Consider the following 70,785-nt stretch of genomic DNA (forward strand, 5'->3'; position numbering starts at 1 on the left):
TTCCACTACTGGCTCTCCTTTCGTACTGTAAACGCAGGAAGAGCCAAAACATGACATAGCATAATTTTTGTTCATTTTTAGCTTTAGGCTAATGCTGCGCCACACTGTGTGGTATGTAGAGCTTCAACTAACAATTAAACACAGTAAGTGCAGCCCACGTGTCAAAATGTGATAAATTTGTCACAGACTGTAAACTGACTGATGTTCACAAAGCAGCAGTAAAGAGGAACCTTCAGGGAGGAACTTTAGAGAAATTGCTTTGTTTCAGTCTGGCAGACTGTTAATAATAATATGTATTTATATAGCAAGATTAAAATGGAATACATACATACATACATACTGTACACACAAACTGTACATACATAAAAACTTGAAAGACAATTTACCAGAAATATATCAAGTGACACAAGCTTTGCAATAAAATTAATTCTTAAAAGTGATTTAAAAGAGGATATCTGAGTTCATCACCCAGGTCAACTTACAGCTGAGGTGCCATAACAGCAAAAGCTATGTCCCATTTCTTCTTACACCTCGAAATGGGAACTGTCGATAGGTTCCAGGACAGAAGTTGGTGTGGGCTGAGTAATTCAGTGATGGAAACAAAAGATGGAAACAAAAGCAGGTATGATGGTTTCAGTGTCTGTAAAGCTCAGATTTGAACGGTTTTGGCAATATTTTGAAGATCATAAAGACAAGATTGGACGACCTTGTTAACATGCCACTCGAAACTGAAATTGAAATAGAACACTGTACACAGGTTTTCAACAGGGTTTAGTAGTGTTTGCAAAAGGGGCAAGAGAGGAATGTATTTGTGCAATTATAAGGATTTCAGTTTTCTCTGAATTTAATTGCAGAAAATTTGCAGACATCCAATTTTTTTAAGGTCAGTAAGGCATTCTGTAATGGTTTACGGGCTAGTGGTGTCTTCAGTTTTTAACAGTACATTTAACTGGATATCAGATAAAGATGGAATGGAATACAATGTCTGCAATGATGTGGCCAGGTTGGAGCATATAAAGTGAAAATAAAAGTGGCCCCAAGGTCTACCCTTGGGGCACTCCAAAACATAACAGAGAGGGAGGTTAAACACGGTCACCAATAGAAATGAAGCAAGTACTTGGTTTGACAAGTATGAGAAAAATCACTTCAAGGCCATCCCGGAAAAACCAATGTCGGAGTCTATTTAACAGCCTACTGTGATCATCAGTATCGGTCAAGTCAAGCAATATCAAAATTTAATATTCACCTGCATCAGAGATCATTTAGTACCCTAATAAGCACAGTTAGATGGCGTTCTGTAAAACACGATTTAATTTTCTTCCAACATTTGGTTTTCACTCGAAACATGTAAGAGTTGTAGAGCAACAGTCTTTTCAAGGATCTTAGCAATGAAAGGCAATTTTTGTAATTGGTCTGTAGTTGCTGAAGTTTGACGGATCAAGACCAGACTTTGGTCTAGATCCGAAGTTGCATGCAGGTAGTTATCAGATAATCAGGGACCCAACCAGAGCAAAGTGACAGGTGTATTATATAGAGATATTATATATTATAAATAGATTCTTGTTTGATTTGAAGTGGGAGGTGACAAATTCTTAAGAGATGGTCTAGTGTTTCAAAATATAGTGGAGCTATCACAGGCAGAAAGAGCTGACTGATAATAATTTGAGTTAGCCTTCCTAATGTCACATCTCATCCTGTTACGTAATTAATGTTTTCCTAGTTTGTCATATTTTATATTTCCTGTTTTATTTTGATGTCACTCAGCAGAAAACCCATCTGCACAGGTTTCTTAAGGACGTGGTGTTAGATTGGGGTCCACAATTCATCTTCCAATTCAGGAAGGCATTCACTTCTCTCCCAGGAGCCACTGTCAGCCTCTCTTCAGGTTACAATCCACAGTCTAATGAGCAGACCAGGAAGATGAACCAGGAATTGGAGATGTGTCTTCGCTGTTTCACCACACATAGCCTAGCCATCTTGTGAAAGTATGTCATTTGGTCCAAAAACGCTCACAACACTTTACTCTGTTCAGCTTCTGGTTTTCCTCCTTTCAGTGTGCCTGTGGGTATCAGCCAGCCCTGTTCCCTGGGCTAGAGGCTGAAGAAGGGGTTCCTTCTGCCCAGGCCGTCACCCATCGTTGCCGTCAGGTTTGGAGGCAAACCCCTCAGCAACTCCTCAGAACCTCTGCTTGGTACAAGAGAATGGCAGACTGCCGGCATATTCCTGCTCCATCTTATCGGCCCCGGACAAAGGGTTTGGTTGCCTGCCCAGGACCTCCATCAGGGTCGAGTCACGTAAGTTGGCTCCACAGTTTGTGGGCCTATTCCCCATCTTAAAAGTTATTAACCCTGTGGCGGTTGGACTAAGGCTTCCCAGATCCCGGAGGATTAACTCCACATTTCATGTGGCCCGTCTGAAAGCTGTCAAAGAGAGTCCGCTGCTCCCCTTGACTCTCCTCTCCTAGTGTATTTAGTCTCTGTGCTCCCTTCCCTCTGTGCCAGTTTGTCTTCATTCCTTGTAACAAGTGTTCCAGCCGTTTATTCCTAGTGTTAGTCGTCCTGGTTTCCACTGATCCTAGCTTAGTATTACGACATTGCCTTTTTCCCAGACCTTTGGATATTGTTCACTTTCTCTGACTGCCTTCCTGTGTACCGACAAACTGCTAAGTAAAGAATCTACTACTGTGAACTCTCAATTGTGTTTGAGTCATGTATTTGGGTTCTCTGCATTGTGGTATCAGTCTTTCACCTAATCTGGATCAAGCCTGGCGGAAGCATGGAGAACCAAGGACTGTATCTGTTTTTAATTCAATGTTTTTTATAAGGGGCATGTCTGTCAGCAATAACATTAAAAGACTGTGAAAAGTTCTCCAGTGCCACAGTGCCATTGAAAATTTGGTGATAATTAGAGATTGAGATTTAGGGATTTTAGTGTCTCTGGCACAGGCGACTGGATAGTGATCGATAATGTCAAGGGCAAAAACAGAAGAGGCATAGTATTTGTGAGGTCTGTTAGTAAGTATGATATCAATTAATATGAAGTTGAGAGGATTTTTGAAATTTAGTCTGGTGGGTTTCCCTGTGACCTGAAAAAGATTAAATTCCAGGTACTCTTCTTTTAATTTGTTAGAGCTGTCAAAGAGCCGGCCCAGGTTAAGGTCCCCCATTATTAATAACTCAGAGTCGACTTCCATGCCTGGTTAGACAGTCAGATTTATAAATAATGGGAATGGTGTGTACAGTTGGCCGATTGTTGATAGAACTGTCTATATTGGCCGAATTTGCGGGGTTGATAGAGGGTCCTTGCTCCACATAAACAACGGAACAGAAGCACTGGGAACCAGTCAGGCTGGAGCTGGGACCCTAGGACATCAACAGTCGTGCGACTGGTCAGAGTGAGTAGACGTTTGGGGAGTGTTTTGGCTGCCTGTTAGCGGAGCACAGGAGTGGGTGACGGAGAACAAAATGTTTGCTGAGAATAGTTTTGCCCCCAAACCAGTTTGGATGTATGCAATTGCCTCTAAATAACTGTCCGTTTGTCCGTATATATGAATGTTCCATTTGTGGCTGATTTATCGTGTTGCTTTGGAGTAAGCTGTCAAACACAATACATACAGTATGTGTGCCAATACGAAAAGGTCAGTAAAAGGTCAATAAGGTCAAAGGTCTATAAAATCGTGCCAAGCCAAGTTATACTCCATGAGTGAAAACCTGGTCCAAAGTATGGCCGTGGTTATTTTTTGGCCCTGTAACAAGCTGCTTCAGAATGAAAGAATTCATCTGTACCAGCATGACTGTAACAGTGAGGTGTAGCTAAACCTGAAAACAAACCCGACGAGGACCAGACTAATCGGGAAGGATAAGATTCCATGGTAACTGAGGACAGAGAGATTTAAACCTCCTTTATGAAACAGAATTTCTTCAAAATAAGCATGACTTAAAGCTGGAGTGTGGGACTTTTACATAGAAATGCATGTCTGTTACATTCAAGCCCTTGCCAAACGAGTTCACACAATGCTGATAAAGCCTGTCAGTGGCAGGTAAAATTCTCTCCATATTTCTCAGTATACCAGAGTTTTAAATCTGGTGTCTGTTCCCACGCTAAGCACCGGTAGCGATGCATTTTATGTCAACCAGCAAGTTTGCCAAAGCTGAAGAGGGGAGCAGCCATAGCGATGGAGTTAGAGTAGCCTACAGCAACTAGGAGCATGGCGGAGCCTATGGTGGAAAATCTTGGATAAAAGATAAAAAAGAAACTCCACGTTCAGAGGAAGGATTACAGTTGATTGACAGTGAGGACAACATGGATTTCCATTTGTGTGGCTTTTCCTTGTTGGAGAGCGCTAAAAGAAGAGAAGGGACTGAGGGCAGACACAGATGTCGCCGTACTGCTATTGGACAGTTTGGCATTTGTAAAATATTTGAAATAGGTTATGTAGCTATTACATTTACTCTACCTAAAGAATGGATTATTGTCTTGGAACTGTGGAAATATCTCTGTATTCAAGTGTTTGTGTAATTGCTGTCACTGCCAGAAGGGGGAGACAAAACTGCAGGTTTAACAAAATACAAAATGTTTTTTAATTGATAATCTAGTTTTGTGAAACATCCCTCTGCTTTTGCCAGCAATATTTGATCTTTAACAAACTCTAGTATGATGTTTGTTTGTGATTATTTTATATTACTGCTTACCTACCCACCCACCATTCCAACTCCTCAACCCACCAATACTGTATATCAATAGTGTATAAGAATCACTGACAAGAAGGCCGAAACCTAACATTTTAACATTGCATCTTCATCATACCTGTGTAGCTGCACTTCCTCCTTTTTTTGGAGCATCACTTCACTGTGCACGCACCGTTGTCTTGATAAATACAGAGAGAAAATTGTTGTCCTCCACTTCAGCTTGCGTTGCTACATGTAACTCAAAAATGAGGCCTCATGACTAATACAATTATTAGGTTTTTATTTGCCTTCACAATTCAGACAGACAGTGTGGGAAAGTAAGAACATTTACTCAAGTACTATACTTGTATAATTTTGAGTTACATGTACATCATTTGAGTATTTCCATTTTTATTTTGTTTTGTATTTCTATCCCACTAGATTTCAATGGGAAAATTGAAATGGGAAATATTGTAAGTTTTATTGTAAGTTTTACTCCAATAGATTTTTTTTACAGTAATATTACATTATTTTACATCAAAGCCACTGAATTTCTTGATATTATGAACTCTTTTAATTTTGTACAGTTAGTTTCTGGCCCAACTCATGACTGTGGCCAAACATTAGATTTTGTTTTCACACTTGGTCTGAAAATTCCCTCTCTGGCAATGGAGCAGATGGGGATTTCAGATCTTTTGTGCATCAGGTTTGCCACCATGTTTCATACTGTTCCCAAACCTTAATTACCTGCTTCCTACTCGCGCACAATAAACCCTTCTACATCTAGCACTTCCACTGATGCTTACATAGCTTCTTCCCTATGCTGCGACAGTGAGGCCCATCTCTCTGCCCGGTGCACAGAGGAGGTAATCCCCTTGTGTAGCCATCTTGGACTGTGTTGCCCCACTCACGATCAGAAAACATAAAACTGAAACTCAACCCTGGGTCAACAATGACACCCGCATTCTCAGGCACTTATGTGGGAAAGCAGGGAGAAAATGGGAGAAAGACAGGCTTCAGCTCTCTCATGACATGAAGCCTGACATGAGAAACTCTCCTGTTAATCACAAAAATACTATCCTTAACCCTGCTGCCACTGCCTGCCCTCAGCCAACCAATGTCACTTGCAATGACTTTTCAAATTTTTTCATGAACAAAGCTGATACTCTCCAATCTGCTATTTCACTTCCTGCCTATGACCTCTCAGTCCCCACTCTTCACTCTGCTGTCCTAAGTGAGTTTGAGCCAGTGTCCCTTGTTCATATTAAAGACGTAGGCTCGCACACCTAGCCGACTATTTGTCCCCTTGACATTTTTCATACATGTCCGTTGAAGGAAGTGTTCGACACTGTTGGTCCTACAATGTCACTCATTCTTAATAGTAGTCTATGTAGTTGCTCTGTTCCCTCTTGCTTTAAGCATGCTGTGGTTCATCCCATTATCAAAAAGCCTAATCTAGATGCAACAGATCTAAATTACTTCCGGCCTATTTCTAAATTGCCATTGTTATCCAAAGTCATGGAAAAAATAGTTTATTCTCAATTCGTGTCCTTCCTAGAAAATAACAATATTATGGGCAAATTTTGGTCAAGTTTCAGCACACGGCACGGCACAGAGTCAGCTTTACTTAAAGGTTCCAGTGACCTACTGCTGTCTTGTGACTCTGGCAAATGTGCCCTACTAATTTTAGTAGACCTTAGCTCCACCTTTGATACAGTTGACCATTCTATTCTCCTGAACTGTCTTGAGCGTCAGGTTGTCTCCAGGGTAGGGCTCTCCAGTGGTTCACCTCCTGCCTAAAAGACAAATCTCTGTCTGTCAAATCTGGAAACCTCTTCTTCTCATCTGCTCCAATCACCTGCGGAATACCCCAAGGCTCCGTTCTGGGGTCCATTTTATTCACTTTATACATGCTTCCTTCCAAAAATCTTCCAAAAATACAATACCTCCTATTGGAATCTGGCAATAATAATAACAACTGAGTAAGGTCTCTCCTTGACTAACTCCAGGATGTGAAATATTGGATGGCAATTAACTGTCTTAAATTAAAGATTGAAGTGGTCTTGTTTGGTCTGTCCGACTCCATCATGGGTATATCAAATTTCTTAGGGCCCCTGGCGCCTCACCTACATGCCAAGACCAAAAATCTTGGTTTTATCTTTGATCCAGCTTAAAAATTTGATAAACAAGTTAACACTGTTGTCAAAAGTTGCCATTTCCAGCTAAGAAATATCGCTGAACTCATACTTTTCCTCTCTTTTAATAACCTGAAGATTGTCTCAAACACCTTAATTTCCTCTCAGCTGGATTACGGTATTACTCTTTAATTGGGCATTAGCCAGTCATCTTTGTCTCATTTGCAGCTGGTGCAGAATGCTGCTGCTAGACTGCTAACTGGAACCAGGGTGAGACAGAGTATCTCACCTGTGCTTGCATAGGATTGAGTTTAAGGTTCTTTTATTTATTCGTAAAGCTTTAAATTTCCTAGTACCCAAGCACATTTGAGCTCCTCTGCTTCGATTCCATTTCCAGATCTCTTAGATCGTGAGACCAGCATCACCTGGCTGACCCTTGGTCTAGGCTAAGGGGTAAGTGCAATCATGCATTAGCTGTAGCCACCCCAAAGCTTTGGAATAGTTAACCATTTACAATTCAGTGTTCTGTCTCTAAATACACTTTTAAGGCAAAACTGAAGACCCACCTGTTTTTCAGGCTTTTGAGTGTCTTTAAGGGCTTATTTTTTCACTTTTTTTTTTTTAATATTTTTAACTGTTCCTTGTTTAGGTATGCCTTTGGGTTAATTTTGTTAATGCCATCTCTAAGTTATCTCTTTTGTTTGTTGTTTCTTTTTGTCTAGTTACATGTTATGCTACTTTATCTCTCTTTATGCTATGTTATTGTACTGAAATTTGGTCAACTCTGGTTGTTTTAAACAAACTTAATAAACAAACATGACTTAACTTGACTTAAAAACAAATGACAAACTTATAAAACACAATGAATTGTTAAGATTAAACCAGTGATTCCCGTCCTTTTTGGCCTTTGACCTCTCATTGAAAAGCTGTGTCCACTTGGAGCCACTTGTAACCATAGATGTCTGTGAACTGTTAGCAGTTCTTATAAAGATTTACACTCTAAACTTCTCAGATGGTTTCATTTAAATAACTCTTTGAGGTCCAGAGGGGTCAAATGATCAAATTTTTGTCTAATCTTAATGTGTAAGATTCTGAAAAATGAATACACATTTGAGTCTTCAAAGGGACCTGACCCCTATGTTGGGAACCACTGGATTAAACTTCTTTACAGTATATAGAGTTGTTAAAACTAGCTCCACCTCAACCAGCTGCAACAGTAAAATGCTGTTTATACATTGCAGCATCAGTGTTAACAATATTCTAAGATAAGTCATCATATCAGTCAGTGTCCATTTTACTCATACTTTTACTTTAAGTATATTTTCCTGATATTACTTTTTTTTTTTTTTTTACTTTTAGTAAAGTGAAAGTCCTTCAAATCAAAATCGTTCTTAAGTATTTATTTATTGTTGTAGTGGTACTTCTCCCAAGGATCTGAATACTTTTGCCACCAGCAGACAGCTGTCATTTTAAGTCAGAGTTTTAAAGTATGTATATGTTCAGAACATTTAAGTTAAAATCAAGGTTTGCATTATGACTAATTTAGTGAGTTATTAGTGAGGCATATGGGGAACTATGGCTCCATGTCTCCTCCTTGCACTGTTGAATCTTAAAGTATCTGTATATGCCATTGCCATGCACAGTAAGCAGGATGCACAACAACTGACACGAACCCTGCTGCCTTGCTGGCCTGTTATGAACTCTACAGATCTCCTAGTGTGCGCTTACTGTGTGTATAATTAGCGTTTTGTCAGCCTGTAAAAATGCAAGCTGCTGCATTTGGATTAAAGGTTTTTCTATATTTCTTATATGAATGAAAACAACAGAGGAGCTAAAGCTAGCTCCAGAAAATAAGCATGTTTCCTTTCTTTTCACTACTTGATCTCCTAGAGCGATAGGAGAGCCAGTCATTTAATTTTGTTAATTTTTCACTTCCTGCATATCCTGCTATGATGGCCCTGAGAGCTCAACCCACTGCAACTTAGAGAATGCATGCAAATAGATAAAAACACAGAAAAATTAAGAAAACCTCTGAATCAACATGTGTGGAATTTACAAGAAACACTTCTAAATATATAAAACTCAAGCAAATACAAAAACATGCTGCAAAAACAGAAGAGAGAACCAGTAACAGAATCTGTTTTCTCACTTGGTAGAGTGTTTTTCTAAATACTGTGCATATGTTATCAAATTGATGAAGATATTTTTGCATTTGACTAGGTTGTGTCTGTGTGGATATGTTTCAGTAGTTGTTGAGCTTTGATCTCTCAGGGCCACTACAGATGCCATAAGAAATGTTTAGATGTTAAGAGGATTGTCAAACACAGTCACCTCCCCAATTATCCCTGCATCATTGTGTTCGACACTCTTTGTCCTTAAAATGTGACCAACAGCCTCATTAAGGACCATTTCTTGTCCGTGCCTGCATGGAGAAACAGATGCATCATGATTAAATGCCAATAAAACACCCCTTTCATGATTATCAGGCAATCTGTACCTCTACCTGATTTATTTTTTTCATTTATGCCACATGCAGGCTGTACAGTATGCCTCTGTGTCTACTATACTGTACCTCAAATAGGCTCCACAAACTCCTATTTCATAACAAACAGAGGCGAGTTTGAGTGGAAGTCCTTTCCTCAGCAGGATGTTCTGCTCCGTTCTTGGTCGGATCCTGTCCATCAGAATGTAAGCAGCTCTCCTTTTGTCACGTTTCACCTCTTGTAGCACTCGGACAATGTCCTCTCCGAAAAAATTGTTCCCTGAAGTCGCAAAGCAGAGACATGTGAGTTCACGTGTAGTCTTTTGGTAATGATAACTGCCACTGTGTTACAGTCAGTGATTTGTAAGGATGATCTGTTTGAAATTAAGGAAACTGTATCCTAGTAACTTACGGTATGAGGAATGTGGTGGGAATGCGATCAAATGGTGAAGCATCTCAAAGAACACCTCAGAGACTGGCAAAACATGTCAAACATTACCTTTTTTAGAAGGTATACCGATGTCATCTTACCCCCTCCTTCTCTCTGAGGCTTCAGGACGAACTCATCTGGGCTGGCCAAAGCCATGGCCACTGTCCGGTCACCTTCTGGACCCTGGAGTGAAAACTTACTTATTCTCCTTCTAGTTTTGTGACAAATGCATAAGAGACTGGAACAGCAGCAGCATTTCTTTCAACATGCTGTAGGTAACCAAATGTCGCAAATGAATTCAAGTGAAAATGAAAAATGTAAGCAAACAAGCAAAGTTTCAGACGGGATATTTGACTGAGGTTCTAATTTTCAAGAATCTCAGTGAGTACCTGTAACTGCAAAAAAGAAACTGAATTCACAGCTTAACATAGCAGCACTATGTCTTTTCCTTCTTGCCACCTAAAGTTAAAGGGGCCTGCAATACACATTCCTGCAGAAAGTTTCACAGTATTCCACTGATCGACCCTTGGTGGTGATAACGTTTCAACAAATGTAGCAATGCACCAACAAAGGCAGGGAAGAAGAGCACTTGTAGTTGATGTCAACATGAGGTGTTTTACATTCTGCTAGTTACGCTTCCTCCTGACCTTGCTACTCCGTCCTCTGGCCCATGACCCAGAAACTGCATCCGCCGTAGTCGGGGATGTCTTTCACATAGGGAATAAGATGTCAGTTAAAGCATTTATAGCTGATTTTAATGCTCCCTCATATCTGTTCTGTACTTTCAGTTATGTTCATATTTTAAAAATCTATTTGTCTTATTATTTCACTCAGTCACATTCTGTAACTACCTGACACAGCACCAGGTCTATAATTGGAGGTGCGGTAATCTGGCACGAGGTGTTACTGTTACTGTTAATGTTACTTGATTATTTGTACACGTTATAGGACAGTTGAGATGCTGTGCATTGTCAGTAATTGCTGTTGCCTAAAAATAATGTTGGAGTGAGCGAGGATGTCCCATTTGGCAAATATAATTCCTCTCTTCTTACGAATCTTGGCGTCACATTATCTTTGTACGATAGCAGATAAAACTGTTTAGTGGGTGTCATTTTCTTACCATGTCTAAAGTGTAGAGGCCAGCGAACGTTGCTCTGATCTGCTCCACTACCTGAGGCTGATCGGGGAAGAATTTCTCCAGAACTCCAGGTCTTGCGAGCACCTGCTGGACCTTCTTGGTTCCAGCCAGGTGAGTGGCGATGTCTGGACATTTCACAGCCAGAGAGCGCTCCATCAGAAGACGAGTATCCCAGGTCTACACCGTACATAAGTTCTGTGTTAGAAATGTTACACAACTGGAAATGTTCCTTTCCATCATTTGATGTATTTTGGGTTTTTTGTTTTAGAGAAAAGAGGACTTCTGGACATTGTAATTTGACCTGATGCCGCCTTACCAGATTGATTGGTTTCACACAGCCTGCAATAAGTTTCTCAAAGCCGGGAACATGTCCACATTTATGAGAAGGCTATGCGACCTGACACCACCACATTCACCACAGACATCAGATTAAAAGACAACTTTATCTTACAACTAGCTCAGCTAGCTTACAGTGTGTTGCAGCAGTGCATTAGCATGATGTTTCTATGAAGAAAAATTACAAGAGCACTGATGTTTAGCTGATCAGTACAATGACGCCAGTCATCGTTAAAAACTTTAAGTTATTGACATTATTCGCATTTGCCACAAATCATCACTAAACTAGCTGATTTTTAATTTGTTGATCTGGAAGTTTATTTATAAATATATATTAAAACACAATTTTTGTAACATGTACTGTATATTTTATTGTCGATATAATTTGGACTAAACAGCGTGTTTCAAAATAACAAACCCATTCCGTAGAAAAAACGGATTGTGTGTAACAGTGTAACTAACCAGATGAGTCTCCGCTGTGACTTGTGTTTTGGATGAAGAAATTTTGAATTAACATGTTTTAAAACAGCCACTCATAAAGCTTCTTCTTTGATTTTAAACACATAACTAAAACACAAATACCAATGCATTCTGACCAGTCACCATGACTCTTATAAGAGTCATGGTGACTACTCTGTCATGGTGACTACTCTGTAGAAGAAAGTCATTTCCTTCCAGCTCTGTCGATAAAGTGTATGTTATAAAACTGGTCAAATATTTCATAAAATGCAGACACAAGGAGATCACAAGCAGTAGATGTTAATCTACTCAACGTGACACTTTGGGTGCAGACAGGAGGTTAAAAGACAGGGGTTGCTCACAGTGACAGACCCACAGAAAATTATCACCCACCTCTGTAGTTCTCCTCAGCTCTACGGGGCGCTTTATTGTCTTTTTGCTCATTGTTTTGATCTTCCAAACGTTTTCAGTTTTCAGTTTAGAAGCTGTGATATACCCACTTTACAACACCTGCACTACACCTAGTGTCAGAAAGACACAGTTAGTAACTAGCATCTGAACGTAGTGGAGTATTCAGTGGCTAAAGAGCCAGATATTTACTTTATGAGTTGATTGAAGACCAAAACGGAGCTAAAAGGAGGCTGACACAAACCCAAAATGAATGCATATGTCTCTGCTGGATGTGCAAATAAGCAACTGTCAACCCCATCAAATTTATAAGTCAATATTTGTGTTTACAGCTTGGTTCTACTGCCCCAAGTTACCAAAAAATAAGTTAATAGAGTTTTAAAGTAAGACATAGATTAAGGAATATTCATATCTTACCCGTTCAGTGTAGTTGTCTGGCATGTAGCCATAGCGGTAGTAAACCACAGCTACCTCCAGCCCATCTCTGCAGAGTTACAGTTAGTAAGCGTTAAGTCCCTTCAGAAATGTCTTCGGCAGGGTTAAGGGAACTGATATACTGTGGCTTGGTCAAAATATTATAACTGCTGTGAGGGTCACAAACCAATCATTCTTCCTGATAAAATTGTCCTTAATGAGTGACAGTATAAACAAAAGTCCTATATTTTGGGAAATATGTCGGTGAGAAAAGTATCAATCTGAAATCTGTGCATTATTAGGGAGCTAAAGCCAGCAGGCAGTGAGCTTAGCTTACCATGAAGACTGGGAAAAGGGGGAAACAGCTAGCCTGGCTCTGTCCAAAGGACAACAAACAATCCATCTACCAGCATCTCTAAAGCTCACTTATTAACATGTTATATCTCTACGGGGTGCCAATGGTAAAGTGGCACATGCTGAAATGAACAGCAACATTTTGCCAAACAAGATTTTTAAAAAGTGGTGTGAATTCTTAAAGTCACTTTTTACCAGATTTACAGCAACATTTGTGAACTTTGTCATATTTCATTGTATTAAAATATATTTATATATAATTAATGTAATGTTTAATCAGTGAACAAAACTGGGTTACACGCAGATGGGAGGATGATCTGGTGAACAGAAACGGGAACCCAGAAACAGGTCATCCAATAACAGGGAAACAGGAACATAAGAAACACAAGAAACATGTACAGACGAGCTGACAAAGGAGTGAGGGGAACACAGAGACTAAATACACAGGGAGGCAAGGGGTAATTGGGAACAGGTGAAACTTGTCAGGGTGGGGCAGGCCGTTTCTAAGGCGGGAAACACACCAGGGCATGTAAAGCAAACAGACATGCCAACTCCTCATATAACATGAAAGCCAGTTGGCATATATCGAAAAAAAAAACCAAACAATTCCTTTAAACCACCTCAGAACATAGCTAACTGTACAACATGATCCCTCTATAGCATGTAAAATCCAAGTGATTGTTTCTTAGCTATTAAAAATTCCCACTCACATAAACAATCTTTTGTCACCATCTAGAAATCCCTTTCTGGACACCTCCTCAAACCTTCTGCGGATAACGGGAATATTTCTGCACAAAGAGAGAGAGCGTTGCCTTTTTTGGAGTAAAAATGTTAACTAAAAAGTGTCCGTGTTTTCATTATGACATGTGACAAATTAAAGTCTCTCATAAAGCCTTTGTTCCTACCTCTTCCACAGCTCTCTCTCAATGTAACGATGACTGAGTTTGCTAATCTGGACATCCTCGACCAGAAATAGAATTACTGCCCTGCAGAAAGAGAATCCAGATTATTCCTGATTTGTTGGTATTATTCAGTCAACGATAAAGGGAACTTAACAAATAGCTCATCTCCCTCTCAGGGGTAAAATCGTATCATTCTAGCTGTAAATGTCTTAGAACCTTGTTGCTGCGAACATATCAAGGAAAAGTAACACAGACTATTACTTGTAGTGTAATCAAATGTTAGGCCACTGTGTTTCCTCTTCCCTCTAGGGATTTAATGTAGGATGAACACTAAATCAAATCAAATTGATATGCGTGGAAAAACATGGGATAATACAAATAAAAACCAAACAGACTTTTCTATTTTCCATAACAAGAAATTGTGCAAAATTGTAATTATGTGATTATCAAATGTAATCAACCAAAACCTGCACTTCCCTGTCTGTGACATCTTCTGGCCCTGTAACTATTTTGTTGATAAACTTGTGTCTCATACAGTGTATTGAGCTCCGCCAACACTAGACTTACTTCTGTTGGCCATAGAGCTCCCAGGCCTTGGCGAGAGCGGCGCTCATTCCAGGTGTCCTGTTGGTGTCCTGGATACACTTGCTCTCTTCCAACAGACCAACTGACTTCATTACATGCCTGGAAAATCGCAGGGAACCGCATTTACGCATTTCATATAGCGAGGCATGGGCATGGTAAGCGTATTTGACAGCACTCTCAACATCTGTAAATTTAAATCCATCTGGACAGCAAACGTAAACTTAACCTGATAAACATACCATCCGCTCGGTTAAACTGATGACCACTACCTGTGCACAGCAGGGAGACGGTCAGACACACCAAAACCACCAGCAGCAATAGTGTTGATCTCTATTTGCTTCAAGGAGGATGATCCATCTGCCCTCTGATCCACCATGTAGTCAGACCGGATCAATCCCACCACAATAGACTGGTAAGAAGATACACAATTCACTTGCAAACCCCAATTTCACTCATAAAATTCATCACCGCAGGATCACCTGCAGAAATAATCTTCTGTCACTACAAAACTAATATGGTACCCAAATATGATAAGGACTATTAAATCATTTCAATCTATATCATCTCATTTTGATTAAATGGGGAGTGTTTTAGTTAAATTACTCTAGTTTAGTCTTAGTGTGACAAAAACTGACAAACACTCGTTTGCACTGACAATCGGCTGAAGTGGCTTGAAAAAAAATATATATACACAGTACTGTGCAAAAGCTTTATGCACTTTCAATGCTAAGATTCTTATCCAGTCTAGGGCAGGTGTCTGATTGCTCGGAAGAAAATCATGCTGCTGTTTGAAAACGAGCCCAAACATTCAGCCAGAGACATAAAGAATATATTAATATCTTCAGAGACAAGGAGAACAAGGAGTCCTGCAGCAGATGGTCTGGCCCCCACAGAGCCCTGATCTCAGCATCATGGAGTCAGTCTGGGATCACATGAAGACACAGGAGACACTGAGACAGACTAAATCCACAGAAGAACTGGGGCAAGTTCTCCAAGATGGTCGGAACAAATTAGTTGCCAAATACCTTGAAAGAAAGTGTACCGAGGAGAACTGGTGCAGTTTTAAAGGCAAAGGGTCATTGATTTTTCAATATTTGCCCCGTTTTTACTTGAGCTGAGGTGACATGACTTAAATTGATTTTTGTTAAAGGTTACATAGTTACACCCACATTTGCCCCAGACAGTGAATCTGTTCGCCTGAAACTCGGACGCGCTTTAGTTTCACTTCTTGGGATCTACTCCTCCATTCCTCCAGTTAGATGAGAAGACTGACACCACTGTCGTGTCTGTGGAGTGAATATGAAGCTAGAGCCAGGGGAGGATAAACTTGGAACAAAAACTGGAAGCAGGGGGACACAGCTCCCCTGAATCAGTCCAACCAGCACATCTAAATTTGACCAGTTAAGATGATATTAGTTAAATGTTGATTAGGAAAATTACAGGTGCTGGTAGGCAGATATTTTTTGTTTTTTAACTTTTGGACAGAGCTAGAGTAGCTGTTTCCCCATGCTTCTGGTCCTTATGCTAAACCCATCTAATCTAGTCACTAGTAGGTTGCTGCCACATATTTGCCAGATATCAGAGTGGTACGTCTGTTCTCATTTATCTCGTGGCAAAGAGTGAATAAGAATATTCCCCTAAGTATCAGTTTCTTTCATGAGCAGAGGACAAGGATATTTAACTAATACTGGTTTATAGCTTAAAGAATGAGCCTGGTGATATTCTCCATTTTATTAATGAGACGACCAAAACTAACAAAGAATTGATTCTCCTGACAAATATTGTGTGTGTGTGGCTTATTTTGACTCAGTCTCACATACAACGTCCTGCTGCTGCAAATACTCAGTAGTGCACATTAGGTGTATTAACACACACCAGTCCTATCTATTTAGAGTGCCAATGCCGTTTCAAAGCCGGGTTATCCAAATTGTTAACATTGTAAATGTAGTTTCTTACCTGTGTCCGACCCTCCTGCTGCACTTCTCTGTATATGCCAATCAACTTAGCTGTGAAATCATCTGCCTGGATAGTACTGTGATGTGGGAGAAGATGACGCATCCAACATCAAACATCAGTGAATTTTGTCATTTGTCACCATGCAAATCATGGCAGATCAAATCAGTTTGCATGAGAGCATAATATTATTATTATGACATTTGGCTTTATGTTGGCTTTGTGGAGGTGGTTTTAGAAAAAAACTTCAACCATCGACAAAATTCCCTTTATACCCTGCAAGCGCCTCTTCCAGAAAGTCGGGGTCCTGGCTGATTTTGTTCACCAGTGTGTTGAAGTGAGTTTGCACTGCCAGAGCCTGGAGGAGGGCAGCTTTGGGCACAGGTGTGGGGAAGAGTGTGAACGGGGCATAGGTCACCACCTGAAAAGAGGACACAAATATATTGACTCATTGCTTTTAGAACCAATAAATAGGTTAAACAAAAAAAATACAAAAAAATAACGTTACCAAACTATACATATTGCACATATTGCAAGAAAAGTTTTTCAATTCAAATGTAATTTTGATTATTTTTTGGAATTTCTTTGGCTTTTTTTTTTTTTTAATTTCATATACAATTATGAAATTAGAAACATTTTTCTCCCAATACTATAACTTGAATTAATAAATTTATCTTGTAGCACCCTTGGCCCCAGAGGCGTCCACTCTTCACATGACTGGTTTATGGGACACTCAAACTTTGTGGCCTACGGATTGTTATTAAAAACACATCAAATCACATACCAATTTTTACACAATAATTCACATTTTAACCAATGATTCCGGTGCATGGAAATCAAAAAGAGACACAGTGAGTGGAATTTTGTCACTGCCAATGGCAGGCTACAGCTGCAGCCTATAAAACAACAGATAATAACATATATAGCATGGATCTATGGGAAGATGGATATATAGCACCATGGTCGATGTAGCACTGATACCAATACTGGGTTAACTTTACCAAGAACCAATGGAATGCTTTGACCCAGTGCTAGTGTTATTTTTAGATTACTGTTGGGTTACTGGACCAAAACAACCCCAGTCTTGGGTTGTATTCTACTGGATAAAGTTAACCAATTATTACATTGTTGCTATACTGACCCAGGCTGTTTTTAGTGTGTAAAGTCCTCCCAGGGCCTGGTTTTGCCAATCCATGGTTCCCGTGGGATTTTATGTCACTCTCTAATGCAAACCAGTCATTAACACTAGTTGAAAACATAAATGAAAAAGAAGACAAATCGGTGTGGTTACCCCTACCTCAGATGAATTGGGGTTCTCATGTGTCCGCTGTATAATCCCAAGTTGAAGAGCCAGCTCTTTGGCTTCATTCACTAAACTGTTAAGTCTGTCAGGATTTTTGATCAGGTGCTGGAGAATGACTTTTGTTGCCATCACTGGGGGCCTGAGGTCTAAAACACAGCAACCTTTCAGGAAACAAACACATATGGAAACACATTTCACAAAAGAAATTAAGTGGAGACACAACAATGTTTCAGGGGGCCTTTCTGGGCAAGTAGATGACTAGCTTTACTTTGCTTGGTAAAACCTGAACACCCTAAATTGGAAAACCTTGACATTAAGCAAAATTCCAAGTTTTACTGAGTGTAGTGATCTAGCATGCAAATGTAAGACAGTGAGGTTAGAAGCGAGGCTGCCAGTTGCCACTCGTGCCCTCAACAATCAGCTACCCTGCTGTTCTCATTAAAGGGAAATTCCAATATTTTTCAGCCTGGGTTTCATTCTTACTTTGCAGAGCCTCCCTAAGCTTTCCAAACAAGCCTAACTTTACATCATCAACACTTACCTCCTAGTCCAGTCAAAAGGAAACACAGAAAATATCTCACTGGACTAGCTATTGAAGCTAACTGCATTGGGGCAGCCAACTGGCTAACTAAACTATTAGTTTTTTACTTATCGTTTCATATACAACATCACCAAGAACAAGTAATTCCCCCAGAATGTACTTTACAGTTCACTTAGTGGGAAATTAATGTTCACAATCACCACCAAGGCACAAATGGGAGGAAGGGAAACCAACTATGGACAGTAAACCTTTATGGGAATAAAAACCATAACTTCTAGGAAGAAGTTATGGTTTTTCTTATTAAATTCTGAGCTGAGCCTTTAGAACTGCATAAGCCCACCTCAAAAAAAAACTGCTGCAAAAGGCAATTTTACACCCAAAGGCTTCTACATTCAACCACGGCAGTTGCCACTGTTACTGGCTAAGTAAGAGTCAGTGCTTGCCGGGTTGTCCTGGTTGTTGTTGGTGGTGCATTGAATCAGTAAAGTCCTGATTCTGCACTAGTAGGCAATCAAAAGAAAATACTTGCTGAGCAATGACAAGATCATGCAAAACTTCTACTGTGTGTGAAAGTGTGTCTTATGAGCCATGAGTCAAAGTTTATTTAAAGATTATTAGCTTTATATTAATTTATCTGCATTTAAAAAATGACATCACGAATCAGTTACTGGACTAAATGTTGTTGAAATGTGAAAGTTTATTAGATATCAACATTGCACATAATACTAATATACATGATCCATAATATTATTTAGTTACTCTAATCCAGGAAGATTAAATTACTGTTTTTCAATGATGGAACAGTCATTTCAATGTTGTTGAAATACCAGTTATATGTAACCTTGACATCTAATAAACTTTCAATTTATAAAACAAATGTTGCCTGGTTTTGACATCTTTTGACCTCCAGTGCTTACTGTTATCTATTTAATATGAATGTGCTGTAATATTAGGCATTTATTTTCTGTTTCTGTAGCCCTTTTCTGAACTACATTACAGTGTGTGAAAGTGTTTTTTACTATGAGGCTACAGCCATGGGTCAAAGTTTATTTAAAGATTATCAGGCCTCATTTATAATTGTAATTATAATTATAATAATGTATCAGCCATCAACAATATATACAACGCAGAAGCGTGAGAGATGGAGGTCCTTCATCTCACACTCCAAACAATCACTACTAGTACTACTCCATCGTTGTCCTCCATATTGCCAAAAGACTCTCCTCTCTGATAGCTCTCTGCTAGTAGCAGCATGGATTCTGCTCACTCCGTCATTCTGGATTTGACGTCGTCATTGTGTGTTGCGTTGACCGTTATGCCAAAGACACTTTGAAATCCAATTTGAGCGGTAGGAGGGTCCCGGACTGAGACGCATCTGTAAAAATCTGGAATCGTTTCAAATCACCTCCAAATTTGGTTTGGATCCAATTTACTAAAATCGCATTTTTTTTTTATGTCCAGACTTCCCAAAATCAATCTGGAATCTGGATATGCCAAAAATGGATTTGGGCTGGCAGTCTGAACAAGTCCATCGAATTCTGAAATGTGACACCAGCTAAACACTGCTTTTTGTAAGACATCAGAAGCCAAAAAATTTGGAAACCACTGTTCGCTAGTAGCTAAATCTGGTGCAAAGCATCTCCTCTCTCAGATTGCTGTTTTTGTACATGACCCCTGACAACAATGAGCGTAATAAAAATAAACTTCAAAATCAAGCTATATTTTCAATCGTCATTTTCCTATCCTTATCATTATTGTCTACAGGCCTCCTAAACAGTGTGCTGCATTTTTAGATGAGTTCCCTGAACTGTTATCAGTAGTCAGCACTAACCACGAACTGTCTGAAGGATGATGTACTGGAAATTGTAAATCAATCTCTGCTACTTTCCCTGTAGCACTTAAAATGGCAGTTGTTAAACCCCTTCAAAAGAATACCAATTTCAACCCTCTGGGCAATAAAATGCACTTAAATTTAAGACCAATCTCAAATTTACCTTTCATGAACAAGATTATAGAAAAGTTAGTGTCTATACAACTCAATCGTTATCTGAACGAAAACTGTATCTCAGAGAAATTTCAATGTGGCCACCGGTCTCGACACAGTACTGAAACAGCACCGCTAAAAGTAGTAAATTATCTTAGAATGAATCTGAACAAAGGAAAAATATCAGTTCTTGTACTCCTCGACTGAAGTGCTACATTCAACACCATTGATCATAGAATCCAGCACAGCATCTCAGGCACTTTTCTAAACTTGTCTTTTCTGACAGGAAGAGACTATGTGGTGTCCCTGGGTGAATCGGTGTCATCTAAAATGGAGGTCACCTGTGGCTTCCCTCAGGGGTCCATTCTGGGTCCCACACTTTTTAATCTGTACATGCTGCCACTGGGAAACATTATAAGAGAGCATGAAATTCATTTTCATACTTACTGACGATACATAGTCATATGTTCCAAGCTCATCTGATGACATAAGCCAAATTGATAAACTGTCATGCTGCATCAGCTACATTAACATGTGGATGTCACAACATTTTCTGCAACTTAACCAAGAGAAAACTGAGGAACTCATCATTGGTGCCAAAGGTATGGAGAGTCATTTTTAGTGCTCATTTACAACAGTTAACTATGAACACAAAGCATGAAGCAAAGAACCTCTGCGTCATCTTTGATTGTGACCTGTCCTATGAATCTCAGGTGAAAAATGTCAATGCTTTTTACCATCTCAGAAATTTTGCCCGGTTAAAAAGCTTTCCTGTCGAAGGTAGACACAAAAGACTTATTCATGTTTATTTCTGGATGACTTCCCTGTTGTAATGCCCTGTTTTCAGAACTCCCAAAGAAATCCTTAAACAAACTTCAGATGATTCAAAATGCAACAGCACATCTTCTTACCAAAACTAAATGTAGAGAACACATTAGTCCAGTTTTAAAGGCCCTTCATTGGCTCCCTCTTCATCTCAGAATTCATTCTAAGATTATACTTATAGTTTTTAAATCTCTTAAAGGACTAGCTCCTGACTATTTATGTGATATGTTGGTTAGGTATGCCCCTTCTAGACCACTAAGATCCTCTAACTCTGGTTTCTTAATTATTTCCCAGAGTAGAACTAAGATATACGGAGATGCTGCATTCTTTGTCATTCGCTATCTCCTCTGGAATAGCCTTCCAGAGGAGGTCAGATCATCTGATTCAATTGATAGCTTCAAACGAAACCTTATCTTTATCTTTATCAATTTCTGGTATCAGAACTATTTTTTTTTTTCTGGGCTTTTGTATTTATGTATTTTTTTGTCTCTTGTCTTATAATTTTATTGTAACTTTTATTGATGTAAAACAGTTTGAGTAGTACTTGCTGTATGAACTGTGCTATACAAATAAAGTTATTATTATTAAAGTTTAACTAACATCTAGAACACTAATTTGTGGTTTTTCACGAGCAGTGGGACCATGTATGAATTTGACTTGCTTTGCCTTGCCCTGTGTGTGTGTGTGCAGTCTGATCCAGCAGAGTTCATAGAGTTCATAGTTATCATAGCAATACCCCTCCCACTCAGCGTGCTCCGCCAGACATTCGCATGCAGTACGCTGCTTCAGACCTCCTCGTGTTTGGGCCTGAACAGGAGATGGGGGGGGGGGGTTTCAGTGACAAACTTTGGAGGCGGGCTGCAGGCTGCCCACCCAATCAGAAGTTAGAAACAGTACTTACTTTCAGTAACTGTCTGTGCTATTTTACATTGACTGAACAAGATTTTTTTTTTTTTTTTACTTTTGATTGGGTGGGCAAGACCCACCTTTCCCATAGCCACTGCTGGCCTGGCTTGATAGCTCTAGTCCAGGAAGATGTTAACTTGCATTCATTACATGGTAGTAACATTTCAGCTTACCCTGTATAGCCACAAATGCCTTATGTATATTATATATACATACACATATTCATATATATTCATATACATCTCTCTCTATATCTCTCTCTATCTCTCTCTCTATATATATCTATATACATACACATACACATACACATACACAAACATACCAGTAACTGCTTTTCATGTTGTGGCTGATCAGTATATCTTAACATTAAATTGTTTTTTAAGACACTGAAAAAAGACTCACAATACAAAACGCACCTTCCAAAACCCCAATTTAATTTATAGTTACTAAAACTTCAAATACTGCTAGATGGTAGAGACGGTGCACGAGAATGAAACTAAGAACAGAATGACGAATGATACAAATGAGGAAATCAACTTAGGAAATACATCGACTCTCAGACAGTTACATTTGAAAATGCTTATAATCAATACAAATGTTACCTGGAAAACCTGAACCTGGGAGTTGCCATCCCAGGTGATTACCCATCTTCACCAGATTTTCACCACTTAATTTACAATCACTACATGATAGTAACGCATATGCTTACCCTGTATAGCCAAAAATATCTTTCAGTATAAGCGCACTTCTGAGAAAATGCTGCTGCAGGACAGTAAGCCTCAGAGGCACCACGACTACATGCAAAGTGTAACTAACTCTTCCTCTAACATAGTAAGTAGCGTCTGCCTCAGCCACAAACCACAACCAACCAGTCTCATTTCTAAGGCTTTAGTTAATTAAGGGGAAACACCCATGGAGCTGCAATGTAGTCTCAGTCCGTCATCCTTCATGGGAGTTACCCTTACACGCAACAGATCCTATCAGATAGACTCACATCACAAAACACAACCGAAACCCCAATTTAAAACATTAACAGGATTTTAGTTACCAAAGCCTCGAATACTGCTGGATGGTAGAGACGGTGCACTAAGAGAATAAAACTAAGAAGAGAATGACGAATGATACAAATAAGGAAATCAACTTAGGAAATACATCAAGTGTCTTTCAGACAGTTACATTTGAAGATGCTTATAATCAATACAAATGTTACCTGGAAAACCTGAACCTAGGAGTTGCCATCCCAGATGATTTCCAAGTTTCAAGTTTGATCAGGTATCAGTTTATAGTTCAGACTCAAAATGAGTATGTAGCTGTTTACCTGCTTGTTTTGGTGTTTATTTTGTTTTAAACTTGGATTATACTGAATGTATTAATCAAAATTTGAATTAGTTACTCAGTTAGAAAGTGTCACTTTGGGCTCTATGTAATTGTGATGAGCCTTTTTTAATAAGAGAAGTAATCAGGCTTTTACTTGTAATGTAATGAGTATTTTAACAGTGTGGTATTAATACTTATGCTTAAGTGAAAGATCTGAATACTTCTAGCACTGACGTGTTAATTAGCGAGGTTTAGAGGCACTGGTTGGGGGACTTTTTTCCACCCTTGGACAGAGCCAGGCTAACTGGTTCGCCCATGCTTTCAGTCTTCATGCCTGTTCACACACAGTACTCAACATAGTTCAAGTGATAATAGTAAAATAAAACCCACCCGTTGATGGTAGACAGCAAAAACCAGCTGTTTAAGGACACTCCGTTTTTTTCTTTTCTACTATTTTAAACACTAGCAGCTTCGAGTATTCCTGTTAACCTGGGCTTTACTCTTCAAGTTTTTGCAATCATGATGATTGACTTTCGTCAGAGTTTTACAAATTTCATAGATGCAGGGCAGACGCCTCCTGAAAAGGTCGACAGTCAAACTGAAGCAACTATAAACCATATAATACATGTAAACTATTACTGAGCCTGATAAGATCCAGTTTTCCAATCACAAATATTCAAAAAAACTTAACATCACATTGCACTGTGTTGCCACAATATAAGGCAACAACAGCACTGCAGTAAATCCTAGAGTATCTCTAGGAAACCATTTTCAGTTTTAACTATATTGTGTCAGGTCTGTCTGGAGGCTGCAGTGGTGTTGAAGTGTGCTGAAATGAGATGCATTTTATCTCTCAAACACATTCTTGTAACAAAGTGCCCACGCTGCTTTGGAAAAACCCAAATGAGCATGATGTGGTAACAGAAGAGTGCCACAAGATGGTAGTTTAGACCCACTTTACCATGTTTCTAACAGTAAGCTGCTCTCAGTGCAGTCAGTGTGCCCTATCAGAAATGGTCCACCAAAGAAAAGGGATTATATCGATAACATAGAGATAGTGAAGCTTTTTATCAAAAATGAAGGCATAACACCAGTGTAGAACATCTAAATTGGAAGTGCATTGAGCCATTCTAAGGGAAGTTACGATACTTAACAAAGAAACCCACAGTGCTTGGCGAATCTACTTTTGTAAATTGATTACTGATCACAAAAAATAAAAATAAAAAGATGATTCTCCCTTCATTTGAGGCAAATAAATACTTCAGCATTTATTGAGATTTATGGAAATAAAACATGTTGCTGCAATGAGCATGTTATGTTAAAGTATGTTTTTTTAATCACTTACTGGCTTTACGTTTTATTACTTTCTCAAGCCCTTGAGTGCGTATTTGAGTGTAGCACACCATTTTGAACAGAATCATCACAATGTCAAAAAACTGATATCAAACATGCTCCTCCATTGATTCTGGTAATATCTGCAAATGACAAACACCAAGCCCCATGCGCAGTAATAAACTCATTTGTCTACTGCAGCACCGCTAATAGGAGGACGAGTCTTGAAGCCCAGGGATCGCCAAGTTAAATTTAAGATGTTTTTAAGACCTTTTTAATACCAGTAGGAATGAAATGTAATGCCAGCTTCAAGGCAATACACGACAAAAGTATGAAGGACATAACGGAAAATCACTATGAATTTTAAGCCCTGGAAAAGAATCATTTGCCAAGCACTTGAATTTTATTAAACATTTCATTATAACGCTCACATCATTAGTGCCAATAGCTTCGGCATTGGTGTGTGTGTTTACTCTAATAACATACTGTAAAATGAAAAAGATGCATATTTGTTGCATTAAGAGCCCCACTCCCTCCCCATAGCCTCACATAGTGTGTTTCAGTTAGAAAAGCTCCTATTTGAACTGAAGCTTATCAGGTAAAACAAATTCAGGAAGAGCATGAAACAGGTTAGGATCAGAAAGCGCAGCAATCCACCCTTGCTGTGCAGCGGGTTTCAGTGAGTATCACCAGACACGAGAGCCTGCAGTCTTCAGAGCTCTGCTCCCTTGGCCGCGATTTTTTCATCAAGGTTCTTGAGCTCGGCCAACCTCTCCTTGTGGCTCCTTCTGAAAGCTTAGTAACGAGCTCTGCTGAATGTACGCCGTCTTGTCGATCCAAATGCGAAAGCAGCTGGAAGTCGGGAAACATTGTTTTGCATGTTGTGCTAATTTGGTCATTCGAAGTATATGAGCGATGGTCCGAAACGGTTTCAGGATCCAAGCCAACCCTGCCCTACGAGTTGGTGTAGAGACACAGTGAGCTCACAGGTTCACAGCCGATTTCTTCAGTACTGCTAGCAGTGGCCACGGTGCTGGTTTTACACGTTGCCGTCGGTGAAGACCTTTGCTGTGCACACAACTGTGCTATAGGCGCCTGTTGCTGGCGGGCTGTAGTACGTGTGCTCTTCATGAGGGAGTCCAAAGCCATAAGTCCTATCCTAGCTTGAAAGATTTTCGGCACAAACAGCATTGGACTTCCCGCTTATTGCCTGGAATAGGTTTAACCCACTCGCATTTTATTTTATTCTGCTGCCACTCAGGGTTAACACAACACTTGCTCATTCTGAGGAGACGAGCTAACACTAGCTTGTTAGTAGCAAGGGGTGAGATGCTCCGTTTACTTTCCTGACAACTGACTGATTGGCCCCAGAGCTTGCGCACAATCCACAGAATATTAAATGAAATGCTTTTTTTATACTTTTAAGACCCCGCAGGTACCATATAAAGGTACGGAATTTTTATCCTCCAGGGTTGTGAGCAACCACTGAGCCTACACTGCTAGCATTTCCACCCAATCTCTGTCAAACAAATTACATGTGGGACACATACCTGCTCAGCCAAAGTTACAATGTGATTCAAAAGTGCAACCTTGATTTCCCTGTTGTCCAATGTGCATTTTTTAAAAATTATTATTTATTTATTTTATCAAGTATCATCGTAAATTCTCAGACAAGGAGAGGATTGTCCAGCACGGCCACTCCAGCTGCTACACCTCCGTCTGACTGTTCTGAACTCTTGGTCCTTAGCAGATGGCCCACACACTCATTCATCACCATGTCTTTACCTTTCCTGTAAGAAAAAGAAGACAAATGATGGATAAAGACTAGTAAATTTTAAAAAATGTAATACATTTCAGGTAAACAAGGCAGGATTACAAGTGGACACTCTGCTGACTCATATTATTATTGGGTCGTAATAGTAAACTTAAGTTAGGCTTTTTACTTAACTGTTCACACAAGTACATGTTTATTGCAAAATATCATGTGTACAGGTCAGTAATGGGACAAAACAAATGGGATATTTTTTTAAAAACAGTAATAATTGATGTTTTGGCCACTCAGGTGTCGCAGAATAAGCTGTAAACACAACACTGACATATTTTCACCTTTTAAAGTGGTAAACTTGGGGGCAAACAGCTGCATATTCATGTAGCAGAAATGGAACCACATTAGCAGTTACTCTGAGTTGTGTTTCTGGTAGATATGTGTCCTTTTAGCTCTGTTTGGATCTTTACTAACTAATGAAAATATCTGCTAAATGCTCCACTGTGTTCACCAGCCAGTCTCTGGCCAGCCAGTTTCTGCTGTATGATGCCGGACAAGCAGGGTACAGTCGGTTTTAACAGAGGTTCTTGCTGAAAACAGCTGCTTGCTGCAGCTGGACATTACACTGGTGAGAGTGGTGACAGTGAACCCAAACAAGTTGCTAGCCATAAAACCGGAACAGTCGGCTAAAAGACATTGTCATGTCAACGTCAAAGTCAGTTTGGAACCATAAACACAGTCTTCCTAGCATGCTGGCTCTGGAAACTAGATCTACATCAGCAAGTATCTCCACACTGAAACACATCAGTGAACAGTAGTCCACATAAACACATAGAGGAAATTTTGCACAAAAGTCTGTTCCTTTTTAAAAGATCTTCTTGAAATAAATGATCAGATAACTAATGCTTCAGTTATCTGATCATTAGCTTGGCTGAACTTTGCAGATGAAGGATTATGGACTTTGTCTAATTTCTTACAGTGAGATTAGGAGCTAATGCTGCAGAGAAGAAGCATCACAGAGACCTAGAACCCTCTGTACTTATTGCCAATGAGTATAATATCAAAATAAATTTCATAATTCTACTTTGATCCTTTAATAAACATAGAATTATGCAGCTCTGTCTGCTTCCAGTGCAGTTCCGATATATTGAGCAGCAGTTGAAGCTGAAATTAATTAACTAATTCTGAAAGCACATGCAGTTTTATTGAAATATCCCATCCGAAACAAAATCATGCACATAATATATTTATACCAGTGAAATAGTGATTACATACCTGACATATGCTCCAAACACTCCCAGTTCACTGAGACAGTTACTGATCTGGAGGGGAGTGTCTCGTCTCAGCAAGTAGTTCTGTGCAGGGTTGGGATGGATTTTATCCATCAGAATATAGGCCATCCTCTCTGTACTCTCCTTCAATTCCTCCAGGACCTGGCAGATCTGCGATCCATAGATGTTGTTACCTAGGAAAAAAAAACATTATAATGAAGTGTCAATAAACCATGAAGAAATTGACACAATATTTTCTCCTGTATAGTATATTGTAATGGAAAAGTTTAAGTGTAACATCAAAGAGCCTCAACTTGCTTAAATACATGTGAAAAGCTACTACCTGGAATATAGTTGAAGGGCTGAGCAGAACTGTAGACCCAAGACTTAGACTTGAGCCAACATAGAGCAATCAAGACTTGAAACTTGACTGAGCGATGCCTTGGGATTTGACTTGAGACTTGTTTTGACCTAGTAAACTTCTAGAGCAATAAACACTGGCTGGAACAGTCTTTACAATTTATACACCTGCCTCTTTCGATGTTGAATTACAGAAAGAACTGCCTCTACGTGGTCAATGAGCAGTAATAAAAATTAATCTCAGTACCCAATATGTAAAAATTGTCTATTCTCTGCTTGCATATGTTGGGTCCTAGATTAGAGTGTCCTAAAACACAAACATGCTGTTTGTAGCATTCTGCCATTTTTCCAGGACACATTTATATGTTACTCGTGAAGAAACAGTATCTGACAAATCCTAAGTAAACCAACTCCTGGTGTCAGCTACTACACCGTTCAGCCACAACACTGAAACCAGTTATCGGTTTTTGTGTTGTGACTGAACAGGGTATACCGTATGTAAAAAACAAAACACAAAAACAAAACTATTAACACAGCTTTGAAAAAAAAATGTTCAAATATACTACAACCACAGCTGTATTATGTTACTGAGCAGCATTCAGAAACCTTTGAGACTTTCATGCTGACTTGTAGTTTGCTTATAGACACTTGACTTACTCTCAAGAACTTGTGACTGGACTTGAGACTTGATCTGTCAAACTTAAGACTTGACGCGGGCTTGTCTTGAAAGACACTGTGACCGACTGTCGACAATAACTGAATACTAGTTGCTACTACCTGGGTAGATAGTTTACCATCCAAACAACGTGTGCAATGTTATGGTATGTTGTTCACAGCAGTAGCTGAGGTACACACTACCACCGAGTTCCGCACAATCCAAACTCTTCTGGTTTAAGTAATGGTGACCAATGTGCCAGTGGTTTTAGGATTTGTGGCATGGGGCAATTCATTTATAAAGGTGTTTCCGTTATCTTACCTCCTCCTTCTCGCTGAGGTTTCAGGACAAACTGGTCTGGTGCTGCCAAAGCCATTGCTACCGTTTTGTCACCCTCTGGGCCCTGAAGGCAGCAACAACAACAACAACAACAACAGTAACAAGAGTGAAATAAACGCGGAAAGGAAAATATGCCAGAACATATTACGAGGAACATTAGAATGCAACAACTTTACTTTAATGTTTTCTGTATACAGTTTTAGTGAGAAAACAAGAATACATCATTGGCTAACGTGATCATCACAAGGTGGCGCTAAGACACTGAGAAAGAATTCAGTAATTCTATCCCATGAAATAAAAATACACTTCCCTGATCCTCCCCTTTTACCCTAATATTAATTTTGATGTTGTCACGTCATGTATTCATGTCTGGCTTATATACAACTTCACTAAAAAAAAAAATAAAATTAAAAAAAAAACAAAACACTGCAATAACTGTAGTATGTGTCATTTTCTTACCATGTCTAAAGTGTAGAGGCCAGCGAACGTTGCTCTGATCTGCTCCACTACCTGAGGCTGGTCGGGGAAGAATTTCTCCAGAACTCCAGGTCTTGCGAGCACCTGCTGGACCTTCTTGGTTCCAGCCAGGTGAGTGGCAATGTCTGGACATTTCACAGCCAGAGAGCGCTCCATCAGAAGACGGGCATCCCAGGTCTACAATTCAAGAAACATAAATCATAATATGGTTCGTCAGGAAACCATATCATTTGATGTACTTCAATCATAAAGACGGTTCCATTTAACTGGCCACGTTTTGCAAGAAGTAATTTTCATACCCATTCCACTTCAATTATATTTAAGAGGAGAACAACAATCATTAAAATTGCTTTTCTAACATTTTAGTGAGCATTTTACAGTAACATCCTTTTTGGATCTCTTTTATATGAGACCATTAGAATTGGTTTGCTAGATATTTCACTTCTGCTCAACAACATTTACATTTTGTCATATACTTTATCAAGTCTAAAGTGGGTTTGCCCTTCAGGCGAGCCTCCCTTCATGCACAGTAAAACCCTTACAGATGGTACAGGATGTATTGGCGTGTCTGGTTTTTGATCAGTCTAAAAGGGCACATGTCACTCCACTGCCCATTGACCTCCTCTGGCTACCCATGGCCATTTGAATCTAAATCAGTTCACTAATGCTTCCCCATAGAGTAACTTCTGGGTCTGCACCCGTCTACATGAACTCAGTCATACAGGCTTATGCTCCTCCTCAGCCACTGCGTTCCTCCAGGGAACGTTGTCTGGCATTACCACCCCTTCACACAAGGAAATCACAATCCAGACTGTTCTTTTTTGTGTTTCCCCGATGGTGGAACGAGCTACCAAACGTTATCATAGCAGGGGTGTCCCTCTCTATCTTCAAGAAACTCTTGAAGGTTCATCTCTTCTGAAAGCACCTCCTCTCTTAACACCTCTAATACCCTTACATGCCTAACTAGCACTTACTGTCCACTTCTTTATCAGATTTCCTTGCACTTTGTCTTATTGATCAGATTTAGCACTTAGCACTTACTTCAAGGTCTCCTACTGTACTGAAGTTTTATTGTTGTCACTCATTTGTAAGTCGCTTTGGATAAAAGCGTCTTCTAAATGACTTAATATAAATGTAATGTAAAATGGTTTACACAATTTTTAGGGTATCTGATGCCTGCTCTCTCTTGGTCGACATTCCTGACAAAGCAGAGGGCACATTGGCCAGCAGAGTATAAAAAAAGTGTCTTTTTCTTGGGGGTGCAGGTAGCATGTGACCCCAGACTGACAACACTCACAACAGCATGAAGGAGAGTAACTAACAATCACATGATCAGGGAGCACTCACACAGTGGACTTTAAAAGCTGCTAGAAAAATGAGCAATGGTGAAAACAATTCTTTTAAGGTCTGGTCACCAAGCATTAGTTAAGTGGACCAGCAGAGTCAGAATAAAATTCCACTTAATACACATTAAGCTATGAATTGCTCCCAACTCCGGCTTGATGCAAACTGTTTTAACTAGGGATGTCCCAGCAAGTTTTTGCTCATGTTCCAAAATCGAGTCATTCAGAATCAAGTACTTGACGATTTGTAGTTCTTACAAGATATTTACAGTATACTGTTCATAATCTAGCTGCACAGTGCACACCACAGTGCATTCAAGATGGCAAAACAAATTCAAGTTTAGCAAGATATGCCAGACTAAACAGCTCCATTTTAAGAAATATTGCTTGTGTAAACATGCCAGAATTAATCTGTTTTTTAAATCACCTTTTAACACCAAAATTAGCACGTACATGCAGGTTTTTAAATGTGGGTAAACCCACCAAAAAAGGGCAATTGACTCCTTTCCCGTTGCCAGCAGATGAGCTCTCCCAGGGATAACCCTGCAAACTACTACAACAGGAAGGGATGGCATTCGATTATCCTACAGGCTGTGGTGAACCACAATTTCTGGTAAGCATGACTTTCTGGGAAAAACGGTTTATTATTTTTGGCTTGACTGCAACAGCAGGACTGAGAGTGAGCTGCTAGCCAGCATGCAGACTGGTAAAATGGATCCGTCATGTCTCATTGTATCCGCAGGTTGGTGTTTCTGTAAAATGTCAAAGCCTCTGTGTGAGACTCTTCGGTCTGTAAATGTGTGTTTTTCAAACTTATTTTGGGGCTGTGCTCGCTCTTTCCAAGAGGAAAAAAAACGAGAGAAAATTAGTGTGTCCATCCGGGTGTCATGTTTCCATCACTGCTGATCGGAGCTGGAGCCGATAAATACCCGTGACTACTGCAGAGTCATTTGACCCAGGAATGAAAGCGGATTGTGGCCTTTCCCACTGAGGACAAAAGCCAGATATTAGTGGGTGTTAGAGGGTTTTTTGTCCAGTGTGACAGGGGCTTTCTATAGCCCAAAGAGAGAAGTGATTATTCTGCCAATTCATGTCCAATGTGGCAGAGGGTGGCAGCAAAGAAAAAAAAGTTGTGTCAGTCTCTTAGAATGTAACAGTGTTATTTGGCAGACCTAAAGGCAGTCAGTTTTTACTCCTCTATATCCATTGCCTACTTAACTCTAAAAAGTGGTGGTGTCTGCATATACTATAATTTTCCATCGTGACTGCACTTCACATACTCACCACCTAGAACTACTGACACTACTAAAACTAGGAATAAAGAAATAATTTAAGACCTGTTCAGAGACGTAGTTCTGAGGCATGTAGCCATTCCTGAAGTACACCACTGCAACCTCTAGGCCATCACTGAAAACAGAATCACATAAACCCATAGTAAGTATAACTGGCTGTAATTATCTCTTACTGCATTGTAGAGCATGTAGTATTTATTTTTGAATAATACATTTTTTACAATTCATTAATGTACATCTTACATTTACAGAAACACACTTACACGAACAGCCTCTTGTCCTGATCAAGGGATCCTGTTTTACAAACATCGTCAAACTGCTTTCTTATTGAGGGAATGTCTCTGTAACACATTGAGAATAACCTGCCTGTTAAGTGTGCTTCCCGAATGTCCATTTCCAAGTGGACGATGGCCAACCTTTTCTCACAATCAAAAATGCAGAAGGAAGCCATATAAGATAAGGGAGCGAAATATGTGAATCAAGACACAAAGTGCCCAACACAAACATAAAAAACAGCAAATTTCAAATGGCCATCAGGGAAAGAGACAAGGGCATCAAAGTTACAGATGAAGATATTTTTTCCATTCAACTTCCATTATTTTCATATCAAATCTAACTTTGGCTAAGGCTACTGGGGAATAGCTTACTTCTTCAATTATCTTACCTCTTCCAAAGTTCATTCTCAATGTACCGCTGATCAAAGATGTTCCTTTGGCTCTCTTCCACTAAGAACATGACAACCGCTCTGTAATGACAACCATTACTCCTGTAAAATGCTTTCACCACTACCTTTAAACATTATTCTGGACATTTGGTTACTCTGGATAGTCAACAGATCTCAGTTGCAACTTTTTCGGTCAGGAAGCATTTTTTACCAATAGTAAATGATACTGAACTTCTAAATATGCTGTTTTCTTAAATCAACTTAGAAACAGGCCATACAGTTAAATCAGTCAGGTTTTAGATGTGATCATCAGTGACACATGGCACCTGTATGCCTCTGCTTCTTGCTACATATTGCCAAGCACACCATTCCAGCAATAAAGGGTATACCAACATCAGCAGCGATCTTATTCTACTGGACTGACTCTGTGGTTTTAGTGGTGTTAGTTTATGGTACTGGTATGATGCAGCTGACATTTAAAAAGCAGTTTGAATGTTCCACCAGGACTCTCTGTGTGATGAATTATCGAGCACTTGATCTAAAGGAAAGTAGGTGAAACACCTCTCTGATCCATAGAGCTCCCAAGCTTTGGCAACTGCCCCAGCCAGACCAGCGGTAGGGTTGTTGTCTAGGATGCGCTGGCTCTCCTCCAGCAGGCCAGCAACTTTGAGGATGTGTCTGTCGAGCAAGACCAAGGACACTTTTGGCCATTTTAAATCACAGCAAATTATGGGCCACTCATTATTTCACTCTCTGTAACTTATTTCTTCATCTAATTAAAAGCCACAACACACTATCATTTGCCTGGGCAAAAGATTTTACACAGTGGGTGAGAGAGACAATAAGGTTCTGTTTTTTTTTTTGTTTTTTTTAAACACAGGAAAAGTAGCTGCATGAAACGGTTGACAGTGGACCAAATCTGACCTATTGTGCAAAGGAAATACTGTTCACCAAAATATTTTCCATGACAGTTGTAAACAGCTAAAACTTTATAAATTTCACAGTGTGATCGACAGGCTAACGACTGACCTACCGATGTACATCGGGTGAGCGTGATGATAAACCTCCAAAACTAGCAGCAAAGGTGTTGATCTCTATCTGCTTCAGAGATGATGTCCCGTCCTCTTTCTGGTCCAGCATGTAGTCAGACCGATTGAGACCCAACATAATAGACTGGAAAGAAAGCAAAGAAACACCACTCAGACTACTTACATGATTAAAAACCAATGATCAAGGCAAATGGCTCAGCATTCAGCGCAGACTGCTCTGTGCAGGCTCAAAACCTAAGTCATGTGGTCCATTATATTGTGCAGATGTGCAACAATAAGTCATTTGATCGATTAGTCAATCGACAGAAAGTGATTCTGCAACAATTTTCTAATCGTTTAATTGTTTAGATTACTTTCCAAGCAAAAACATCAAACTTTCCTTGGTTCCCACTCCAAAAGCATTTGCTGGATTCCTTTTTATTATGCAACAGTAAATCTATAATTCTGGGATTTCTGACTGTTGATTGGACAAATAACCTAATAGACCAAGCAATTATTACTTAATCAAGAAAATAATTGGCAGATTAATCAGTAATGAAAATAATCGTTAATTGCAGCCCTGATAGTGTGTTACTTTAATGAAGGGCTCAGTGTGGTCACACCAATTGAAATTAATCAACAAGGCTGACATCTGAGCATTAAAGTCACAATGGACAAATCCCACTTGCATAGACTCCTAATAAACTGGTTTATAACTTCATTTGGATGAAAAACAGCTCTATAAAACTGCTATAAAATGTTAACCCAAGTAAGTATGCACATTCAGATTTAAGGCCCCCGCCCTCCACGTTATGTTTGTCTTTGTCCTGGGCCTATTCTTCTAACCTCACCACCGCTTTCAATCGCCTTTTACTGCTAAACTGACAACTCTTGAATGATCAGCCTTTCTGAAGGTGAAGAGGCCCTATCTGACTCCGCCTCCTTTCATGTATTCAAAGTCCAAGGTTAGGTAGGGTATGCAAACTTGTTGTGACTTTGTTATTTTCTATGCTGTCAATTCTTGCTTGTATTTGTTACACTATATTGATCCATACTTCACTGCTGCAATTTAAGGCTAAAATGCCATTGCTTTAGTACAATCATGAAAAACAAGACCTTGATCTTTTCTCTCGCAAGCAACATAATAATGTTGCTGCTATGTATTTATTTGACTTTTTACATGATCACATTTACTGGTTTCCTTTACAGCCTAACCTATGAGTCACACTATCCAATGTATTCATTCTATATACTGTATCCAATGTGGTGAAATCTTTCAATATTTCCAGTACTATTGAACATCAAGTGTGGAAACCTTGTTGAAAATATTATGATTATTAACTCTCTCTAACTGGTAATTTTCTTTTTTTTTTTTCTTTATTTTCGGATCTTTTTTATGACTTCTTGGTATTATTTTGGTATTACTATAATGTCCAAAGTCTATTACTTTTTGAGGTTTTCTTATGTGTTCATTTGACCACAAGATGGTGCCATAATGAGGATTGGAGGATAATAATGCAGGTGACACAGATGATGACTTTATTACTGATTGAAGTAATTATCCTATGGGACGATTTTGTATGAATCTATAAAAAATCATTTTCTGCTTATTTATCATGTTTGGCCCCTGATGAAGTTGAAGTCAGAACGGGGTTGTGTGCAGTTCTCCTCCTTCATATCATTATAAAGTGCCAACTTAATAATATAAAATTGTTCCTTTTTAATGGGTAAAAACAAGGCCTCTAACCCCAGAGAGAACTGATTACAAACATAATGCCAGTATCAGCAAGGCTCAGTAATTTACATTACTATAGACTGATAGTGGGAAGCTGACATACCTGAGACCTTCCTTCTTTCAGGATCTGTTGGTGGATCCTGTACAACCTCGCAGTGAAATCATCCACTGCAATGGTGCTATAAAACAAAGAACGTCACTCTGTTAAAATCCTGACAATAGATTATTTAAAACATCACATTATTTTTCTATTATACTAATAGAAGTTACAGTGGCATGCAAAAGTTTGGGCACCCTTGGTCAAAATTTCTGTTAACTGTGCATAGTCAGTAAAAGATGAACTGATCTTCAAAAGGCATAAAGTTAAAGATGAGACCTTTCTTTATTAATTTAAGAAGGACTACTTTTTTATTTCCATCTTTTACAGTTTCAAAATAACAAAATAAAGGAAAAAGGGCCCAAAGCAAAGGGCACCCAGCATGTTCAGTACTTAGTGACAACCCCTTTGGCAGGTATCACAGGTTGTAAATGCTTTTTTGTAGCAGTTAAGAGTCTTTCAATTCTTGTTTGGGGGATTTTTTCACCCCTTTATTCCTTGCAAAAGGCTTCTAGTTCTGTGAGATTCTCGGGTCGTCTTGGCTGCACTGCTCTTCTGAGATTTTCAAGTGAAGTTTAGGTCAGGGAACTGTGAGGGCCACGGCAAAGCCTTCAGCCTGCACCTCTTGAGGTAGTCCATTGGGGATTTTGAGGTGTGTTTAGGATTATTATCCTGCTGTAGAAGCCTCCTCTTTTCATCTTCAGCTTTTTTACAGACAATGTGATGTTTGCTCTGAGAATTTGCAGGTATTGAATAGAATCCATTCTTCCCTCTACCAGTGAAATGTTCCCTGAACCTCTGGCTGTAACACAAGCCCAAAGCATGATGGATCCACCCCCGTGTGTAACGGTTGGAGAGGTGTTCTTTTCATGTAATTCTGCAGTCTCTTCTATCCAAACATACCTTTGCCCACTATGGCCAACACGTTCTATTTTAAATTTCATCAGTCCACAGGACTTGTTTCCAAAATGCATCAGGCTTGTCTAGATGTTTCTTTGCAAACATCTGATGCTGAATTTTGTTGTGATGATGCAGGAAACGTTTTCTTCTGATGCCTCTTCCATGAAGGTCATATCTGTGCAGGAGCCGCTATACAGCAGAACAGTGCACCACCACACCAGAGTCTGCTAAATCTCCCTGAAGGTCTTTTGCAGTCAAACTTGGGTCTTTGACTACGAGCAGTTCTCTCTGAAAGTTTTAATGGTCCTCCAGACCTCAACTAGACCTCCACCGTTCCCGTTAACTGTCATTTCTTTATTATATTACGAACTAGGGAAACGGCTACCTGAAAACACTTTGCTATCTTCTTATATCCTTCTCATTTGTGGGCATCAATTATTTTAATTTTCAGGGAGCTAGGCAGCTGCTGAGTGGAGCCCATGACTGCTGATTGTTGGGACAAGCTTTGAGGAGTCAGGGTATTTATTAAGCTTTGAAATTTGCTTCACCGGGACTTTCCTAAAGATGACTGAATAAGCCAGAGCCCTAACAAGTTAATGAACCCTCTGGCGTTGGCAGAAAGCAGCTCTCGATGGCCCACCCATTTGCAAACAGAACTATTCATGTGATAACTGCATAACAAATGGCTCTCGTTATTAGGTCATTACAAGGCAAGAAAACGTGTGAAAATGTCCAATTTTACTCCTATAAAACAAGAGCACATGTTTGGGTTGTTTTTTGTTTTATTTATTTTTTTATTTTTATTTTTAAATTGACTGAGGCAGATGGCACACACAGGGTTCTCTGCTGCTTTAGCCTTGGAACAGATCCTGGACACGAGTGACGATGACTTCAACTTCTCCTCTGATGAAAGCGGTGAGGACAGTAATAAAATTGAATGTTGCAATTTTGAGCTTACACAATCCCGCTGAGGATGTTTGTGATAAGTAAGTGAATTATTTTACCAACTTGTCTACTCTGCACAGGCAAAGCACATCATATTGCTTTCTCTAGCTAAAACTTCTGTCATAAACAGGGCAATTCTAGGATCAGACCATAAGGGGGGCTCAGCCCCTAATGAGAAGGTGATGTGCATACAGTGCCTTGCAAAAGTGTTCAACCCCCCTGCTATTTTTCTGTATATATGATATATAAATTTACAACAATATCTATAATGAATTACTATCAAGTAAATGAGCTTTATATCACAAAATATTTTTTATGAAAATAAAAAATTATATTAGCTGTTTGCAAAATTATTCAACCCCTTTCACTGTATTATTCCAATCATTTAATGTGATTGCATTTTCCAATCATCAAAATTTTATTCATCTTATGTTTGGGTTTGAACACAGAATTTTCAATAAACTGTAAAAAGGAATTTATGGACTCATGGGTGTGGGGGGCACAGTGACATTCCAGACTGATGGGCCACTACCTTTGACAGTGTTTATTAATGATGTGTTGACACCTACTTCTTCAACATTGATTGTTTAGGTCACTGGCTTTGAAAAAAAAACAACAGCGTCACTCCAACATTCACACACTTCACTATAGTATAACGTGTTTTTTTTACATTATATCAGCACCTTTGAATATAGGTTTAGGTGTATGTTAAACGAAAAAAAAAAAAAAAAAAAATCAATGACATTCTTACTGCTGTCAGATTATTGGTTCTGGGTTTGTGCTGAATATAAGCATTTGTAGCACTATGGGATCAATGTCTTTTAGATAGGTGAAATACATAAAAATGTCAAGGCATTTCAAACTACTTCGAAAGTGGCCGACACACCTCAGACTCCAGAGGGTTAAGGTCTGAGATCTTGGTAAAAGTTATCTGAGGGCTCCAATCTCTTGGGGCGCCGCTGCTCCATTCATTTTTTCCACTCTAAAATTGTACAACACAAAAATAATACAATAATTTTGCCTAAAATGTTGAATGTCTCATCTTAACTTTATGCCTTTTGAAGATCAGTTCATCTTCTACTCACTTAACCGTTCACAGTTAACAGAAATTTTGACCAGGGGTGCCCAAACTTTTTAATGCCACTGTATATGAAGACAGACCCACTCAGATAATTCAACAATAATGTGATCTTTAGGAGAAGTTTTGCTGGTATTGCCAAACTACTGAGGAGGCCATCATTATGGCAGGCTCATATACTACCTAGCAAGTGCGTCTCGCAGAAAGTCTGGATCCTGGCTGATCTTGTCCACCAGTGCGTTAAAGTGAGTTTGCACTGCCAGAGCCTGGAGGAACGCAGCTTTAGGCACAGGTGTGGGAAAGAGTGTAAATGGGGCGTAGGTCACGACCTGAAAAACAAGTTGTAAAATATAAGAAAAGAATGCTGACATCAAAACACTATTCATCAAACAACACAAGCAATGCACATGGCATGTGAGGAATGAAAATAAGCATTTGGGCTAAAAATCCCTGCAATTGCAAACACAGGCTTAATAAAGATCTGTCCCGAATCCAGTGCTCTAAAGCATAACAAATTCCTAACATGACTTCACATTCAGCACGTCTGTTTTAACAGCCATGGCTTAACAGTCCACTGCTTTGGAACCATGTACGCTCACTTTGTCAGATCACACAAATGCATGTTCATGTCTATGTGCTCAACAAACTGAAGTTTGTTTTTTATCGATTCAAACTCTGACGAAGTAAAGCAACATCTTTTACTGAATATGCAATGACCTCAAATATGACTGCATTCAACAACTCAACTGCCAGTTGTGTATTCAGAGTGCTATCAATTCTTTTGTCATAACTAACTGGCCAATGTAATCTATCCAACTCACTGTTTCATGAGCCTTTTTTCAGACACTGAATGCGTAGCATTGCTGGTTTCATCCGTCTGTTACAGCGATGGAGTTTTGTCATTCAGACATTTTCTTTTATGTTAATGCTCCATACCGCTTTATTCAGAGATGACGGAAATGTTATGGTAAGAGCCAAAAAGATCACATGGTATTTGGCACCTGACAGTATGCGAGTCGGAGTGGTTCCATTGCTGAATAACAGCTGATATGGTAGCAAGGAAGAAGAGTGTTTTCAGTTCTCTCACAGGCTGCATCACTGATAGATTTTAAAAGAATTTTGCCGTTGAGGCCTTAAATACCGGTAAGGATCATTTTGAGCTCACTGCCACTGATACTCACAATGAATCCACACATTCATTTTTGATTCAATTTCATAATTTATTACACATGCCTATTCTATAACGTCAGACAGTGCCCAAACACAGAATGACAAGACATTACATTAAGTCACTGCAGTTTGCATGAATGAAAACTGAAATATAGAGAGGACGTGCGGGTCTGATAACTATGATGGTTGTATGAGGTTTTCTTCTCGCACATCGTATGGAAAACATGTTTTCATACACTGATCTGATATCAGAAGCTGTAACAACTGTAACAACGCTGGAACACCTTAAACTTGGTGCATTAAAAAAAATAAAAAATAAAAAAATACTTTATTAAAGTTGCCTTAAGGCTGACACACATTTTGTGTATACATATTTTGTCTTTGTGTTACCTTGTGCTGCTGCAGCCTTTAGGTTAATCTGACACCATTCAATTCAGACATGTGCCATGATGCAAACTAGTGAGATTATTTTTATGTAAGAGTGACTTTTATGTAAGCCACTCTTACATAAGGGTGACTTGGCCCACATGAAAAAAATGCCATCACATTTACAAAACAGTGTGTATGTCTGAAAGGGGCTATGGATTGAGGGGACATGGGGCGAAGCTTGCACGCATCCATAATTAATTGTTGAAGATGCCAAAAACGTTCAACCTTTTTCATGTTGATTAATGAAGGCAATCATGACCAAAACCGTGCAATGTTTTTATGTCTGTGGCAATGCGTTATATTGCTTCCTCAACTTACAAGTGTTTTGTAGATGTATTTAATTTTACTGTAACCAACTAGTGGACCAGTAACTGGCATTCAGTCTTCTTCATGAAAACAAATTACTTGCATGATCATGGCAAAAACGTTTCAGGGTTTAAGAGTTATGCTGTGATTATTGCTACAAGTTAAAAACTGAGATTGCAGTTAGCTGTGCGGATTAATCCACGGACAAGGTTAAGAAATGACACCGGTGGTATTCTGCTTGTTTACAATGGTCTATTAGTCTATTGTCAGATTTGATAGCTAACAAGCATTAACAAAAGATATCCGAGTTGGTAGTAAATAATTTTACCCTAAAGGGATCGGCTCTCATTCCTTGGCTCTATCCTTTTCTGTCCGTCTTAACACAGAGCTTCCCCCTTTTATTTCTACGTGAGTAGCTTTGAGTTTAGAAAAATCATCTTATTCCACACTGTCTAACAGTGTCATATACTTTATATTCTGTAATGGTTTGTTTACATTCTTCATTGAAGCTATTTGATGTGGTCGCTGAGGGAGATACTCAAACCCAAGACTCCATTCTTTGATGGTTGCACCGTTCCATCAAATGGTATTATTCTTGTCCATCATCATATACTCGTTTCCCTGAAATTCGGTATGGCGTAATTGGTATCTTTAGAAGGTCTAACGTCTCCTCTACAATATAAAAAAAGGTTTTGTGAGGTTGAATAATGTTTGGCTGCACCACATGAAATTGTAATAAGTGACCCACTAGCAGGTAAGTGGGATTTAACAGCAAGTACTCTGTCGAATATGAGGGACAAACCAATGAAAAAGCATGCATTTGTAAATTATGCAAAGGTGGTCTCTGAATTGGCAGAATATGTTTCATGCCGGGCAATGCTGCTTTAATATTATGCTATGTATAATATCAGGTCAACTAAAGAAATGCCTGTGTGTCCCCTTCTCACCTCCGATGAGTTGGGAGTCTCTTGGATCCTCATTAGGACACCCTGCAGAAGCGCTGCATCTTTTGCCACATCCGCCAATTCTTTTGTCAGTGCAGTGTTCACCATCACCTCGTTTGGTATCCCCTGGGCCATTCTGATTCACCCCAGATGTGGACAACAGTCTGCAGTAAGACAGTGCAGAAGTCCAATACAAGAACATCTCCAAATCACAGTGAAAAAGGAATTAATCATAACTGGTTCCAATTCTATATTTCTGACTTTTGTTTTTTAGGTTACCTTTCTGTTCTGGATGACAGAGTCTGTCAGTAACTTATCCTGGGCACACACACTCATTAAAAGCTAAAGGGACAAATCTACAACTACGTTAATGCTGCTGGTAATATCATGAATAAAATATCATTAACCACAACGACTATAATACTAAAAACGTTCTAGTCATATTACTGGTATTATCATTCTTGTTGTGCAGCCTGTAGCACTTATTCAGCACAGGGCTCAGAAAAAGCTGGAAAAATTTGCGTTCATTGTGAAATCGGTGAGTAAATAAAATATTCGACAAAGTATACGTAGGAAAACATCAAGAAGTTAACAAAATAACTTTCAATATTGCAGGAATTGGCCACTTGTGTAATATTTGTTATAGTTCTGTGTATACTACCAAAACAACACTTGAAACTTAACTTACCTGATTCTGACTTGTGTAACCAGGTACAGAGGTTGAACACCATCGGCTAACAGCCAGTGGCTGGTGGTGGTAGCTAACACAGTTAATTAGCTATCCACCCTCAGGCTGGCAGGTTTCCCCAGGTTTTGTGTCCTGCACAATAGGTCTCACAGAACCAATGTGTCCGTCTGCGCTCAACGAATAACGGAACCGTTCCAAGTGCACTACTACTACTCCTCTGAGTCGTTACAAGGAAGACGTCTTCATATCCCACCACAACCACCCGTAGTTTATGCCGGAAAGGCTCTACGGCTTCTCTCCAGCGACCGCTGATTGCTTGGTCGAGTCCTATTGGTTAGATAGAGCCGCTAGCTTCGTTCAGCCAATCAGTGTTCAAAACGTCACCGATAAATCCGGCCCAGCAGCGAGTGATATTGGTGCGTTCGCTGAACGTGCTGAGCGAGGGATGAAACAGCACTTTGTCAAACCAAGACACCTGCGAAGAGGCATATCAGTGGCAGGTAAAGTGCGGCGCTCATGTTTGAGTGCTTTTGTTTACTTTCATAGTAACCTATATATTAGTAGTAACGGTGTTTGACCAAAAACAAATAAAATGCACGATCACGGCTTTACTTAACCATTCAAAACTATTTTTTATTTCACTGTGAAAAACACACCCTTATATAAATATCCCGGGAGTTAAAGTGTGAATATAACAAAAACATGATAAATAAATGAATAAATAAGAAGAAGGTTCAGAGTATTTAAGGCTTCTGAGTTGGCAGAATGCTGAATGATAGAATTTATTGTTGCATTTTGTTAATGAAAGTTTAAATAGGTTGTCAGTGATAAAATTAACTTTTGTGAATGCGAAATTTTGCTATGATATAATGCTGTTTTTGTTCTGAACTACAGACATCATTAAACCCAGACAACACATTGATATAGTAATGAAAAATGAACAGAAATGTTACAATGAATATATCATGAAAAATCTTTCCAAAAAACAACAGTATGAAATCAGCAGGTTGGTTTGTTTGTAATCAAATATCTTGAAGACCAGGTCCAAACTCTTGTACAGAGGATATTTGAGATAAACCTTCCCCAATAATGGATGAATTATGGAAAGGTTACAATGTCTTCCTGAAAGAGGGATCTGATCCTTCTGTTCCAGGTTGATGGAGTGGTTAAAAAATCAGTTTCCTATGATGTAATTCAAAGAAAAAGAACGAAGAAGCAGAGATGGTTCAGTGTTACCCTTAAATATAAAATCATCACAGCTTTAGGAATGGCATACATTGTAAAAGAAAATTCTTTTTGTCCAAACTGACAAAAAAAAGAAAAAAGAAATCAGAATAAGGACTGAATAACTTATTAGAAGACCCTCTGGATTAAATGACTGTCTTACTAAAAATGTCATTGTCAGTCCTATTTGGGAAAAATATAGAACCAATTTTAATAGCATGTCACGGTCACGGAGATACTGAGAAAGAGCTTAGACGCCATCGCTCCTTTTTACATTAAAAAAACTTTGAACTGTGCATGAGAATAGGAAGGAAAATAACATAATATAATTAAATATGATAAAATATAAGAAAATAAAACAAATCACCAGGGCGGGGATTCTCTAATTGTCAGCCTACTCCACACCAACAGAGGGAGCTAAAGCTTTTTTGATACAAGTCATGGAGCTCTTCCTGTAAGCGTCCTAGCTCTGCATAGCCTTCCATAAGATTTTCCACATACAAGCCCACAAGCCTTCAAGCTGATCAGTAGGTTTCAGTCAGGTCTGTCGACTCAGCATTTGAGGGAGGGAGCAAGATAAACAAAAGTGAGCATATGTATTTGGATGATGTCACATTGGCACCACATGCTAAGAGGGCAGCCGTCCAAATACACAGTGTGGTCAGGAAGCGCTGAACTGTGAATGTGTAATTTTGCACTGTGTTTGTGTGTACACTTGTAGATGGCCAGTGGACAGTTGTCGAGGGCAGAGGCGTTGGCATGCTCAGGCTGCAGGCATGCATGCCACGTGATGCTCTACTCTGACACGAAAACTCAGCTGTTTGGGAAGATTCCCATCAGACATATCATACTGGTGAGGAAGAGCACTGTGTGTGTATGTAATTGCGTATTTGTTGTGGAAGTGGTGTATGGATGGAAATGGGCAAGTCCTTGCACAACCCTGCATACACATGCAGAAGTGCACATCATGCACACCTTTCTCATGATGTTTCTGCATGATCACATTAAAACAGACTCCTGTTTGTGTCTAGGCATGTTTTTTGGTTTATGTGTATGTGGATGCATCAGTGTGTGAGTGTATAACGGCCTCTGTCATTTCTCACAGATGCAGATGCGTTTTGACGGTCTGCTGGGTTTCCCTGGCGGGTGAGTCTTTCCTGGTGCTGCTTTGTTTTATGTCTTTATGTGCACAGATTCGTTCTCCGGTTAGCTCAGGTTTGTAAGCCTCTCTTTTCCTTCACAGATGAGCCTCTTCGAAAGACATAAACCTTTATGACTCAGAACAAACATTCACACATTGTCACTAGAATACTCATACCGCAAGGATGAACAGTGAGAGATATGAAATTATGCATGACAGGTTCCTCTGTAAGGTGCCTTAACTTGCCTTAAAATCCAATTTATAAAATGTGATTACCAGACACATACTGCGTAAATTGTGCTATACTTAGTATGAATCACTTGTGCCTTTTGTATCTTTGATTTACAGAAGTCGCTGCCAGAATTTCTGGGGCATCACTCACCAACACAGTGAAATTATATAACAAGAAAAGAAGAGAATTCTGAAAAATTATGATGAAATATGCAAAATAAAGGAAAACTGCATATGCAAATGGGAACAATGTGTTAGGGAATTTTCTATTGGGTTACACAGGTCAAGCATGGGCCTTGAGGTCTGAGGCGAAAAAGCAGTAAATCTTTATGACAGGCCCACTGTCTTCTCTCCTTGAGAGGTTGGGCAGCTGTCTGAGGTTATTTGGGGAAAACAGAGCCATTCTGATAAATGTGAAGCAGCGCTGCTGTAGTAGCCAAGGTCAAAGGAGATGGCTGCTTTTGCCTCCCGAGAGGCCACAGACTGGTGTCTGCTAGAATCCATGGGCATAGCCAGATAACAGTGGCTCCAGACCAGGATGCGCTGACGTTATACTGAAGGCTACATGCAACTGGATCTGAACTAGCAAGGGTAAATACATTTCCCTGTTTACAGAATAGAGAACCAATAGACTGACTCCACATACTTGTAGAGGCATTGAATTTGACCATTTCTGGGCGTAAAGTATTTGCAGCATAATCTATAAGGTTTAAAAGACTGACCGCAGGGGACCGAGCTTCAGAATGGAGACGGCATCATGCACATAAACTTGTATCGATAATTTCTCCTTTCTCCTTGGCCGAGCTTCAATATTTTCAGGATAAGACATCTTGGGCTCCTGAACGCTTTCTTCACTGATGACTTGACCAATAATCAGCAAAATCTCCACAACAAAATGGTCAGAACCAGGAGTGTGTACCAATTTCATACTACATACTAATTGTATACAGTATGTTCCATATACTGTCTTACTGTCTTAATATACTGTTTTTAAAGTTGCTATACAAATAAATCAACTTACATGTACTTGTAGAGTTTTTTTAGGTGCAACAGCTCATCAATTTTGGCAATCAGAAATAATAATTACATTAAGTAATGGAATTTAATTTGCGTTAAATCCACGTTGGGGCACCCCCCTTAAAAAGGGAAAGGATAGCCAAGTCACTGATTCAGTCTCAAAATATACTAATTATCAATTTGGAATTCTGATTAATAATTAACTTAATAAATGCAACCAAAATGACCCTATTAATAGTTAGGAGAAGTTGAAGGATTTGGAGTTCTGCAGAGTAGAGGTTGACAACATTCACTGTTGTGTAACATTATATGGACCAGCAGTTATATTCAAAAGCATTTATTTAAAAGATAACAAAAGTAAAATCACACAATATCTAATCTAATGAATAGTACTATATACAGTTGTATATGTGTGTGTGTGTGTGTGTGGGGGGGGCAGACAAAAACAAAATGGCTGACTGAAAAAGAGAAGTTTGTTAATCACAAGTAGTAGTTACTGGATGTACCGCCAGTCCTATGTGTGTGAAACATGCTATTAACTTAGCAGCTTTCCAATAACAAATAAAGCTCAGTCAACACATTCAACCAAATCAATACTTTTTAAGGACAATTAGCTTAATTTGGGGAACTATGGGGTTAATAAGAATTATCATGCGGAACCACTGTATTTATTCATCCACCGATATAATCTCAGAGTCAGCATAGTAAAATTTAATAAAACTGCTTCTCTTGGTGATTTGTCAAGGGTATCTATAATTTAACGTTGGGAACAAATGAACCTGAAATTAGGTAGAACAAGCAAGAAAGAATAGGATACGTGAAGTGATGATGCAGCAGCAGAGAGGTGTAGGCGAAGATTCGGTTGAAGATGTGATTAGCGGAGCCAAGCGGAGACAGAGTGGGACAATCCAGTGAAGGTCTCCTACAAGGAAATTTTTGGGTAGGAGGTGCAGAGAGACACCGGGCCAATATGCAGGCAGCTTGCCCTCCCAGGGCAATGTCACACTCACATCGCCCCTGGGTAGGCTGTCCAGTAGAGGCCAGATGTCACATGCTTAACTGTCTTGCTTCTAAGACAAGTTCCTAAATAACAGTATTTTTTTATTGAATAATTACAAGGCATAAAGATCTGGCATCTTAATGCACTTGTGATTACAATGAGACCAAGCATCACAAGTTTATCGCTAACGGTTATGGAAATATATAGACATACAACATGTAGAATTTAGCTAGAATATGACTGTACACATTCAAACAATAAGAAAAGTAATAAAGTTTTGAAATTATAGCATTTTTGGACCAGAAGAGGGAAACAGTCAGAAAGAAAGGGTCTTTGAAATTTCCGGCAGAAGTTTCTGTTGGGTGGGTTGAGTGGCTGTAAAGTTATGTGTTTAGACCTACACTTAAGTCTGGTGGTTCATTCCTCAGGTTTGTTGGTCCACAAGTTAAGTTGGGTTCTTTTTTCTTTTAAATCCCATGTTGAGGGACAATCCACTCTTCTATATGGAGGCTGAAGGAAAGTTGTAGAGGTCAAGCAAGGGGCACAGGAGGGTGCAGCCCCCCTGCTGCAAGACTTGTGAATCTGGTGTTATCTTCTGCTTCGTCAAAGTGGTTGTTTTTGACTATAAGCACCAGATAGGTGTGTCTATACCAGATAGATATGTCGAAAGCCACATGGGCTCTCACATATCCTACAACATATACATTGGCAACAGTTTAACAGTCCTGTGGTTAGCCGTAGAGTCCGTGGAGGAAGAGAGGTCCTTTCCAGCGTGCTGCTTTGTTTAAATCCAGTCAGCTGCAGGCCTTGGCAGCTTCCTGGTGGGGTATAGGCCAGTCTGGTTGTGTGCCTTCTGTGTCTTTGAAGAGATTACTGGTTGCTCCTTTGCTCCTTACCGAGTTAGCCTCTTGGCGTTAATCCTGCTTCGTGGCTCCTGTTGCTTGGAAACTCAACTGGCAGATGTTGTGTCGTAGCCGCTGGCACTAAATGAAATTTGTTAATTTTTGGTTCATCCTAGACATGCTCTCATAAAGCTGCTTTGAGAGCAAGATTGCAGAGCAGCAGTCTACTCTGAACAGGCCTGCAGAGAATATAGCAGAAAAGAAAAGAGCTGTTGATGCCCCTGCAGCCGGGTTGAAGAAAAGAGGGATCAAAGGGAGCACTGGGTTGTTGTTTTTTCTTTTGACCTAGTGAAATCATGGGCCATAGGCCACACAGTGACCAGTGGTAGCTGGTTGTTGGGTCCATGGGCGGAATTCATGTGTATGTGTGAGGCCTGAGGAATTCTAGGATGTTGAGTTCAGTTTAAATCACACAACAAAAGAAATCATCTGTAGAGACCCAGGAGGCTGTACATACTTAAACATTAACTAATAATATGAAGTGATACAATACATGCGCGTGCATGTCAATCAAACTGTGAGCTTGGAATATCACAGCCATTAAAATTAAAACACAAATACACAGCAAAATGTTGAAGATTCAATTGAGTGTTCTCAAAGCAGTTTTACTACAGTTCAAACAGTTTTTTTTAATTCTTTGCAAGTGTGAGCAGCACTTGCATTTCTTTTCTGCGGTGCATTATGGAGAAATAGTGTCCATCAGCAGCACACTCAAAAATCAAGCATTTTTTTAGTATGCATAGTGGCTTTCGAGCCATGGCAGTATTGTGGTTCAAGGGATGGCAGTGTTAGTCTGCCACTTTGGTTCAGACTGATATATCTCAACTATCAGATAAATTACCATTTAATTTTGTACGGACATTCATGGCCACCATGAGGTTTACATTTGTTGTTTTAGGGAACTATCTCAGCAACTATTGGATAGACTGACATGCAATTTGGTACGCACATTCATGTCTCATGTAACTTTTTATCTAGAGCTGTCAGGTCAAAATTTAAATTTCTCAATACCTAAGTTTATGACAAAATACCTTTTTAAAACTAATGACATTCATATGAGCCTCAGCTGTACACTGTGCTTAGCACTAACTTGCATATATCAGCATGGTAATATATTAAATCAAGATGGTGAACGTGGTAACAATTATACCTGCTAGACACCAGCCTGTTAGCGGTGTGACTTAGCATGTTGGCATGCTGACGTTAGCATTTAGCCCAAATACTGCTGTGCCTGAGTGCAGCCTCACAGAGCCTATTATGGCTGTAGACTCTTTGTTACTCTCTTACATCTTTTTCTTCTTATCTTTTACCTCTTTTACCTTTTTTCTTCTATGGACCACATGTCTGCAAAGATGAACCGACTAAACGATTCAAAGTTTGAAATAATTCAGTATAATACAAGATCAAAAAAGAATAGTGAAACTAGATTGGCACACAGTAGAAAGCATACCTCCACCAAGGCAAATGTCAAACATACACCAGACTTCAGAGAAAAAAATTCAAATTGAAAGTAAATGATCCTGAGCTTTCTCAAAATTTAATGGGTTGTTTTGTGCAAATCGGTTCAGTACTTTAGCATAATCCTGCTGACAAATAAACAGACACAGGCGAAAACCTAACCCTCTTGCAGAGGTAACAATTGGTGAAAGAGTTAGTGTGTTGTCAACATCAGCAAGTTAGCATTGTCATTGTGAGCATGTTAGCCTGCTAATTTTAGCATGTAGCTCAAAGGACTGCTATGCCAAAATAACTCCTCTCAGAGGTGCTAGCATGGCTGTGTACTTTTGAGTGGACACAGTGCATACTCAAACCCTGCTTAGAATTAGTATGTAGTACAGAGTAAAGCACAGCACTGACGAAATGACACTTAACAGCATGTTTGTTAAACAAATTAAAAAAAAAAAAAAAAAAAAAAAAAAACTTAAAAAGGGAAAAATTCATAAATTGACTGCATTGCTATGCCATAAGGTGATTATGTTATTTTGTCATATGACATGGGCTCAACTAAGAGTACCAAGAGTAAAAGGTTTTTGTGATTTGAATTGGTATGTAACCATAATTTCAGACACCCTTTCTACTTGTCTGACTCTGCCCTGCAATGCGTGCATCAGATTGCTGAAATAAATTCCCCGCTGCTCACTCTGAACTAAGCACCTGATGCTGAGAGAAGACTTTGAAGAGAGAAGACTCTCTGTAGAGAGAGACTCTATTGGTGACCGATGGACACTGACATATCACTAACCTGCTGGTTAACACTTAAAGTCCTTTTTGAAATTATTTGCACCCCTGAATTTTAAGTACAGAATTTAGGACATCTTCAGGAATCAATGCAAATTAACCAATTTTGTATAATTAATATATTTTAATAAAATGGCCAAGGTTACTGAAAAAAAGAAAATTTAAAAAACTACACTTGCATAATAGCTAAATAAAAACACAAAATGTACCTCATTGACAATTATTGGCTCCCTTCACTAATATTTGGTTGTTGAACCTTTGGCAACAATAACGGCCTCTAAAGGTTTCTTGTAGCCATCTAGCCATCTTGTAGCTTCTGCCAGTGTTCAAGCTCTCTTAAGTTTGCCGGAGTCCTTTTTGCAGTGGCAGATTTCAGCTCTCTGCAAAGGTTTTCAATGGGATTTAGGTCAGGACTCATTGCTGGCCAGTTTAAAACAGTCCATCTTTTCCTTTTCCACCATTCTTTTGTCATGCTGGATTTCTGCTTTGGGTCGTTGTCCTGCTAAATGACCCAAGGTCTTCTCCTCAAACCTAGTTTTCTGACACTGGCTAACACATTTCGCTCTAAAATGCCTTGGTAATCTTCTGATTTAATAATTCCTTTGATACATTCAGCGCCTCCAGAACCAGAGGCAGCAAAGCAGCCCCACAGCATAATAGAACCTCCACCTTGTTTTACTGTCGGTAGGGTGTTCTTTTCCTTATGGGCTTCATTTCATCTCCTGTAAACAAAGTGATGCACTGCATTCCCAAAGAGCTCTACTTCTGTTTCATCTGTCCATAGAACATTATCCAAGAAAGACTGTGGCTTATCGATGAAAGTTTTTGCAAACATCAGTCTTGTCTTGACTTTTTGTGCCGGTCTTTAAACAGTGGTGTCCTCATTGACCTTCCCCCATGGAGCCCTACTTGGTTTAGTGTGCAGCATATGTAACAGGCTGAAACCTCCACTCCAGATTGCTCCAGGTCAGCCTGAAGCTCTTTAGATGTCCTGCATGGTGTTTGATTCACAATCTGCATCAACCTTCACAGACTTCTCTTATTGAGTTTCTTCTTGGCGCCACGTCCTGGAAGCGTCTTAACAGTTTTATGACTGTGAAACTTCGGGATAACATTACAAACTGTTGAAACGCGGATTTTGGCGATTGCCTTGTAGCTTTTCGAATTGCTGTTTTTTGACAATTACATTTCTGATGCTCTCAGACAGCTCTTTTGTCTTCGCCACTGTAAAAAAGAAAGTGGAAACAATCATCCCCTTTTTATGCAATAAAACCCTAACTCATTGGTTAATTCAGGTCATGTGAGCACTGAAAATTAATCACAGGAAAGTCTTATTTGTTTATTTTGTTTGAGGAACTAATTTAATTTCATCAAAAGGGTGACAACAACTGTGTCAAGCGTATATTTTATGTCTGTCTTTTTATTTCACTATATGAAAGCATTTCTTGTCGTTGTTGTTGTTGTTTAATAACTTTGGACATTTGATTAAATATTGTGATTATACAAAATATGTTAATTTGCATTAATTTATGAAGATATTCTAAATTCTGTAAGAAAAATTATTACTTCAGCCAGGACTGTATTTTGTTACCCTGCAGTTCGTTTGTTTACATCGCCATGTGAAAATCGTTTATAAATAACCAGGCTACTTAATGTCCCAAAGACATTCACAGGATCGAGAGCATAATAATATTGTAATAATTTTAATTAAGTATTATTATAATAATATCATTATACTTAAAATGATTAAGTATTAGAATTTTTATAAAATGTAATGAAAAGATCAGTCCCCTAAGGGGCGCCAGTGGACGTTTCGCCAAGGGCACCAAAATGTCCAGGAATGGCCCAACCATTTTCCCTTGTCTCTAACTTAAAATCCAGTGACTTGCAACTTTCTTGTGACCTTAGGCAGCAGCAACTCAGCACCACATCAGCAAAAACGTTTTGGGATTTGAAATTCAATGAGCTTTTCAGTCAGTTTGATTATTTACTTCAGCACTGTGGAGTCTCAGGAGAACAATACAGCTGAAGTTTTTTATCTACTTTCATATCTGATCCTGACCTTTGACCCCCACTTCCCACACTTCAGGCTTGTTAACCCAACGGAGGAGACCCTGGAGGCGGGCCTTAGCAGGGAATTGTTGGAGGAGCTGGGCGTGGCTCTTCCTATATCGGTAGAAGATCATGTGGACTCTTGCCATGCCCCTGCTTCATCCCTCTCCTCCTCCTCCCGTCTTATCACTCACTTCTATGTGAAGAAGATGGAAGAGGAGCAGATTAGGGAGGTGGAGAGAGCAGCTGCATCCACTGCAACAGATCATGGACAGGAGGTAGTGTGTGTGTGTGTGTGTGTTTGTGTGTGTGTGTGAGTGTGTTTGTGTGTTTGTGTGATGATGCAAAAACTGGGAGACCACTTGTGGGGTCGACAACTTTGAGGGACCCCAGGTTACGTTAGGGTTAAGGTAAGGGGCTAGAAAATGCATTATATCAATGATGGGTCCCCACGAATTCTTTAAAGAAGAAAAAGTGTGTGGGTGTGTGTGAGTGTGTGTGAAGGACTGATTGCAGCCATTTACCTCATCTCATGTTCTCTCCCCTCTCTCTCTCTTTCTCTCTAGGTTCTGGGAATGGTCAGAGTCCCGCTCTACACCACAAAAGGCGGGGGAGGCCTCGCGTCTTTCCTGTCGCACTCGTTCATCGGCAATGCTCGCTCCCAGCTGGTCGGCTCTCTGCTGCGCTTCAACCTGGTCGCACCCAAGGAGGTGCAAAAAGCCCTCACACACTCTCTGAAGATAAACACACACACCTCAGAGGACCTGAAAGTGGTCTTTTCGCTGACAGAGGCGAAGAGGAAACGCCTTTGAAACATACCTGCACGTGCATCAGAACATCCTCTCAAGCATTCGGTTTGGCCATCTGCAACAATCCTTCGCTCACACACATAATCCTACACACACACTCTCTCTCATACTGATTCTGAGCTGGTGACTCAAAATTGCCTGCTGTGTGTCAGATTGGGGAAAACATTATCAACTCCTTTACCATCAATGGAAATAAAATCATTCACACTGTCAGATTCAAGCTTTTTCTTCCATTTTACTCCTTTGAATCATCAGCATGTTGTTGATTTCAAACAATAAAATGAAAATACTAATTATATAATATGAAATTAATTGGTATTGTAATCCAACCTTCATCTTCATCAAACTGTTTAATATCTTAATGCTATGATGAAAATTACATCTTAAAAAATCCTAGCAGGAATTTTGACACGTATTAGCATCTTACAAGCTACTGACAGTCTAGACAAAGTAACAGACAAGAAAACCAACACATGGCAGAAAAAAAAGTGAAGCAAAGCATGTAAGGCATTGCACAGGAGTGTGCTGCCTTATAAGGTAGTGCATATGCACCCTGAGGTATTCTATAACTGACAGGATCATAGGGGCATGATCAGCAGAAATTTACCCAGTCAGGTAGAATTCTTGGTCTGTCTTTGTGCTGCTCACATTTTTGGTGGTTTCTTTTGTGAAGTTATAGCACAGCGGCGCTGGTGCAATCCAAGGATTAATTACGTCCGTGACATAGTATATAGCCTGCAGGCGAAGATTTGATTCTGTTTAAGTGTACCCTCGGTGCACATAGCACGCCTGCACCAGATGTTAGTAACCTCATTCCCAGACAGTATTGCTCGCAGTGAGCAAGAGCAGAGACACTGTGCTGCCTAATGTCTAAGATACCTACTGTACTGTAAGTGTATTAAGTGAATCTATCCATTGTTTTGTTTTGTTTTGTTTTTTGCAGGTGAATCAACCTGATACGCTGAATGTATTGTATGTATTAATGTACAGTGAAGAAAAAAAAGGCTGAGAGAATACAACAAAACACTGAGTTTATCCTTGATCCATTAATCATGCTGCAGGTTTACTACAGTGCTTTCAGCGTGATAAATCAACTTCGGTGTTTCATAAATTAGATACAAAATGTACATTTTCAATCAGCTTTTATTCAGCTTTATAATACAGTACATTTCTTAAACTTATTGCATTTTACAAGGAGAGGTACATCCGTCAACCATAACTACATACAGATTGACCCGTGCTCGAGCAGGTGTTAATACAATTAGTGATGCAAGTAGAATTCATTTGCAAAGTACAATGTGATCTGCTATCGATACGTATCTCTCTGTCAGCATTTTTTTCTCAGCTGTCAGGAGGAAAAATGCAGCTTATGAGGCACCACAGACAGGAAGCACGGTAGACGGATAGTACAAAACACTGCTGTCTGTGGTAGTGTTTATGTGAGTCTGTGGGTCTACTTGTGTTTGTGGGTATACACGGCTGCTTGAGGATATGCCTCCTTGAAGCATGCATGTGTGTATGCGTGCAAACGGTCTCACGTGAGTGTGTAAGGAGGAAGGTTCCCGTCATGCGATGGTGTTGTGAGGGCGAATAATACAAGGTCATCAGAAAAAAAACATTTCTAGAGAGAAGGGGATGGAGCGAGGGATGGAAGGAGGGAGGGCAGTGCAGGCAAGGGATGGATGGAGGGAGAGAGCGGGAGTGAGGGATGCTGAGGGAGAAAGACGGTATATTCATAGTAGCAGCGGTATTTATAGCCGCCCAGAAGAGAGGAGAGAGCGGGGGGCGTGGCTTGGGTTGTGGCTTTCGCACTGCTTCACGAGGCAGAGAGGGAGAGAGGGAGGGAATGGGAGGAGAGAGGCAGCTCTGGTGCCAGTGAGAGAGCGCGAGAGTGGAGGCTATTTGGCATATTTGGCAGGAGAGGGAAGAAGGAGGGAGGGAGGGCTGTTTTTGAGTGTGTGCAAGAGAAATGAGAGGGGGGGGAGGAGGGAACTGAGCTGAGAGAAATCTGTCAGATTCAAACACACTGCTCTGTGTGTGTGATAGAGAGAACGAGGGATGAGAAGAGAGAAGGAGAGCTGAGGAACAGATAGAAAGAGACAGCGGAGGACCACAAAGTGAGGTATGTACGGCTGTCATGCTGCTCATGAATCCAATAACAACCTGTGTGTGTAAATATATGTGTGTGTGTGTGTGTGTGTGTGTGTGTGTGTGTGTGTGTGTGTGTGTGTGTGTGTGTGTGTGTGTGTGTGTAAGAGTGCATGCATGCTTGTGTGCATGCGTGACTAAAGTGAATATGTCTGTGTGTTTATATATAGTTTAGTGTTTTAAAGGGTCACTGTATTCACTTGGGGTTTTCTAAGTGGACAAATGGATGTAGGCTACTGACTGTTAGGGGTATCAATTATGTAATATGTGTGCACCATTTTCAGTGTTGATGCTCTGTGTGCGCGTCTGTATGTGCTTGTGTAATTATAGTGAGGTGTTTATGTGGCCATTGTGTGGAGCACGGCTACAGCCCATTGACCATATGGGGTGATTTTCAGTCACACTTCTCTGCTGATAATGCAGAAGGACCTCAATTCCCCCCTCTGCTTATCGCCTACACTATTGACAGATAATTCACATCCTGTTATTAAAGGACTAAGAGAATCAAATGGCTCAAACAGCCTTTTCAGAGGCATCTGCAAAGTAGCATCCCCTTTGTGCTGGTGGTGTCACAACAAAGATTGTGATGGTAATGTAACAGAGCAGCCTGGCTTTAAAAAATTGTAAGGTTGAAAGCTCTTGTAGGCAAGCTTTGTTTTTGTTTTTTTGATGAGCTGAAGTTTACTTAACCCTAGAAGGCAGTCCAGTTTAAGTATCAGGTACAGTTTCTTAAACATACAGTATGGTTTTGCTAAGATTATGACTGAATGCCTGCTAATGTAAAATACTATACTTTGAAAAGTTGCCCTTAGAAAAGCAAGTCCATTGTGGTCAAAGACGCAAATCCCAGACCTAAAACAGCATGATGGCTTACTATCTTGCCTTCACTGCATCAAAAGACTAAGAAACCAGTTGTTTAACTCACACCTTTCAATTAAAAAAAAAAACAACCAAAAGATGCAGAAATATCTTCGTAACCAGTGAGGAGCATATGACAAACTGTTTATTTCATTTAGTGCATTTGCTGGACGTGCATTTGTCTAAAGTCATACTGATTCTGATCTAATCCACTTTCCCAGGCAGTGGCTCACCTGTGAGCTGTGCTGGGCAACAAACATCACATGAGGAAACGTGGCATTACAAGAACTTGAACATGTCATTTCTCCTCCCAGTATGAAACAGTATGAGCAATGTTTACAGTTACTTGGCAACATTTTTCTAGCAGTGGAAGGATTCCGATCTTTTACTTAAGCAAACGTAGAAATAGTGCTGTGTAGATATGCTCTAGTACAAGTAAATGTCATGGATTCAAAAGTAAGAGTACATAAGAAACAACATAAGTACCTGAGGTGAAAGTACGCATTATGCCGAATGACCCATTTCTGAATAATATATATTATATTACCGTATTATAATTATTGATGCATAAAACATCAAAGTAATGTTGCATCTGATAAAGGTGGGGGTACTTTTAACTTTTACGGCTGTCTACCTAAATCTACAATAATACATAATTATTTATTTGTTGATTATATTTTGTATATTATACATAGTAAGTGGAGTAAAAGCTACAATATATTTCTTCAAAATGTAGGGGAGTAGAAATTTTAAATGGTATAAAATGGAATTACTTTAGTTAATTACCTCAAAATTTTAGTTAAGCACAGTATTTGAGTAAATGTACTGAGTTACTTTCCATCACTATATTTTTCACAGTGAGACTTGTGGTACAGTAGAAACTAGGCAGGAAATTGGCAGTAGAGCCAAACATAAACTGACCACTAATTAGCTCTATCATAGAAAGTCCCAAGGAAAATGCCGTTGGAGAAGTGAAGGTCTCAGCACACCCTGAAGAGCGGATGTGGGCAGCTTGACAGCCTCTCACCCCTCACAGTACCCAACTGTCTGCATGCATTCCATAAACATTACCTGTAAATAATCCTCCGCATAAAAGTCAACCATGACAGGACCTGAGAAATGTAGACAGCAGTGGAGAGTTTTCTGTGCCCTTTGGCTTTTATTTGGCAACCCTGTCTGATGCTAAATCGCCCTCAGTGCTGGTGCAATTAGGTACCATGCCAGGATATGCAATGCATCTTATACTGTGTTTAAAATATACTTACTATGCTACTGCCAGAGGCCGTTCATTTTCAGCCTTTTGCAAATGTATGCCCTATGTGCAGTAATTGGTGGCCACACTTTTTTTAAAAATTTGACGCATTATGTGCCACTCTCCACTGTGACCTTTTAAAGTAGTCGTTCCTGTGGTGTGTGTTTTGGCAGTGATGAGAACCAGGATTAAACTGCTGCTCTGTACCTCACTTTCTGTGAGGTACAGAGTCATTCTCTACGGAGAACCTGTTTCCTGTTTGCTATTGCAGCTGCTGCACAAGCAGTAGTTGAGAAGGATATACTGTATAATAGTGTAGAGAGACTCTGGCATGAAGCAAACTCTCTCAGTGATGTGATGAATTTGGTTTTTGCTACTTTGCATAGCTAATCTTGCATCGCCCTAAATCTCATGACATGTTCCAAGTGAAACCTGGGGCCACAGCCAGGACGAGGGTGCTCTACCTGTTCTGGGGCAGTCAGGGTGGCAGTACATGCTGCATTCAGATTTGTTTTTCAATCTAGCAGCCAATAAATGAGCTGACGTGTCCTCTCGTTTCTAGTGGTTCAAAGAAGATAAGCTTCGTCTTCAGCAGCTGCAGCAGTATGCTGTACTAAGAGAAAGTACAGGCTTGAAATCTGATTGGTTTTGTAGATTTTGTCTTAAAGCGAGGCTGTGTAACATTTGACAGTAGAGATTACACTGTCTTCCCCTTACAAATCAAAAGTTGAATTTGTCAGGAATACAACCCACATCACTCACTTCAGCACAGTCAGGGTTTTTGCTGCCCCACCCTTATTTGGTCTGGTGTGACCAGTAGCTTATGATGGCTAATACTAGCTAGTGTGAACAAACTTGAGATAGATATTGCTGTATACCTGACATTACTGAGTCAGTTCACTGACTTTATAACTGTTCACTACTTGATCTACTGTTATGCTAAGTTTTTGCATTTAGCCTTGAGGGAATTACTTCAAACCACGAGGCAGCAACTCTAGTTATGGCCTGCAGTTAGTTTGGTAACGTATAAAAGGCAAGTGGGCGGGAGAAGGTGAAAGCTTTTTTTCAGTGTCAGACTTTAGAGAATGAGGATATGGCTGTTTCATGGAGGTAGCATTTACAAGTGTAAACTTGATTCATATGGAGCACACAAAAAAAACCAGTGGAAAAGATTAGCTGGCTTATTTTGGGCCAGCACTAATAAACGTGCTTTAAAGGGCTAATGCAACAATATAGTATTGCACTTCCATAAAGTTGGGATACTCAAAAGATTATGATCAAAATCTGCTGCAGCTGAGACCAAGGTATCCTGACTTTTAGTTGCTAGTAAGGGGAAACTCTCCAAAAACACTGGATCCTACATTGCCTACGGTGCAACTTGACAGCATCTTTCATCACTCCCTTTCGCCTACGAAACACCCACGTTTTTCTAACTCCACACTACCAGTTTGTAATGCAGGCTTTCAGTTATACATTGGTAGCCTACAACCCCAAGTGGAGCTAACCATATTGACATCATCTGGGTATTTTTTTAGACTATGGATGGCTCCCTCCAGAGCCACAGAAAACATTATACAGCTATTTTATCAATCTGAGTATTACTTCTAATCACAAGTAAACGGACCTGTATATGTAGAATCAGTGATCTTTGACTGGAGGGACCTGGGCCTAAAGACCCAGACACTGTACATCCATCCAAATAACATCATAATAAAAAAAAGAAAATATGTGACAGAGGCCAGCAGCTGTTGTTCTACAATAAATTGAAACACATTTTAATCACCTGCTGAAACCCCTTCCAGTCATGATGAGGTCTGTAGAACAAAAGCTTCTGTAAGCTGTGACTTGACAGCACAGGTCCTGTCTGCCGTTGATTAATTTGGCTAATTCCATTATACTACACCTACAGCCCACTTGGTAAGGTGACGTCGTGCACATATAGTATGAATCATTCACAAATGCTTTTCTCTTGTTGAATGTGTCATTGTTTAAAGCCAGTTTGTATTCTGCATTATGGAAAATAGACCTTTCCAATGAGATCTGTTCTCTTCCACCAACTGGTTATCTACATGCTTCCTCCTGCAGCATAAATTGCAACAAGCTCCATCTTTTCCTAATCATGTCTCTCTCTACAAGAGCCTCTCCAATCAGTCAACCTGACTCTACCTGACTTGTGTTCACAGCAGTGCACATACAGCTGTAGCACGTCTGACAGCAGAGATTAGCATAAAATCATGTTTGATGCACTCATGGATCCGGTACTTATCTGTGATCACACTGCACTGATAGAGACGATACTTCAAATGTGCATGCTGTTACAGCTCAGCGGAAACCTCATATTTCCCAAAAGTCAACTTTTCAGGATGTGAGATTATCTTGCTGAGGGTCCCGTTCCCACCTACGTGTCTTCTGCAAGGAATGTGACACAAAATAACATTCTGCACAGTTACAGGGTCAATTTACCAGAATGTGGTTGGCTTCCAGCAATGTATGGAAATCCCCATATAGTATCAGCTAATACATCAAAGACAATGTCCCGCTTGTATCCTGTATTACTTCAGCTTAGTGCTTCATTTTTTTCTTCAGAAGAAATTAACAGAAAATCCCCTTAGTGGCAATAACGATCTATCACACTGCACCACATGTACCCTCTAGTCTTCATTCTACTTTATATTCACCACGTATATCATATGACCTTCTCCTTTCATTGACCTTGACTTGAAGTATGAAACGCTGTTCTCCGATAACCTCCATCTCTCTGCCCTCGCTGCCCTTTTTTGTGTTTCTCTTTTTTCCTTTGTATTTTGCTGAATCTCTTGCAACCCCGCCTCTCTCTTTCTCAGATCATTTACATTTGCCTCTTTCTGTGCAGATTAAGGTTGCATGCCATCGAAGGCCTCTGGATCCTTCCCCAAGGTCTCTGGGCCCTCGCAGTCTCATTTGCGGAAATCTCTGCATTTGTTCACTGTACTTTTCCATTTAGTCTTTAGTTCAGTCTGAAATGGTCACTTAAGTGTGTCTGGATTACATCCAGTACACAGCTTTGGAAGAGGAAATGAAAGCACATGCCTAAGAGCAAATGTTAAGTCATGAGTGATTGGCTTCAGTTATGATAAAAGGGTATGATATGCAACATGTCAGACCATTTCTATTTTTTCTTTTCCATTTTCTGAATGTACAGTATAGTGCTCTGAAACCATGCCCTCATGCTTTCAAAACTACAATAAAAACCTGCATTAACAATATTACATCTTCCCACAGTCCTGTACATTATAAGAGACCACATTAAACCAGCAGACAGATCACGTGTTAATTAATGGGTTAGGCCACATTAAATCACGTTAGTCTAACAGTGAGTGTGTTTTTTCAGTCACAATTTGCTTCAGTTTCTGTTTTGAGTTTTAATCAAATCAAGATTATTGCTTAAAGCTGAATAAGGTTCAGTGTTTCCAGTGAAAGCAGGAAAGCAGCAGTTCTGAGACCTGTTGAGAAACTGACACAGGATGTGGGAAGTGAAGTTGCCTCTGTGTGTGTGTGTGTGTGTGTGTTTGTGTGTGTGTGTGTGTGTGTGTGTGTGTGTGTGTGTGTGTGTGTGTGTGTGTGTGTGTGTGTGTGTGTGTGTGTGTGTTGTTTGTGACTTTTTGGGTACAAATTTCAGAATAACGACAAAAGCTGTGCCCCCAATTGGGAAAAAGCTGATTTTTGGGTCACTGGTTATGGTAAGGGTTAGGGTAAACCCCCAAAGAAATGACTGCAAATCTATGTAACGTCCACAAAAGTGACCAAGGTCAACACGTGTGTGTGTGTGTGTGTGTGTGTGTGTGTGTGTGCGTGTGTGTTTGTGTAGGCGTGTGCGCACATGCTTGCCTACCTGTGTGCAAGTTAAAAGCAAGATATGGTTTGTGTGAAGTTTACGCTGACTAATAAACATCCATGCAAAGGCCTATGTTTAATGCGATGTAAGCATTTAGTCATGTGCTAACTGGGCTCTCCGCCTCTACTGTACTAGCAGTGCAGAAATTGATTTTCATTCTTCAAAAGAGTCTTCAAAAGTTGGCTTTCTCTTTCATCAACATTCACCAGTTTTAGTAATTCCCAAAATCCTGGATCCCAAAAGAGCTGGATCATAAACTTCCTATCATTTCAGTACACCTTCCTTACCTGGTAAACAACCGTGCCTTTTGATGCCCCCAAGTGTCATGCATTCTTTCCATTAGAAAGCCCAATAGAATGGGAGGAGCTATCTTGGGCCTTGCCCCTGGTTCCAAATGCAAATGTCCAATTCATTTTTTCAATAGACGAAGTTATGGGACTCACAGTTTTGCCTTCAAAGCTTGGACAGGTGTGAAACTGTCATGGCTGAATCATTTTGGTGTGTTCAGACAGAGAGCAAAGCAAATTTTCGCCTCGCTGTTTATGAGAATTTGACCACTGGACCATTTTTGCGGTCCATGTTGATTCACCACAAACAGCCAATGTACCAGCTGTATAAACATTAGCAGTAAGCTAACTAGCTATGGACGCACCGACCGTGGGTGTGGGAGTGTGCCTTTGTTTTTGTTCCAATCAGCCTCTGACTGAACACAGAACTCATTGGAAGGGTACGCTTTTTATCTTAAAATCCCATCATTCTCTATAGTACGGTCCTGGTTGAAATGATTGGCACCTCTGAATTTTAAGTACAGAATTTAAAATATCTTCAGAACTAAATTCAAATTAACCAATTTTGTATGATCAAATTATTTTAATAAAATGTCCAAGGTTACTGAATAAAAGAAAATTTTAAAAAACATAACTTGCGTAAAAGTGAAAGAATTAAAAGACAAAAATGTACCCCAGCCACAATTATTGGCTCCCTTCACTAATATTTGGTTGCAGAAATTTTGGCAACAATAACAGCCTCTAAAGGTTTCTTGTGGCCATCTAGAAGCTTCTTACAACTGTCTGCTGATAGTTTCTGCCATTCTTACATTGCTATGCATTCAAGCTCTTTTAAGTTTGCATAAGTATTTTTTACAATGGCAGATTTCAGCTCTCTCCAAAGGGTTTCAATGGGATTTAGGTCAAGACTCATTGCTGGCCAGTTTAAAACAGTCCATCTTTTCCTTTTCCACCATTCTTTTGTCATGCTGGATTTCTGCTTTGGGTCATTGTCCTGCTGAAAGATCCAAGTCCTTTGCCTCAAACCTAGTTTTCTGACGCGGGGTAACACATTTCGCTCTAAAATGCCATGGTAATCTTCTGATTTCGTCCTTCCTTTGACACATTCAGTGCCTCCAGAACCAGAGGCAGCAAAGCAGCCCAACAGCGTAATAGAAACTCCGCTAAGTGTTAACATTATCCAAGAAAGACCATGGCTTATTTAAGAAAGTTTTTGCAAACCGTAGTCTTGCCTTTTTGTGCTTTTCTTTCAACACTGGTGTCCTCCTTGGCCTTCACCCATGGAGCTTTACTTGGTTTAGTGTGCGGCATATGTAACGGGATGAAACCTCCACTGCAGATTTCTCCAGCCTGAAGCTCTTTAGATGTCCTGCATGGTGTTTTTTCCACAATCCACATCAACCTTCACAGACTTCTCTCATTGAGTTCCTTCTTGGCACCACGTCCTGGAAGCGTCTTAACAATTTTATGACTGTGAAACTTCTGGACAACATTATGAACTGTTGAAACATGAATTTTGGTGATTGCCTTATAGCCTTTGGAATTGCTGTTTTTTGATAATAGCATCTCTGATGCTCTCAGACAGCTCTTTTGTCTTCCCCACTGTAAAAAAGAAACTGAAAAAAAAAGAAATTGTTAAAGCAGATCACAGGCTTTTTTGTTATGGGTCTCCAAACAGTATTTACTACATCCTACCGTGACTCTAGATTCGCATCTTTGACCTTTTTCCTTTAGAAAGCTTGTTAAAGCTTGGTACAGTATGTTGGAAGAAATCATTGAGACATTTTTTTGTGTATTTGACCATTACCTTCATAGACATCCCCGAACCCTGACCTCAAGGCGCCGAATGTCCTTCATTACTGCTATTACTCATCACCTCTCATCTTCCCATCCCCCAGCCTTCGTCCTTCTTCTCTCACATCCCCATCACTCTGCCCTCTTACTGTCCATTCTGTGCTCTATCCCCATCTCGCTGTCCCTTCTCCTATTAAATCTCCCTATCTGGTGTCACTACCCCGTTCTGTCTTGTCACACACTGGCCTCATTTGTCCTCTTTCTCTGACTCTTTCATCCTCTGATTCTGGTCTCAATACATCTGCCCTTCTTGCCCCCTGTTGTCCTCTTGTCATCCAACTCTTCTCTTACAGTTATCTCCTCTTCGCTCTATTTTCCCACTGTCTGCTGCTCAGGCCTGTTCACCTATGGATCAGCATTCATACCAGAAACCCAGGGGATTCCATGGACGCATCGAACCGACTGACATCCCTGCCGAGTGCAGCCGATCAACACTGATGCTGATGCGGTGCATACAGCTGTAGAACAGCAAGGCCAAGGGGTCGGGGTGAAAGGTCACAGACTACAGAGCCAGAGCAGGCCCGTGCAGTTGAAAGGTTTGAGGAGGGGAGACTAAAGGATACGAGAGGAATCAGGGTTCAGGAAGAAAGGTCTCAGTGACAGACGAGGGTCAAGGTGTCAAAGATGATGACATCACATGGAAAGCTGAGGAGGGAGAAGGGGAGTCTGGCCGAGTATGAATCACAGATGAAAGGTAAGTCACTCTGTATATATGTGTGTCTGTGTGGGTTGTGTACTTGTCTGTGTACATCTGTGCCCTTTATCACACCTCTGTTTGTGCATGTGCACTTATTTGCATGCATGAGTGCATGTAAGACAGCACATGTGCGTTCATGCATGAATGTGTGCAGTTGCTTTGTGCAGTCATCAAGCCATATCCTCTCTCTGAATGCATTCGTGCATACGTATACTGTACGTACTCAAAATTTCCTACATTGTCAAGAACTGATAAAATCACCTTTGTTTGGAGCGTGATGGCAATCCATGCATGGCATTACAAGACATGACAACAGCTGTGTGCGTGCATGCGTACGTGTGTGTGTGTGTGTGTGTGTGTGTGTGTGGTTGTTTGTGTGTTATGTGCTGTATTTTAGAGCGTGCGTGCTGTGGCTGGCTGGCTCTCTGTACTGTACTACGAGGGTGTATTTATAGTCAGTATTAGTGATGCTGTCTCCTCACATCCAGTCAGCCCAGGGCTGTGTACTCAGACAGAGACAGAGAAAAAGAGTAAAGAGGGGAAAGAGGGAGTTGGCAGAGTGGGTTTGGGGTGTAAGCAAGGGAGAAAAAAAATGAGAGCTGAGAATGGGTAAGAAAAGATAAGAAAGAGAGAGGTGAGAGAGCAAAGCCAAGGTGGTGTATTCTGAGAGAATGATGTTTGTGATAGTCTTGTCAAATCAAATTTTCAAAGTGCAGCACCGGGCAACATTACTACTGGTTTAGTTGTGTTTGCATACAAGGATCTGTGGTTTTATAATGTTATATTGGGTTGTTACAATGGATCTGTGGGTAATGATCCATACACTGCTGTCAAATTACTCTTTTAAACTCAATCAATCACACCCCCAAATGAAAGCATGGACAGCGTTTTATTAAATCTTGTAGAAAGGGAGATTATTCAGATGAAATGTGTGATTAGAAAAAACGTTGTTGCATATTCTCTAATTGGATCTGTTCTTACCAGGTGAATTATTGTGTGAATGAACTGTTCGTCAGAGAGCCATGGGAGTTAAACTCGTTGTGTCTGCATGTAATACTTCCAGAAGCACGATTAGTTTCATGCGTATACTTTGAACAGACACTGTACGTCTCCATACTGTACACTGTGTCCAGTATGCATATCACACCTGCAGGCACTAGCAGGTGTGATATAGATTTTTTAAAATTTTGTTCATATTAGTTAACATGCAACAGGACACATAAAGACATGAAATACACATATAGTAAAGACAGAAGACAAAATCTCTTCCGGGATTACTACTGTAGGACTGTTACTGTAGGACTGCTCTACAGTACAGTGAATGCATACAAATACACACGTGCATGCACTTACATGCTCGTAGATTTCTCTTTTCTGAATAAATAATATCCAACTATGAAAGTTACCAACTGGAGACAACATATGAGGGCTCTTAAAGGGAACACCAAGCAGTTTTATGCTCTAAGATACACTTTTTATTATGATACAATGATAAATTAAGCAGAGAATCATCCTTTAATAGTAGAACAGTGGAGAAACGAGGAATACTGTTACCTACAACATTATCTATACCTATGCTGACCACTTTCCGAAACAGAGACTTCTTGGCTTTCCCAAACAGTGTGATAATATATCTTAATACAACCATTGGACCATAATTCGCTCTGCAGAGATGCCAACATCTTGATTTGGTATAAAATCAGAGGAGTAGAATATTCTCTTTGAATGTATTTATAATGCACCAAATGATGATCAGTGTTTCTGGAGGAAAGTTTAACAGTATTCCAGACTCTCCTCCAGTTAATTCAAGTATTCAAAGGTAGTATATCTTCACTAGAAAAATGTATTAATCTTTTTTACTGGCACAGTTTATAGATCGGGTAACTATTTTATTTCTTGGATGAGTAAGTATGCATGGGGCGAAGACCCTCATTGTAAATAGGGGAAAAAAGAAGAATCTGGAAAATCAAAGCTTGTTTTGTGTGTATGTGTGTTCTCATGTCACTCTCTGTGTTTGCATGCCAGTGTGTGTCCTGGCTTAGAAACATTTATTTACTTAAGTGACTGTCTTCCATTTCCTCTCTATGTCTATCGCCCTGTCTATCTCTGGCACTCTGTGTGTGTCAGACCTGCGGGCCCAGCTGACAGACCAGATAAAGATCTTAGATTCTCAGGTGGAGGTAAAACAGCAGCAGCTCTCAGACCTCTCCGAGTTTCTCCGGCGTCGAGGTGACATTGAGGCCGAATATGCGCGCGCCCTCGACAAACTCACCGAGAGATTCACCCACAAGACTAAGAAGTAAGTGTGTGTACGGTATGTGAGTGCACATTTGTGTCTTTCCTCTTTCTCAGGTGATTCTAAAGTTTTTTAGTTTGCTATATTTCAATGAGGACGTCTGTCTTTTCTTCCTCTAGGAAGGAACAGTGGGGCCAGTCTGTGTGTCAGGTCTGGTCTGTTTTGCTTACTCAGACTCGTCTGGAGAGCCGGGAACATGCAGCTTTGGGTGACACCTGCTGCAACACGCTCACACAGAGACTGGCACACAGCACAGAGGATACACACCGTCTGCACAAACGGGTGAGTGGAGGATGATTTGTGTAAGGACACATACTGCAGAAACAAACACACCGGAAACACACAGTACAAGACAAAGAAGTTCACCCACCAGACCAAGTAGTTAAGTGTGTATATAGTAAGCGTGTAAAATGTATGTATATATATACTTATTCATCTTGTTTTTGCATTTTTACATTTTTATTTTGTAGGCTATCCTCCTATCATTCCTCTCAGCTATTCTAACATTATACTGACTGTGTTCAGTGTTCAGATATATAGATGTGGCAGAACTGTTATGCAGTTTTAAGCAGAATATTATCGGACTCAGTGTGAAAACGAAGGAGAATGGTGCAAAACTGTTCATTGTAAATGGCAGCAGAGCTAGCTCAAGGTTAAACTTTGAACTACTGTATATACTTTATTTAGTTTTGTGTATATGTACAGGTGTGTCTGACAGGGTTGCTGTTTTCTAGATAAACTAGAAAAAAAAAATTATCATTGCCAATATAAACGATGGCCCGACCTGAAAATGAAGTTGGAATAAAACAATTTGTTCTCTAATAAGTCCTTTTCTGACATATTGAAGTCTTGTGTTTTTAAATTTCCAGGGGTTTTCCATAGACTGTCAGTATTTGGAGCAGAGCAGAATAAGCAGATCACCACACTAATATCAAAATCATTCCACTCTCTCAGTTCTCTCTCCTGTAAGAAAAAATAAGCCTTTATGAATTTTATGAATGCATAAATTCATAAGGATGGATTTTTGTTCGGTGTTGCCGGATTCATTTTTTAATATAGCACAACACTCAAATGACTCCAGTTGTTAGTTGTCAAACTTGAAAGACGAACAGACTCACCAAATAAGCTCTTTAAGTTGACACATACTGAACAAAATGAAACTCTTCATTTTAATCCCTCGTCATGTATTTGTCCTGTTATCTGTCTTGGTACCACAGTGGCACCTGAAGTCTCATTCATTTTATAGTACACAGACTCATCTTGCTCAAATTACTGGTTGTCAGACACACACTCTGTACCTTCTCAGAGATGAAAAGTGAGCAGAATTTAAATTAAGCCACTATAGTTTTCAGAGAAGCTAAGAGGTGTTGTTTGGCTTGATGCCATGAGGAGCAAGACCCTTTTAGCTTCTCTAAAATCACTGTTGACACTACACCGAATATGTTATGCCATATTCCTACCATCAAAGCAGTGCTGTGCAATTGTTCAAAATAGCAATGCAAGTGATAATGGCAAAATTAGAATAAAAATGAAATATTATTTTTCCAACCCGAAATCTTTCTTGAAAGGCAGCTGAACAACACAAATGCAAAGTGATGCATTACTTTTCTTGCCTAGCTTTGGTTGAGAAAATTGATGTTTGTACAAGAGTCAGTAGGTGGTTAGCTTAGCCGAGCATAAAAACTGGAGACAGCTAGCCTGGCTCTGTCCAAAAAAAAAAAAAAAGGCACCTACCATCACCTCCAAAGTCCCTTTGTTAATACATTTTATCTTGTTTATTTAATTCCTACAAAAACTTAAATGTAAAAACATAACCTTATGGCTTTAAGGGACGTTAAGTGCTGGAACTAAGCTAAGTTAACACCTGCTAGCAGTAAAGTAGCTTCATATTTAGCATACAAACATTAGATTGGTATAAATCTTCTAATCTAACTGTCAGCAAATTAGAAAGTAAATGAACAAAAAGTGTACAATGTTTTTGGCTAACAATCCACTTTTATAAATTTCAGAGCAAAGAAGTTGGAATCCAGATGCAGGATGAGTTGCTTAAGGTCACCACTGAACTCCAGACAGTGAGCACACTATTTTATTGTCCTACATGTAGCTATGCAAAAAAATTGTATTAATGCACTGGCAATGCTAATGTGGAATTTGTGTTATGTGACTTGTGTGCCGATGAAGGCTCTGAAGACATATAACCAGTACCACACAGACTGTCTGATAGCTGAGGGGAAGCTGAAGGAAGCTGAGCGGTTGGAGGAGAGACAGACTGGCAAGTCAGCTGAGCTTGGCCCCGGCCAATCAGGGGGGCAGAGGCGGAGTTCCGTCAAGAAGATGGAGAGATTAATGGAGAAGGTGAGTGTGTGTTTGTGTCTGAGAGAGAAAGAGAGAACAGGTGACAGGAAGTCTTGAAGAAGGTTTTCCACAGAGCAACCAACCATTTCCTGTTCTTGCATTTCCTGTTCTTGCTGTTTTGTGTGTTTAGGTGTATAAACTTCAAAATTCTGGTAAAGCATACCTCCTTTATATATATGTTTTTCAGTGAGACGGTGCGTGTTATGTTCATGGGCCAATGACTGCATAATGTGTTCTCTTTTATCAACATATTGTTTTGTGTTCATAACCACAGTGTGATATCTTCTCTTACTTGTGTGTGTGTGTGTGTGTGTGTGTGTGTGTGTGTGTGTGTGTGTGTGTGTGTGTGTGTGTGTGTGTGTGTGTGTGTGTGTGTGTGTGTGTGTGTGTGTGTGTGTGTGTGTGTGTGTGTGTGTGTGTGTGTGTGTGCGGTGTGTGTGTCTGTGTGTGTGTGTGTGCGTGCAGAGGTGTGCGTGCAGTGGGAGAGAGAGACCCAGTTGGTAGAGGACAAGTAATGTAATGACTGAATTTAGCATAGCAGCTGCTACAATGCAGAAATACTACCTGCAGGACGTGAGCACCCTCATCGACGTAAGAAACATGCAATTTGAGTTGTGTCACTGTCTGTGTGTTTATGAAAGGGTTGAGTGGTTTTGAGATACCTTTTTGTGCCAGTCCTGTTATTTTCTGAAGGAAACCTGGGATTTTATGTGGAGGAAGAGTAGAATAGTACTAATTTCTGAAGCAGTCCTTTTCAAAAAATAAAGGCCGATTCTCTCCTACCTTTCTTTTCTCCCTCACCACAACCACCACAATGTTTTTCTATTCTTTCTTTGCTTTCCCTCTTCTTTTTTCCTCTCCTCTACCATCATTACCTGCACTCTGCATCCCTTCTTGTCTTTCTCTCTGTCCTCCCTTTCATCCTCATTTCCTCCTTTCTTTTTCTGTCCTAACTCCCTCCTTCCATCCTTCTCATTCTCTTTTCTCTCCCTCCTTCCCCCTTGGCAGTGTTGCGACCTCGGTTTCCATCTGTCTGTGGAGAGGGTGATGAGATGCTACCTGGCCAGTAGGTGGCGCATCCAGAAGACAGAGGAGACGGGGCTTAAGCAGCTGGAGGGAGCTGTGACATCCCTGGACCAGGGTGGAGACAGAGATGCATTGCTACAGCAACACGACGCCGCCTTCTGCCTTCCATTCAGATTCAACTACCACCCACATGAGGGAGACCAGGTGAAATCACTGTAACTCTGGAAGATGTGTATGGTTTCTGTGCATGTAACTTTTTGCTACATTCACAGGTAAGCACCCATTGTTCAGCTTAGCAATCATTGTTTAGTCAAAGAGGCAACATTGAAACCATTTGGTTTATTATGTACCAACTGCATAACTGATAATTTCACAAGCTGGTGGCAACATATTTGTCTGTGTTTACCTGTTGTCTGGTTTGCTGGTTTGTTTGTTTGTTTTGTTTATCTCTTCTCCTCGTGCTGAAGCTATGTGCATGGGGCTGTGGCAAGAGCGATACTCAGTTTCTGAAGAGTTTGCAGGGTGATGTCTTTTTTATCGTCTTTCTAAAATCAAAAACACAAGAGCAAAGGAAGTAAGGAATGGATTAAACAGTGTGTTTGTCTGCTTTAAACTGCTAACATTAGCATGTCCAGGTAACTAGCGTACTAGGTGGTAGCCAAAGTCTTTACCCAAGATAGCGCTACATCTCCCAAACTTATCGGCTAGCCTTCCTCCTCAAATTTCTCATTAAAATGGAATATACCCTTTGAAGATACTAACAATTAAGTAAAAAATTGTATGTCTATGTTGCTTGACCAAGTTTTTCTATAATAAGCATCTGGTGACAACTTTGGTATTATATCATACCAAAGTTGCCATCATGTGTACACGTCAGACCCCTTTTTACAGGGTTCTCAGTTTAAAAGGAGTGAATAATGAGCTTGAGACAGAGTTTTTAACCCACTCAAGGTTAGCATTAATTAGCTAACCAGCTACAGCTAATAAAATCAGATACCGTCAGTATTTCAGGCGACAGAATGGACTGTCATCAGCTGGAAAGGAGAAAGGAGAGTCCTGCTTTTTCATACTTCTGTAGGAAATCAAAGACCCATTTAGTAATTACTATGCATTTTGAGTGGTATATCTGCCACTGTTTGTAAATATATATATATATATATATATATATATATATATATATATATATATATATATATATATATATATATATATATATATACACAAACTAGTTAGCAACTCACTGTGAAGCGGTCGGGCTCTAGTTTGCTGTGGTAGACTGGCAAGCTTGACAGGCATGGCCACAACTGAGGGCTGGTGTTTAGCAAACAGTCAATTTCGTCCATATTTCAGAGAGCGTGCACAGTCCTTATTTAAATGTCAACCCTTTTACTTCTATATGGGAGGAGATTGAATGCAGACCCTGTGGACTGTGGTTAGCTTTACTTTGGATCAGTGGGAGAATGTTGGAGTGCACCTGAAGTGCTCTCTTTCCTCTGCAACTATGAACTCTACCCTGCCAAACAGCGTCAGCAATAGGTTTTTGACAAAGTGAAAGGTATCTGTGACA

The 70,785-nt window shown here is 39.9% G+C and overlaps 4 protein-coding genes across 10 annotated transcripts in view; 2 read left to right on the top strand and 2 right to left on the bottom strand.

Moving 5' to 3' along the window:
• Positions 1-4,979: 4,979 nt before the first annotated feature.
• LOC120804371 (glutathione synthetase-like) lies at positions 4,980-23,884 on the bottom strand. Of its 2 annotated transcripts, none has more exons than XM_040153801.1 (13): positions 22,532-23,884; positions 17,561-17,727; positions 16,539-16,684; positions 16,267-16,342; positions 14,580-14,719; positions 14,293-14,409; positions 13,729-13,809; positions 13,534-13,611; positions 12,473-12,539; positions 10,835-11,029; positions 9,816-9,897; positions 9,375-9,564; positions 4,980-9,224 (listed from the first exon to the last, which is right to left on the bottom strand). In XM_040153801.1, exons 2-13 carry the CDS (start codon positions 17,693-17,695, stop codon positions 9,101-9,103), a joined length of 1,431 nt encoding a protein of 476 aa, XP_040009735.1. In that variant the 5' UTR covers positions 17,696-17,727; positions 22,532-23,884; the 3' UTR covers positions 4,980-9,100. The 2 variants fall into 2 exon arrangements, with proteins under 2 accessions (XP_040009735.1, XP_040009736.1); XM_040153802.1 differs by having other exon boundaries at positions 22,270-23,884.
• A 2,199-nt stretch (positions 23,885-26,083) lies between these two features.
• gss (glutathione synthetase) lies at positions 26,084-42,288 on the bottom strand. Of its 3 annotated transcripts, none has more exons than XM_040153799.1 (13): positions 41,958-42,287; positions 41,273-41,414; positions 38,604-38,749; positions 35,504-35,579; positions 33,671-33,810; positions 33,199-33,315; positions 32,638-32,718; positions 32,237-32,314; positions 32,019-32,088; positions 29,321-29,515; positions 28,844-28,925; positions 27,512-27,701; positions 26,084-26,261 (listed from the first exon to the last, which is right to left on the bottom strand). In XM_040153799.1, the coding sequence occupies exons 2-13, from the start codon at positions 41,402-41,404 to the stop codon at positions 26,138-26,140; spliced, it is 1,431 nt and encodes a 476-aa protein (XP_040009733.1). In that variant the 5' UTR covers positions 41,405-41,414; positions 41,958-42,287; the 3' UTR covers positions 26,084-26,137. The 3 variants fall into 3 exon arrangements, with proteins under 3 accessions (XP_040009733.1, XP_040009732.1, XP_040009734.1); XM_040153798.1 differs by having other exon boundaries at positions 41,273-41,433; XM_040153800.1 differs by lacking the exon at positions 33,199-33,315 and having other exon boundaries at positions 41,273-41,433; positions 41,958-42,288.
• Positions 42,289-42,353: 65 nt separating this feature from the next.
• zgc:103759 (U8 snoRNA-decapping enzyme) lies at positions 42,354-52,784 on the top strand. 4 transcript variants are annotated; one of them, XM_040153806.1, is made up of 5 exons: positions 42,354-42,457; positions 43,903-44,034; positions 44,287-44,327; positions 51,800-52,040; positions 52,329-52,784. In XM_040153806.1, exons 2-5 carry the CDS (start codon positions 43,903-43,905, stop codon positions 52,572-52,574), a joined length of 660 nt encoding a protein of 219 aa, XP_040009740.1. In that variant the 5' UTR covers positions 42,354-42,457; the 3' UTR covers positions 52,575-52,784. The 4 variants fall into 4 exon arrangements, with proteins under 4 accessions (XP_040009740.1, XP_040009738.1, XP_040009737.1 ...); XM_040153804.1 differs by lacking the exon at positions 42,354-42,457 and adding an exon at positions 43,594-43,767; XM_040153803.1 differs by lacking the exon at positions 42,354-42,457 and adding an exon at positions 43,597-43,723.
• A 1,754-nt stretch (positions 52,785-54,538) lies between these two features.
• arhgap4b (Rho GTPase activating protein 4b) overlaps positions 54,539-70,785 on the top strand; it is a 31,484-nt gene continuing 15,237 nt past the window's right edge. The window contains exons 1-8 of the mRNA XM_040152945.1: positions 54,539-54,693; positions 63,180-63,538; positions 65,669-65,840; positions 65,957-66,119; positions 67,847-67,909; positions 68,019-68,242; positions 68,705-68,783; positions 69,201-69,422. Of these exons, the coding sequence (XP_040008879.1) occupies positions 63,469-63,538; positions 65,669-65,840; positions 65,957-66,119; positions 67,847-67,909; positions 68,019-68,242; positions 68,705-68,783; positions 69,201-69,422 (993 nt within the window). The 5' untranslated portion in view covers positions 54,539-54,693; positions 63,180-63,468. The remainder of the gene's footprint in view (positions 54,694-63,179; positions 63,539-65,668; positions 65,841-65,956; positions 66,120-67,846; positions 67,910-68,018; positions 68,243-68,704; positions 68,784-69,200; positions 69,423-70,785) is intronic.

The sequence above is a fragment of the Xiphias gladius genome, chromosome 18, assembly GCF_016859285.1.
Source record: "Xiphias gladius isolate SHS-SW01 ecotype Sanya breed wild chromosome 18, ASM1685928v1, whole genome shotgun sequence".
In the NCBI taxonomy this organism is placed as follows: domain Eukaryota; kingdom Metazoa; phylum Chordata; class Actinopteri; order Istiophoriformes; family Xiphiidae; genus Xiphias; species Xiphias gladius.

Excerpts from the sequence above, each read along its gene's own strand:
- gss (XM_040153799.1), bottom strand. The coding sequence starts at position 41,404 with ATGGCCCAGGGGATACCAAACGAGGTGATGGTGAACACTGCACTGACA. Across the intron at positions 33,811-35,503 it reads TGAAAGAAGGAAGGTCTCAG|TCTATTATGTTGGGTCTCAA; the intron begins GTATGTCAGCTT and ends CTTTCTTTCCAG. Across the intron at positions 32,089-32,236 it reads CAGGACAAGAGGCTGTTCGT|TGATGGCCTAGAGGTTGCAG; the intron begins GTAAGTGTGTTT and ends TTCTGTTTTCAG.
- zgc:103759 (XM_040153806.1), top strand. The coding sequence starts at position 43,903 with ATGGCCAGTGGACAGTTGTCGAGGGCAGAGGCGTTGGCATGCTCAGGC. Across the intron at positions 44,035-44,286 it reads CCATCAGACATATCATACTG|ATGCAGATGCGTTTTGACGG; the intron begins GTGAGGAAGAGC and ends CATTTCTCACAG. Across the intron at positions 52,041-52,328 it reads CAACAGATCATGGACAGGAG|GTTCTGGGAATGGTCAGAGT; the intron begins GTAGTGTGTGTG and ends CTTTCTCTCTAG.
- LOC120804371 (XM_040153801.1), bottom strand. The coding sequence starts at position 17,695 with ATGGCAACAAAAGTCATTCTCCAGCACCTGATCAAAAATCCTGACAGA. Across the intron at positions 16,685-17,560 it reads AGAACCCCAATTCATCTGAG|GTGGTGACCTATGCCCCGTT; the intron begins GTAGGGGTAACC and ends TCCTCTTTTCAG. Across the intron at positions 11,030-12,472 it reads CAGACAACTACACTGAACGG|ACCTGGGATACTCGTCTTCT; the intron begins GTAAGATATGAA and ends TGTACGGTGTAG.